General features: G+C 37.5%; 3 protein-coding genes across 3 annotated transcripts in view; all 3 read right to left on the bottom strand.

Moving 5' to 3' along the window:
• Window positions 1–6482: 6482 nt before the first annotated feature.
• Window positions 6483–16072, bottom strand: cplx4a (complexin 4a). Its single transcript, XM_036588655.1, has 3 exons — window positions 15909–16072; window positions 8847–8934; window positions 6483–6710 (listed from the first exon to the last, which is right to left on the bottom strand). Exons 1-3 carry the CDS (start codon window positions 16070–16072, stop codon window positions 6483–6485), a joined length of 480 nt encoding a protein of 159 aa, XP_036444548.1.
• An 11361-nt stretch (window positions 16073–27433) lies between these two features.
• lman1 (lectin, mannose-binding, 1) lies at window positions 27434–53749 on the bottom strand. The gene is given in 14 exon segments (XM_036588853.1): window positions 27434–28002; window positions 29598–29719; window positions 30011–30167; window positions 37073–37143; window positions 38054–38235; window positions 39163–39295; window positions 39492–39550; window positions 40502–40625; window positions 42185–42284; window positions 43106–43167; window positions 43623–43730; window positions 44617–44771; window positions 50715–51008; window positions 53710–53749. Coding segments are annotated over 14 exon segments (1644 nt in total). The 3' UTR covers window positions 27434–27965.
• A 15418-nt stretch (window positions 53750–69167) lies between these two features.
• ccbe1 (collagen and calcium binding EGF domains 1) overlaps window positions 69168–72089 on the bottom strand; it is a 110844-nt gene continuing 107922 nt past the window's right edge. Inside the window, exon 11 of the mRNA XM_036587708.1 lies at window positions 69168–70505. Within this exon, the coding sequence (XP_036443601.1) occupies window positions 70260–70505 (246 nt within the window). The 3' untranslated portion in view covers window positions 69168–70259. The remainder of the gene's footprint in view (window positions 70506–72089) is intronic.

A 72089-nucleotide genomic window follows, 5' to 3' on the forward strand; every position in this document is an offset into this window, starting at 1 on the left:
AGTAATTACTACAAATTATTTTGCAACTACTATAAACTATTTAGTAACCGCTATGAATTATTCAGTAACTGGAATAAAACTAATATGCAAACTGTGAAGTTAAAGAGAAGGAGGAAAAACTGGTCCCACTGATTTGTCCATGGAGTTTTATAGGTAAAAAAAATACTAAAGTCAATAAACTGTAAATAAACTGCCATTAAAACTGAATCACTTAAAAACTGTCCACTTTATTAGAAACACCTACCATATAAGTGCATTTTTTTAGGCTTAAAGTTATTGACTGTAACTCATCTATTGCTGCACAGTTTATCGGCTCTCTCTCTCTACCACATTCATCGATGGAAAGAGACCACCATGGGACCACCGTTGACCGGATATTATATGTGTGATGAGTGAGGCATAGAGGCATATTTGCACATGTCAGTAAGGTTGGGAGGATCACACTGTGGCTTATGTGTTTATGCATAGCTAGTCGTCAATTACCAGGCTCAGTGGTCAGAAACTGACCCCTGATGAAGGGCTAGAAGATCGCTAGCATAAACTGTGCCAGCGACCAAGTGACCAGTGAGTGTACATTTAATATGAATGAATTTTGGCTGAGAGAATCGCTGCTCAATATAGACTGTAAAACACACAAAGAAGGCTGCAAAGCCACTAATCTCCCTTACAGACTCCTTCACCCTCACTTCTCCGGACCTGAGATGAGCTGAAGAGGCGTGTGTGTGTGTGCGTGCGTGTCACTCTGCGATTGAGGTGAACTTAATTGGAAGAATTTGCCAACTTCCTCAGCACTGAATGGATACGCGTAATTAGTGGTGAAGTAAGACTGACAGCAGTTCGGTAATCCGCAGGCCACACGCTGTTTAAGGGGATTACGCTTTTCTCCCCTTAAAACACTAAAACAAAGCCCCCCTTTATTTCTGCTATTTGGATTGCATGTTATTACAACAGATAATGGTCTATTAGGCTCCCTAAGCTTTTTATTCATGAGTCCTCAATGGAGAAAGGAACAAATACACAAAGACAGAAACTGGGTTACTAGACACATTTAGAGCCATGAATATAGAAGAGTGAAATAAAGTGTGTGAGGGAAACCTAACGTTTTACACACTTGCACACACACACACAGACACACACACACACACACACACACACACACACAGAAACACACTGACATATACTCACACATAGAAACACACAATCTTGTTTCTGTGAATTGTGGGACCATTAAATAGACATAGACTTCCATTCATTTACTGAAGACTTACCCAAACCTTAACCAGAACTAATACTAGCCTAATTCTAGGACTAACCCTGACCCTAAACTTAACCCTTGTGTGGTGTTCAGGTCTGTAGGAGCCATTTTCAACGTTTACCAAAAGAAAAAATGATGCGATTTATTATTATTTCAACCTCAGATTCTTTGGCCTCATTTTCTGTGAAGAACATATAAAATAACCCATTTTCAGTGCCTTCACTCTGTTCACCCCCCACACATTTATATTACACATGTGGTGTTGAGTGAACCCGCAGGGAATAAAAGTGTGGAGGTGCTGTGTCCTTCACTCTGTTCTCCTCCTACATGGCCTGCTGTTAGTGTGTGTGTGTCTGTGTGTGTGTGTTTGTATATGTGTCTGTGTGTGTGAGGGTGGACAACATGGACAGGCTGCTGACTGGCTACAGCTGCTAAAGGAGAACCCTACACTGGCCACCTGTGATATTTTAAACATCTGGTATTTTTACATAAACTGTTATGGCTGTATTGATTTAAAAAACAATAATGTGGTGGGTCCACCAGACCACTGAGTAACAAACACATTAACAACACAAGGGTTAAAATTTAATGATTTACATTGTGGGGACCTGCTTAAGAAGAGAGGTCCCCACAGTGTTATTGCATGAACAGGTTTTGGTCCCCACAATGTGGCATAAACCTTGTCCATGGACATTCACACACACATATACACATGCATCTTCATCAATAGCAGCAACAGCAGCATCATCAACAACAATAACAATAATATTGTTAAATAATAATAAAATGTAACAACAACAACAACAACAACAACAACAACAATAATAATAATAATAATAATAATAATAATAATAATATAAATGATAATAATAATAACAGGAAGAGATATAGAGACTGTCGAGTTTGCTATTATCCTCTTCAGTACAGTGTAAGTAATACTCCACATGCTTTTCATCTTGATTAGATCCCCCTTCAGGCTTCAGTCTGATCCTACATCAGTTTGATGCCCCTAACTGTTCGCTCCAGTTCTTTCAGACTACATTTCCCAGAATGCCTCAAATCCAGAAATACATATTCAAATATTCCTTTTTTTCTGAATAGCTGAAGAGATGCATGATTAGGTAAGAGCAGTGTGAGACTCGTCGTGCCAGCAGTAGCTGGACCTCAGGCTGCTCTGTTTTCTGACCAAACCAAAGCCACACAAATGACTTAAGAGAGTCTGAGCGAGGCATTTAGCCTGATGGGATGACAGTCTCAGCTCGGCTGATCCTATTAGCGCTTAATCTTTTGAACTCAAAATCCAAGGCATTTTGACCATGGACACGCATAAAGTTCACATCATGGTCGACTTCCTCCTCCCTCAGACTAATCAAGCCTGCAACAGTTGTGGAATAATCTCCAATTAAATTAAGACCCATTTCTTCATCTGGCAGATTACAATGTGTTGGTGCACGTCAGATATTTAGCACTTAATCTAAATCACTTAATCTTTAAATGTGTGTCTAATTCATGTACAGTATGCGGCAAATACAGTCGTATGCAAAAGTTTGGGCTCCCTTTGTTAAATTGGGCTTTGTTGATTTTTTCATTGAAAAAAGTTAACACATCGTCTACAGAGCACTCAACTCTGCACATTTTTAAATCACCTTTTTTTTCTGAATTTAACATACTGGGAAATAACAGAAAACATAACATGATTTGTGCAAAAGTTATGGCACAGTTTACATGTTATGTCCTCCTAGAAAATCAACAAAACATGTAATTTGACTGGGGGTGTTCAAACTTACAAGACTTACTTTTCTTGAACCAAAACATCTTCATTTGTGAAAATATTAAGATTAAGTGACCCTTATTTCACCTACGCATTTAACCCATCCCTGTAGTGAAACACCACATACACACTAGTGAACACACACACTAGGGGGCAGTGAAACACACTCGCCCAGAGCGGCACCCAGGGAGCAGTTGGGGGTTAGGTGCCTTGCTCAAAGGCACTTCAGTCACGTACTTTCGGCTCACGGGATCAAACCAGCGACCTACATAAGGCTAGTCACAAGGCTAGTTCCCTAACCTCCAGCTCACAATATTTTCAAACTGAAAATATATTATTTTAGCCTCATTAAAATAATAGACGTTTTGCGATTACTCTATACTTACTCTAATGAAAATAGAGCATAGATGCAACAGATAGAAGTTAGTTTGAAAAATGCTAGAGTATTCCTTTATGTACATCCAAGAAAAAGTATATGAACCTTTTGGTATTAACTTGTCTGCTGCATTAATTGGTCATAAAATGTGATCTCCTCTTCATCTAAGTCACAAGTATGGACAAACATAAAGTGCTAAAGCTAATAACATACAAACACTTACAACCTTTCATGGTGGAAAAATATGTTAAACTCCTTTAGCAGTAATAACCTCAAGTGAGTGCCTCCAGTGGCTGCGGATCAGACCTGCACAACCTTCAAGAGGAATACTGGACCATTCTCCCTTACAAAACTGCTTCAGCTCAGCTATATTCCTCAGATATCTGGTGTTGAACAGCTCTCTTGAGGTCATTCCACAGCATCTCTATTGGGTTAGGGCAGGGGTGCGCAACTCTGGTCCTGGAGGGCCAGTGTCCCGAACAGTTTGGCGGTTTCCCCGCTCAAACACATCCACCAAATCTGGCAAATAACAGATAAATGTAATCAGGTTTGTTGGAGCAGGGAAATCACCAAACTGTGCTGGACACCGGCCCTCCAGGACCGAAGTTGTGCACTCCTGGGTTAGGGTCTGGGCTCTGACTGGGCTGCTCCAAAAGGAAGAGTTTAGCAAACTCAACATGCTTCACAACTGCAATCTCATTTAACTACTTGTCTCCAGTTAACTCCTGACTCCAGTTAGCTTTTTTGTAGCCATTAGCCAAGTGTTTCACATACTTTTTCCAACATATACTGTTGTTTAAGTTTAAAGAAATTGTGTTTGTTCTTTATTGTAACTTTGATGAAGACAAGACACAGTTTTAAGATGAATTTATACATAAATGCAGGGAATTCCAAAGCGTTCACATACTCGCTACTATATTCTTAAAATATATTTTGTTAATCAGTATTAATTTAGAAATAACAGGCAGCAGAAACAACATCCCAACTACAAAACCACACCATTCAGACTGAGAAAGCAAATTAAAAGAGCCCCAACTTATGAACAACCTGTTTTATTATTTAAATTCTTCTGTACGCATAATACATAATACATAATACATTCACAATCTTACACACTTAAATATGTGACACTGTTTATACACAATAATCTACAGCATCAGTGACACATTTCTGTCAAGGATTTATGTCAATTATTGGAAGGAACCGACCATTTTGCCATCACTATCCTGTGTGTAAAAGAGCAATGGACATCTGAGTGTTTATCACAATTACTTACAGATTATAAAATCTTCTTTACAATCAATAACACTTTTTTACTAACTGTACAGCATAAAAGACACTGCATGAAACAATACAATAGTTCTGAGATCATTAATGCTGAGGGTAAAAGAGGATGCAAAGTGAGGGTGAAGTGGGAGACAGAAACTGTAACAGTGTTTATTTAAACAACACACAGAAAAGAAAAAAGGAGCAGGTTCATTCAGTGCCAAAGAAAAGAGACAATCAATGTTATGAACTGACAAAACAACAGAAGCCCTAAAGAGTCATGGATTCTCAGTGTTTTTATTTACTCTGTTTTTCCTTAATAATGAGTTATTTTCTTTTTTTCTCAAGACCACAAGTTATTTGTATCATTATCATGACAAAAGTGTTGTTTTCCATGGATATTTATGCCATTACCACAACACACTGAATGTTATTTTGATAAAACAATCTCTGCCTGATAATGACATAAATATCACAAGATCTTGAGAAATAAAAATAACGTTATCTTGTTATCGCAAACAAGCGAATCCATGGCCTTTTTGGAGTTTCATACAAAACTCCTCAAATGGCTTCTGCCATTGTTTACAGACAGTTAATACAATCTTATCATCTATTAAAACGCATGAATTTCTCCTCCATCAATGCGTTCTTCAGAGACTACAGTACTTTCATCTGGAACTTTTCGTTATATTTGTTCCTCTCACTTCTGCTGCCATTCTCATTGCCTCAAAAGACGTCAGCCAGTGGAAGAAAGTAAATAATACAGCGGCTTTTGTAACAGGACTACAGCACTGCACAGCGTAGTGTTTCTCCTGCTTTAATACATACAAATTCACCCATCAGCTCATCATTGGGCCTTGAATGAGCTGAATGAGGTGTTTAATTGAACAAATACATCAGCGTTTTCAGGAAATGGGTCCTGGTTGATATTAAATATTCATTGTTGTTAGTTTTCTATCATTTTAGCCGTTGGTCAAATTCCATGTTTGCCGATTTTAAGTGAAAACACTCTCTACAGGGAGCAAACTTAAATATGACATTTTTCTGGGAATTTTACTGCACAATTTCTGTTTATCTAATTATCTTTAAATTCGAAAACAATATAAAGTACAAAATGTGCTGTAACATTTGCACAGGTCACATTTTATGTTTTATTATTTCCCCAATATGTTACATTTTGAAAATAAACAGTAATTGTGCATTAAAATGTGCAGAAGTGTGTCCTCATGAAAAGATGTGTTAACTTATTTTCACTTACCTTTAGCATATGACTGTATATAGCAATTAACACGAGAGGGAGTGTCTTATTCAGAATAATATCACAAATAGGCCTGTATGTTTTTAACATGGGCAAACTATTGCGCCAAAAAGTAGTCCCAGTAATAGACCCCAAGACAGAGTGCGTTATAGTGAATAACATTGTGGCTGTTACTTGGTCACAGCTAATCATCTCAGCTGTGATGTTCTTTGCAATAACACAAGACATGTTATAACGCTTTTATAAAGCAGTTTTGAAAAATAAAGAAAATTAACCAAAGAAGCCCTGAACGGTGTTTGAAATATTTGTTTTGATATTGGCAATTTCTTCCACCAAAAAAAGTAGTTCCACCACAGACTTAGTAAAGAGTAATGCGACCACTGTTGTTGCATTAGCAACCGGTGGTCACTGGAATTATACGGGTAGAGTGAATAATACATGCCGTTATCAGATCTAACAGCATGGTTAGAACCCTTTTTTTAGCCAATCAGATTGGAACTAACTGCTGTATATCGTTGAATAGAACTTTCTGGGGTGTTTGGTTTTCCTCACATCGTTACATGACGGAGCATTTCTCCTCCGCCTTGCTCTTCATCTCAGTAAGCGTGGCAGAGGCCTTCTCTTTGATCTGGTCCATGTCCATGTTCTGCAGGTTCTGAATCTGACCCATAATGGAGTCTTTTTCCTCCTCTTCCGTGGCGTCTTCGTCCACCATTTTCAGCAGCTCCTCAGGCACATCCACATCATCCCCAGCCATCTGAATCATATTCTCATCCTGCTCACTCTGACACACAGACATGGACAGAGAGACGTGTGTTACGGTAAAGACTAACATAGCCCACAAATTCTGCAGTACAGTAACTGTTTGGACGAGCTTTATAAAATGTGTCAAAAACCCCATTTAGCCTAGAGAGAAATGGTAGCAGTGTTTGCTTAGAGTAGTTACACATCCTTGAGGTTCCAGTTTAAAGTGCTACGCTACAGAGCTGGACTATGCTGTCGTACCTAATGAGAACAAAAAAATGTTCTTGTTCTATCAGATGAGCAGATGAGCATGACCTCTCACATCTGCACAAAATACATACCATTTCAAATGGATAACACATTGTAATTATGGTTATTTTCACAAAAAGCAAATTAGTTATAATTATAAGCAACAATTGATATGAAAGAGTGCATTTGTTGGTGGAGCCTGGACAGGTCAGCTGTGAGCACCACCTCTGCCTCCTCATCCTTGGTTATACCAGTGTCTTGTTTCTGCAGTTACAGAATTATCTATAGATAATTATCTATAGATAGATAGGAATTGTGCACTGAAATTTGCAGTTTGTTCCCAGTAGATGATGTGTTCGCTCATTGTCATTTAGAAAATCAACAAAACATGTAATTTATATATAGAGCCCTGTTTGTTCGTATATTTACAAAAACTGGAAAACGGATTTATGCTACTGATCAGACTCTACTTTAATGTATTTGTATCCACTGGCAGAAGAGAGCCAATGGAGCAACAGATGGTACCGTCAACCAAAGCAAAGCTATAGCTTTTAAGCTATTAACTTAATTAAGTGATTATGTAATAATACACAAATGATTATGGACAGTACATAGAACACATAGCAGAATGACAGGAATAACTGCAGAATTTCAAGAGTTAAACTCAAGCAACGGAATCTGTATATACTATACAGTACTGGTACAGTATGCAGTACATAGTATACACAGGTACAGTATGTAGTAAACAGTGTATACGGATACAGTACATACTGGTGCAGTATGCAGCACACAGTATGCAGTAGACTCTGGTGCAGTGTGCAGTATACAGTATATACTGGTGCAGTATGCAGTATACAGTATACACTGGTGCAGTATGCAGTGTACAGTATACACTGGTGCAGTATGCAGTATGCAGTATACAGTATATACTGGTGCAGTATACAGTATGCAGTTCAGTATGCAGTATACAGTATATACTGGTGCACTATACAGTATATACTGGTGCAGTATGTAGTATACACTGGTGCAGTGTGCAGTATACAGTATATACTGGTGCAGTATACAGTATGCAGTTTATACGGGTGCAGTATGCAGTATACACTGGTGCAGTATGCAGTATGCTGTATACAGTATATACTGGTGCAGTATGCTGTATACACTGGTGCAGTATGCAGTATGCTGTATACAGTATATACTGGCGCAGTATGCAGTGTACAGTATAAACTGGTGCAGTATACAGTATGTAATAGCCATAATTGTACAGCGATGATATACTCCTGCCAGTACTGGTACAGTACGCATATACTGTATATACTGGTGCAGTATGCAGTATACAGTATATACTGAGTACAATTTGCAGTATACAGTACAGTGAATGCAGCCACTGTCTGACTGACAGGCCAGGTTTTGACACTGTCAAAGGCTGAGCCTGCAGGATCAAACATACATACACTAACTGTGAAATGCACTACATGTTTACCTTGTTATCTACATCTGTATTACCCTAAATGTCATTGGTCAGCCAAGACAAGTTATGTAGTTTTGTTCAAAGCTGTGAGAGTACTGTACAGTGAATCCTCATCAAATAGGGTTCTATGTAGTACCAAAAAGTTCTAAGACTTGTAAAATAGCAGAAGCATTTTGGTGCTGTATAAAACAATTTTCAAAAGATTCTTTAAAGAACTATATGCAACAGATTCTCCCTTATCCACCATTTGTCCTTTTCATGCAAGACTTGGCTGACTGAACATATCTAGGCTAGGGGGAAATAATTGGGGGAAATAATTTGATTGTTAATTAAATTATATTTTTTTTGTTGTTTTTTTGTTTTTTTTTTGCCAAAATGTTTCTTTCCACTCTGCTCAGACTACTTGAAGAACATATTGTGTAAATCAGGTACAGAAGGTTTAGACTGGATGCTTCTTACCTTTGGCAGTCTGTATTTCTCTCTGAGACACACTCTGAGGGTCGCCCGCTCCGCTTTCTTGTGCAGGAAGTCTGCATCTCTCTCCATCCTGAGGGTCAAATCAACAGTGAAAAGGTCAGTTCAAGTCCAGAATACTAAGTCTTAATAAAATTAGCCAATAGATAGACAGATAGATAGACAGACAGACAGACAGACAGACAGACAGATAGATAGATAGATAGATAGATAGATAGATAGATAGATAGATAGATAGATAGATAGAAACACTCTTAAAAAAGATGGTTCCTCAAGGGTTCATAAACCTGTTCTTTGCATCATAAAATGGTTCTTCAGAATGATGGAAGGTGCTGTAGATGGTGCAACGTAGAACCTTTTTGAAATGGGTTCTATATAGCACCAAAAAGGGTTCTACTACTGTGACAATGTCTATCTATCTATCTATCTATCTATGTATCTATCTATCTATCTATCTATCTATCTGTCTATCTGTCTGTCTGTCTGTCTGTCTGTCTGTCTATCTGTCTATCTATCTATCTATCTATCTATTATATTATTAAGACATTCAAAATCAACAATATCAGTCTTAAAAGTCCACAAGCTGGGAGGTAAAAACCTAACACCTATCTACCTCCAAGCCACCTGAAGGCTCCATTTGTGGACGGATTAAAGAGTAACTATTGCCTTCGGCACATTGTTTAAATGCTGTGGCAGCACATCCTGACTCAGTGTGCTTAACTGATGCTGACAACTGATTGGCTTCATCTGTGTGACCCAGCGGCCTGAGCATGTTAATGAGTTTGGTGGAGAAAGGGAAGTCCTGCTACACTTCATACCCAGAAAGAGTTCAATGAAGGCTGTTCACACACCCCTGGTCATGGAAGGCAGTTCAATTCTAAATGTTAATGCGGATAAAACTGAAAATATCAAACTGTACCAAACATGGCACATCCAGAACCAGGATAGAGAACAACTGAGAACAATTACAGCAGAAGCTTTAATCCATTAAACTCTCAGGCGCATTACATCCTATAAGGCTTACTGCTCAGTAACTACATGGACTTGTTGAGTCACTCTTAAATGACTGGAGTGATGAGGGGAAGCCTGGATCTGGACAGTGCAGAGCTCTTAAAGAGGTGTTTAAGATTTGAATACTATGTGCTAGTCCACTAGCCAGTTGAGTGTCTTCAGGGTTTTATGGTATTTATTATAGAACACTTTAAAAAGTGTTTTTTCAAGGTTGTGTGCTCCAACAGTGGTCAGGCCATCGAGTGTTACAGGACTGATCTACGATACGGAGAAACGGCAGTTTAAGAGGAATAAAGGAGGAGGAGTTATAGTGTTAAAACACTATGCAAGTGAACTTAGCTCATTAAACTCTAAGGGCCTGTATGTGCACCCTCAGTGTAACTTCTCACGCTCATAACTGCAATATAAAGTTAAATAAGTTAAAGAAAAACTAATTTTGTAATAAAGTTAACGCCTCAGACTATATTGCTTAATAAGTCCTGTTCTGATACTCAGCTAGAAGAGCATAGTTTCATAGACATGTAACGTTACTACAGAACATTCACAGTAAAGGGGGTTCATTGACTAGAATATTAAATATCAAATATTTTCTTGATATACTTTTTGCTGTTAAAGTTTCAAAATGTACCATTTACTCCATATAGTTTATTTCTGGACACTGAACTGCAGTTCACCATTTTTGTGATGTCATATACATGCATCTGCTAGCTGTTTAGCTCTGTCCATTCACACTGAGGTTATAAGGAGTGTTTCAAAGTGAACTGCTTTTAAAATGAGGCACAATACAAAAACTAAAACCAGACAAAGAATAAAGAAACACCATATAGACAGAGACTACACACGGGTGGCGAAGCATGATGAAGCAGGACTAGGGAAGGAGACGGGATGGGGCGGAGTCATGACACAGAAAGCATGACAAGGATATGAGCCATTTAAGAAGTTAACTGGGTCAATTTTCAGATGTGTTTATTATATGACTGAATGACTTGCTTGAATTATGTTTTAAGAAAATATGGCACATAAATAGTAGAAATGAACTGTGTAATTTCATTTGAGAGGTTTCAATACAAAACACTTTGTAGACCACTTTCATGAATTTTCTTCTTTTTTTATGATTACATTGTTGGGAGTGGGCTTTAAACATTTAAGAAAATCTCAATTCTATATTATGATTAATACCACCTTTATTAGAGAAATAAAAATGTTTTCCATTATATCTCAGTAGGTTTTTCCCGTAAAAACACGTTACATCCAAAATGATTATAAATGGTTGTACAGCATTTTGGAATGAAACTTCATTTATTACTGTGTAATATTTTACATGGAGGCAGATTTAAATGACCTCCAGGGTAAATGCTACAGCTCAGGTGGTGCTAAAGCGCTTCAGGCTGTTTAATCGCATTGTTCAGTCAGCGATGAGGCTCTACCTAAAGCCAGGCCACGTGCACTGCTGTTTTACCGGACACTTAATCACTGTTCAGACAAAGCAGACACTCACACTTAAGGTGTTTTTGGTCAGTCTGTATATTTAGTCTGTACAGTCTGTTTGTTTAGTCTGTATATTTAGACTGTATAGTCCGTTTGTTTAGTCTGTATATTTAGTCTGTATAGTTTGTTTGTTTAGTCTGTATATTCAGTCTGTATAGTTTGTTTGTTTAGTCTTTATATTTAGACTGTATAGTCCATTTGTTTAGTCTGTATATTTAGTCTGTATAGTCTGTTTGTTCAGTCTGTATACTTAGTCTGTATAGTCTGTTTGTTTAGTCTGTATACTTAGTCTGTATAGTCTGTTTGTTAAGTCTGTATATTTAGTCTGTATAGTTTGTTTAGTCTGTATATTTAGTCTGTATAGTCTGTTTGTTTAGTCTGTATACTTAGTCTGTATAGTTTGTTTGTTCAGTCTGTATATTTAGTCTGTATAGTTTGTTTGTTTAGTCTGTATATTTAGTCTGTATAGTCTGTTTGTTCAGTCTGCATACTTAGTCTGTATAGTCTGTTTGTTTAGTCTGTATATTTAGTCTGTATAGTCTGTTTGTTCAGTCTGTATACTTAGTCTGTATAGTTTGTTTGTTTAGTCTGTATATTTAGTCTGTATAGTTTGTTTGTTTAGTCTGTATATTTAGTCTGTATAGTCTGTTTGTTTAGTCTGTATACTTAGTCTGTATAGTCTGTTTGTTTAGTCTGTATATTTAGACTGTATAGTCTGTTTGTTTAGTCTGTATACTTAGTCTGTATAGTCTGTTTGTTTAGTCTATATATTTAGACTGTATAGTCTGTTTGTTTAGTCTGTATACTTAGTCTGTATAGTTTGTTTGTTTAGTCTGTATATTTAGTCTGTATAGTTTCTTTGTTTAGTCTGTGTATGTTTAGGCTGTTCTCCTGCTTTTTGGGGACAATTTCAATTAAAATTTCTTAAAAAATATAGGTTCCCAAAATACAGGTTCCATCAAGAACCTTTCAATTTAAATTCTATAAATGAAAGTGCGTAGAAAGTGCAAGAGTATAGAACATTTTAAAAGGTTGTTTTTCCTATAATTCAATAATCATTTAGAAACCTTATTTTTTTTAAAGAGTGTAAATTTGTTGATTGTTGCACACACTGCAGTACACACGTTCAGGCTGGCATGAACATGTACATGTTCATAATGCAAACATAAACTATTTTATTATTGTCTTATTATTACATATTGATTTCTGATTATTTTATTGTCCTAATTCTAATATTCTACTAAAGAATGTTGTTAGATAAAGGGGCACTCTGGCCTAACACTACATGTTTAAAAATTTTGGTTCTTCAAGGGTTCTTTAATAAAGACAATGGTTCTATATAGAACCATTGCTTAACGGATGCTAAAACGGTTCTTTGCATGGTAAAACTGTTCTTCAGTGTTGTATATGGTTCTATATAGCTCCAAAAGGGTTGCTATATAGAGGCTCCAAGCTTGGCATCGTAACAATAGCAGCACCCTTTTTGGTGCTATACAGAACCATTTTCAATAAGGTTCTACATAGAACCATATACTACACAATCTCCATCAGTCTGAAGAACTCTTTAAGCATTGAGTGTTCATGGCTCTATATAGAACCATTATCTTTACTGAAGAACCCTTGAAGAACCATCATTTTTTAGGAGTGTAGCATTTAATGTTATTAGTCATGTTATGTAATATTCTGTAGTGCAGCTTTGCATCCCTCAGCTTCATTGGTATGACATGATTTTTGTAATCCCTTTTGCATTTTCATCCATAAATGTTCTCTCACTACAATACCCAGAATGCATTGCACACATCTGTTATACAGTCTGTCATACCAATGTAGAAGCTAATAAATATAGACATGATATTCAGCAGTAATGTCAGCTATCTGGTTACCTTCTGCATTTGGTAAACAAAACGAAACATAACAAACAAGTGCCCTCAGGTATCCACCACAAAGTACTTGTAGTTCCTCCCACCTTCAAGATATGTCATAATAAGGGGGTTTTCCTAGTCTTTAACCAGAAAATCTCACTTCAGAGACTCTGACACTACTGTAAGAAGAGAGATGCAGTGATGGGAACATCTTTCCCTTTGGCTGCAGTGTCCCTTTCACAAGTGGTTCACTGCAGGAAAGCTTGTATTTATGGTGGCTAATTAAAGCTGAAGATAATCAGTTTGCCAGGTTCAGGATTAAGAGAGGATACCAAAGTCCTTCTGGGTGAACAGTTCCACACCACACTGTAATTCTCATTTATTTACATTTGGATGTATGTACATAACATTCATCATGATGTGTTTTGGGTAAAGAGATGGTGAACAGGTGGTCATTGCGCCTTGGAGACTTGTTTTATCAGAAATCAAGCATTTGCAACATTTCACCTGTTAGAGATGAAACGAAAGCACTTGTCGCAAATACTGATCAGTTTAGAGTTTTAATTTGGAAACATCAATACTAAAATGTGCCTTTTTTAAAGGATTGGGGGATTGCATGATGACAATGCATGCTAAATTATCTGCTGCTTTCTCCTAAAGAAAGAAATACAAGCTGATGTACATGTCTATTCATATCGCTGTTGTCGGAAGAAAACCTTGTATCTCCAAAATGGTAACTTTACAGGAGAAGGAAAAAACATACTTCACTTGTAATGTAAGTCAATGGAACCAGACATTTTTCCAAGTCATTTTGGGTCATTTCTTTTTGTCCATTTTTCATGAAATTTACACACAATGTAAAGGACAATAGGCATTTTCAAACTGTGTCAAAAACTGAAAAACGACAAAAATGACGATACAAGGTTTTGTTTTGACGGCAGCATTATACTGATTTTGCTGTATCTTTGAATCTTTGAAGGGCTATGCATAGTTTGTTTTTATTCCAAAAAAGTAATTTTTTACCTTTTATAAATATACACTGATTACTTAATTCGCAGTATAACTGACGGTCAGTCACAGGTCTAGTTTATTTTTTAAATGTGTCCTACAGCACCAGAATATGCCCAACTAAGACTGTCTTTTACTCAGAGAGAGAAATATCAAATGTCACAGGGTGCAGGGTTAATCTCATTATGCAACACTTTCCTTTCGTACTTACATTTAATGAAAATTGCATTAGATACAATTAATTTCTTCCCTTGATCAGTTGTGCCTCAAGAATGGATGACTGAAATTAATTTTACTTAATTTACATGCATAAATGTACATTATTTAAATGTAAAATAATAAAAAAGTTTGCTTTGTGTCAAAATTCATAGTCTATGATCATTGTTATGGGTATATGCCTTGTGTGGGCCTATGTAATGGTCTTACATAACCATCTTTCAAAATGTCTGCCATCAGTCGCACTGCAAACATACATCAGTGTAGGTTAACAACATTACTAAGCAGGCCAAAATGACCAAACATTAAGGCATAAACAATCAAATGCCAAACATGCAAAGAATAAAAGTTAAATTTGCTTTTGTTAAACTTTGAATTTGACTTTGTAGTAAATACAGCAGTGTGTAATATGAACTATATGCTTTATAATGCATTAGAAAGGTCCCATTTCAGAGATGGGCTTTGTTACCGTGGTGATATTATGCAAATTATGGTATAAATTATGCTGATTATTCTCATTCTTTTTACTGTGATTTGAAAATATGTGTTTTAGCTTAGCTAGTCCTGTTCTTATGGCTGATTAGCTCATGACAAGCTTTTTCATCTTAAACTTTATATACATTATAATGTCTAGGACCCATGTTGAGTTAGTTATAATGAATTGGGACTATATAAATTATCACATGCCAACATACAGCTGGCCAGCAATAAATGCTAAAATATGTATTGATGTAATAGAGAATTTTATTATTTTTATTTTTATTCATGATATTATTGTGTTGTATTAATAATATTATTGATCTATTACTGATGTAATAGAGAATGTTCATGTTAAAATTGATCACTAATTTCAGAAAAGCATTGAACTCCTCAACATGGCGGATGACTGATGCCATCAGCAGAGGGAAAGATTACAGATGATGGGATTATGTAACAGTGCTTTGTAGCTTGGATGCACATCATAAAAACAGGCTTCTTCTACTTTTCTATTCATTTTCTTTTACAAGCAAAATTAAAGGAAGCAGCGTTAAGAAAATGCAAGAAAATGAAGCCAAACCTATATTAATCACATTCATTCAACCTAAACAATGAAATATCTCATGTCTCAAGAGTGAGAAAAAAATAATAAAAAACAAAAATGGGCACATTTAGGCACATTTTTTTCAAGAAATGAAAAAAGGAGGTTATTTGACTTTTAATCTATAAATACAGACGTTAATAGAAATTACATTCATGTTGACGTAACAAAGTCCTTGTATGCTTATTGTGAGCCATTATTCAACAACTTAAATTCACACAGTTAAAAGAAGTTTGTACAGTGATTTACATTCATATGTTTGAGTGCAACTTAACAGGCCGTTATTGTGCTCCCTGAAGCCTGTGAAGGTCAGACAATGGCGGCACTACACAGATTGAATCTGTGATAGAAAGTAAAAGCTGCAAAGCACAGATCTCTACTCACTTCTCCTCCACCAGCTGTTTCTGGTACTCCTCATATTCTTCTCTAGTCATTCCTGCGGCTGCTGCGGGGTCTTTGGGGGTCTCCGCTTCGGCCTTCTCCTCTCCTCCCCCAAGACCCATGCCCTTCAGAGGGTTCCCCACCATACTCTTGATGAGAAAAGCCATTTTTTATCGTCCCACTGGAGCCTGTAGCTGGATATCAGAGGTCAAAGTGAGACGCCTTTAGATTTTCCGTATTTTTGTGTGAAGGCCTTTGGTCCGGGTGGTGAAAGTGAGGAGAGTTGCTAACCAAACAGCCTGACTGTGCTATGAAGGGTGTACTGATGGAGGAGAGAGAGAGAGAGAGAGAGAGAGAGAGAGAGAGAGAGAGAGAGAGAGAGAGAGAGGTCGGGCTAAGGCTGTAATCTGGATTAAGCTACGGCTTCTACTTTATTCAAAGGCAGATGGCTACGAGTTTTTCCCTCCTATTCCATCCAGTCCAGCACACAGCCTCACTGGGTCCTGCTATTGATCAGTTATTACCAAAAAGCAGAAGACGAACAGACTGATTGGTTGAGCATGAATTTGGAGTAGTTCAAAATAAATGGTTCTTGTCTTGGATCTTCGGTTCTAAGAAAAAGCGGCTCAATTGGCTCCGTCCTCAAGGCCTCCATATTGCTTATGTTTTTGCGCCATTCCTATGTTTTGTGGTTCTTCTATGCTGTTGCTTCAAAAAAACCCTTTTTGCTATATTTCAATATCATGATATTTTACAAATATTATACTTAAGTTTGCACTAATAAAGTTAACGGCTGCTGCTGATCTATACCAAAAAAATGACTTTTTTTTTTTGTTTTCTTAACATTACACAAAAGGAATTTTTACACAATTTCGTAAATGTTACAATATGTCCTCATTTGTCATTTACAGACAGGACATTTACATTTTCAACAATTCTTTTAAAAAATCTGAAGCACCCAGAAGTGCTAAAGTCTTTTTGTTTTTGTAATCTAGCAATACAGATAAAACAGAAAAGTAATACTGTTGTACAAAACCAGTTCCAGTATGATAGCACAGACAATGCATTGGCCAGTGCTAGTTTGGTTATTTTGTATTCTGTTTCCGCTGAACACAGGCTAATCACATTAGTTAATGAAGTGACCAGCCAATACAGAGCGACTACAGAGCTCACAGATCATCCATATATAACCTGTGTGAGGCCAGAGGGCAGTAATAATACACCTGTTTGCCTGTTCCACCTGGCCACTGACCAATGCCCTGCTTACCTACAACACTAGAGCCCATTTTATGATAGGAATGCTAACTTCATTTTTTGCCCATTATGTCCTAATTAGGACTGCACAATACATAGCTGGACAAAATATTATAAGAGAATAAATTGAATTATCATTAAAATTGGATTATCATCATTGGTCCAATACTGGAAATACAGGCAACGGTTACGACAGTCGTCAATGGGAAAAATACACAAAAGACTTATATGAACCAATATGAACCAAATTTTAAGTTGGCTTGAAAAAACCAGCTAATAATGTTGAAAAGTGAAAGCACTGTTTTTAACTTAATTGTTTTTTGTGAGTTCAGACTATGCCTTCAACATGGTGGTGGTTTTATGAGGGAAGACTGAGTTTGGGAGGGGAAGAACTCTGAGAACTTGGGCTGGAGTCCTGAACAGCTTCTCCCTGTAGCTAGAAGGCCAGACACCCCCCCCTCCAGACCCTCATAGCTGTAGTAGGACTGATGCAGGACTAGGCCTGAGGAACTGGGAGGAGATTGGGTGGCAGTGGGAATTGCAAACATTCCGTTACAGGAACGGAAGGTGAGGATTGGAGGGATTGGTGTTAGATTGGAAGAAGGAGGGGTTTCAGGCATGTTCCTCCCCCAAAACTTCAGTTATAACATAATTACATTTATATAGTACTGAATAAATCAAGGTAGCAGGTTCTTAATGCTGAGTTTATGTGGCTGTTTTTGCGTTATTTTAAGTCAAAATGGGTCATTTTTATTTTTGGTTGTTTAAACAGTCTTTGATAGGTTGTTCCAGGTGTTGTTAAGGGTTGTTCCAGGTGTTGTTACATGATGAGTTGAATCAGATATGATTAATGAGGCAGAATACTGAAGTCTGCAGAGCTGTGACCTGTGAAGACTGGAGCCTGACACTGAAAAATTTGCTAGGGTGTTGTTATGCGGTTGCTGAAGTATTGGAGGTGGCTGCCAAAGTGTTATTAGCTGGTTGTTATACTATCTCTGTTGGATGCTAAGCTTTTGCTAGAGGGTTGCTATAGTGTTCCAGGTGATTTATAGGGTATTACTGTGTTTGTCACCTCTTGTGATTGCTAGGGAGCTGCTAGGTTGTTGCTATGGTGTTGCAATGGTATCCAGGTGGTTGCAAAGCTGCTGTTAGTGTACTTGTATCATGGTGACATAAGAGGGGTGCACACACATTTGGCCACATACAGTAGAATGACTGCAGTGGAATAAAAGGCATATAGAAGAAAAATGATTCGGTTTCAGGATGCTGAACATTCCTCCATTCATTCCTCAGCGGAAAAACATGTGTTTAAATGGATGTTGTATAAAAGTCATACATCCGATGATCAAGATATATGTATTCAAGTATAGGTACGTTTGGTGGGTTTAGCTCAAAAGCTGTAGAAGGAGTAACATTTACAAATTTCATGCAGAACAATAAAAAAGAACTCTTTATTATGCTAATAGGCTATTCAAAAGCTCATCAAAGCAGTTATTTATATTGTCTCAAGTGCACGTGTCAGACTCCAGTCCTCACGGGTCACAGCTCTGCAGACGTCTCTGCAGGTAATTAGCAAGACCTTCATAAGTTGAATTCAAAGTGTCCAGTCCTGGAAGGAACCCAGTTTGATATGCTTGTTATAGAGCACATAAGGCGGCTGGCGTTTTAATGTGTCTCACGCCTCATGAACTTCATATGTGGGTTATAGCATGAACTTCAATCTTAGCAAAAAGGTTCTATGTAGTACTAAAAAAGGGAAGGTTTGGTTTGTGGCAATAGTGGAACCCTTTTTATGGTGCTTTTTTTCTCTTTAAAGAACCATGTACAACAGATTCTCCATCATCGAGAAGAAAAATTTAACCATGCAAAGAATCATTCAAATAGTTCTTTGAGTTGTCATGGTTCTGTATATATCTCCACTGCCTTTACTAAAGAACCCTTGAAGAACCTTCTTATTATAGGTGTTGTTTTAAAATGCAACAAAAGTATTTATTTATTTTGCTATCAGCCAAAACAAGGTGTTCATTATAGGTTATTATCATTATTGGCCCAGAAAATCCATATTGCTACATTTCTAATCCTAATGTGCAAAAGTTTGGGCGCCCTTGGTATATTTAATGCACACTTTCTTCAGAAAAATGTTGAAGTTTGTTCTCTGAGGAGGTGTTATGTAAAAAAAAATTACAAAATGTGTAATTTGGCTATTTTTTGCATATAACTGTATATGACAGACAGCATGATATAAGCATCATATATGAGCACCATAAAATGGTCCAGCAAATGGCACATATAAGGAGACAAACATGTCCGGAATTTGTGAAAACAGGTTGTAAACAGAACTGAAGTTAACACATCACAGTGACATGTGCACCAATGTGAATCTGTTTTACTTTTTACTTAAGTCTGTCCATTTTGTTGGGTGATTATCTCTCATTAATGCTGCTTTAGTGTCAGAATGGGGCCTGTGGTCACCACTACAAGGTTAAGGCACTTAAAGCAATAGGGAGTCCATTGTGTTCCCATGATCCTCGTATTGCTCCTTTGTTAGAACAGCACAAAGATGAACATAATGAAAACACAAATTGAGGCAACAGAGATGAATAGAAGGTCTTTTAACAGGGGGAATTGTGGGTAACCTTCCCCATCTCTATCTAATTTCCTTATTCTGCATTTGGCTGACAATGCGCTCGCCTTGAGGACGCATTGTTAAAGCTTCTCTGTAAACAGTACACACTTAAGGATTGAGTCTGAGAGGAAGAAACATGAGGGCTGATTCACAAACAGCCACATACAGTTGTGCAAAAAAACATTTAGCATCATGCTAACTACATGCCTAAGTCATCACAGTTGCTTGTGTGATTTTATGACAGGCTGTTGTGTCTTGAAGCCTCAATTTTGTCATACAGTGTAAGAAGCCACATAAGCAAGTCTATTAGAGACTAATTAACTGAAGTGTCTGATAATTTACCCTGTGTTCCCATGTGGAAAAAATAAATGGATATGTATTTTTATGTATTTGAAATACGTGTCAAATTCACACCAAAATACATTCCAAACACTACAATGTATTTCAGAATTTACTGCCATATTAACCAAATCTATTTTAAAATACATTGATCTTAAAATGTAGGAGGGAAAAATTACACACAGTAATGTACCATACAAAAATAAATGTGTGTAAATGTATTTATCAAATACATTTAAAGATGTATGAAAAAAGCCAAAATACTGTCTAATGCACTTCACTGTCTGGATAGCTTTTAAAATGAATTTGTATTCCAGTATCCTAATTTTAAATATGAGCAAATGAACCTTTAACATGACAAAAGCAAGTGTTGTAGGTATTGATACTCTGAGAAAATCCAGTTATTATTTGATGTCTTGTTTATTTGAAATGCACTGTGTGTGAGTGTCTTACTGCATATGTACATGGTTAATACAAAGTATTTGTTAAAACAACATACAACTGGAAAAATATGATAACAAATACAATATATATATGTATATATATATATATTATATATATATATATATATATATATAGATAGATAGATAGATAGATAGATAGATAGATATAAAAATAAATTTTTTGGCCATTTTATACATTGCAAAGATATATTTGATTACTACATCTTGAATTTATATTTTTTTCTATATGGGTTCACATTAACAGCCAATGGAGCGACAAGCAACCAAATCATTTCCTACAGAGGTAGGTGAGGTAGCTGAAATTCAGCAACAAGTGACGTGGCAGCAAGGCAACGGGGTGAGAAATCGAGTGGAGATTTTCTAAACTTTATGCAAATGAAGTATGATGCGGCGAAGCTTCAGTCTAAGTGACTGGGTCCAACAAATTCTACAGGTTTTATGAGCTTTCCAGTCCGTTTTCATTCCTGTTCCCAAAAGTGTCATGGAAAAAATGAAAAAGAAACTTATAAAAAAATCTAAATTTGTAATAATGTAAAACATATTTCAAACAAAACGGTTACACATACATAATTTGTCATTTTCTGGAGAGAAGCTGGACAGTCTTCACACACAACAAGAAGAATAATGGCCTCAAACCCAAGAGACAAGCTTGGGGCAACATTAGCAACCATACTTATCAAGCTTCCATTACTTGTTGGCTAGGGTTCCTTAGTAAAGACATTGGTTCTATATAGAACCATGAACACTCAAAGCACCAATTGCATGCTTATATGGTTCTTTAGATTGATGGAGAATGTGTTGTATATGGTTCTATAAAGAACTTTTTTGAAAATGGTTCTATATAGCACCAAAAAGGGTTCTGCTATCATTATGATGTCAAGCTTACAACAATAGAAGAACTCTTTTTGGTGCTATACAGAACCTTTTTCAAAAAGGTTCCATATAGAACCTTCTATGGTACATTCTGCATCAATCTGAAGAACCACTTAAGCATGCAAATTGTGTTTTGAGTGTTCATGATTCTATATAGAACCATTGTCTTTACAAAGGAACCCTGAAGAGCAATTGAGTGTTCATGGTTATATATATAATCAATGTCTTTACTAAGGAACCCTTGAAGAACCATTTTTTAAGAGTGTAAATTAACGTTGCAGCTCCAGCACAAAACAAAGAAGCAAACTTCGGACACCAAACATGTCTGAGTTGATCCACTACGTTTGGGGTAACTGAAAAACCTGTAAATCTAATTTTTTACACTACCACTTTAATGGAGACCAAAGGTGAGTGTACATCAGTGGGGCTGTGTGATGGAGGAATGAAACGACAGATGCACCAGGCTTTTCCATGGCATCACTGCATAATCCCCTCGAAAGAGAGCTGAGAGAGGAGAGAGGGAGAGAGAGAGTGAAAACAGGGAAGAGCGAATGAGTGGGGGAAGGGTGGGGATTGAGAGAGAACAAGTGAGAGTCAGTGTGTGTGTGGTGGGGGGAGATTATCAGCAGAGATCCACCAGAAGAGCACAGCTCACTAATAATCCCGAGTGGATGTCGGCAGGGAGTGCATGAATTCAGCTGGAACTGATGGAGATTGAACGGTCACGCGAATGAGAATCAGCAACACCTTCAGGTCCAGAAACCGTCCACAGGACTGCATATACAGCTGGAGTCAAATAGGCATTTACACACCAGCACTTTTACCATTTATCTTCTGAAGTGAGAAAGTGAAGATATTTAAGGAGGCCTTAAAAAAAACACAAAATAAAAGTGTCACTAAGGGTTCTTTGAGTGATGCGAGGATTATGATTGTGAAGAACCTTTTTAAACCATCCACTGAAAGGTTCTTTAGGGGTTCTTTTATGGCATCTGGCACTACTTAAGAGGGTACAGAAATAATAATTCTAATAATAATAATGAAAAATTACACTTTTATATACTTTTTTTTAATTAAACATGTATAAAATGTTTTAGCAACAAAGTAACAAACATTTGGTCTTGAAATTGGTTTAGAAAATTAAGCAGAGGCCTTTAATTAGTCTTTTCAAGGAGAATTCCACCAAATTTCCTGAATTCCTGCGCAATTAAGTCATTCGAGTCAGTCATTCAGTGTGTTTTGATGTGAAATGGTTCATTGCAGAGAAACTACCTGTACTACGCTTGTATTCTAAATGCTTAACTGTTGTGCTAAAGATTGTAAAATCACAGTGCCCTGCATGTTCCTCTCTTTGCCACAAATGGATTAAAAAATGTCATTTTATCTCAAATGTATTCTAAAACAATGTCTTAGGCATCCTATTCATTATCATTTCAAGTAATAACTTTCTGTGTGGGAGATTTTAAAGTTAAACACTTTGGACGTCTGGTTCCTATCACCACCACTGTGAACAATTCTGAGTCAGTCAGAGAATTTCACATCAAACCCACCCTGAATGACTTTGTTTACATTTTAACCTTTTAATTCTACATTTTTAGAAATCTGTGGAATTCCCCTTTTCGATACAAGACAAATTATCATTGCTCAGTTGAAAATACTAAAGGTAGCAGCTAAAACCTGCTGTTACTTCACATATTCCTTGGTCTGGCGGTACATGTATGATCTGTATGTGCTTTTGTGTGTTCAGCATAAACGCTCAGATTAATTTGCACCGACTTGCAATGATATGTCTACAAGAACCCTAATGTTTATCTCCAGTACTGTACAAAAGTCAGAGACCACCATTTGTTTATTTATTATCTAGTCAAAATGGACATTCAATCATTTTTCAGCACCAGGAAAACAATCTAAAACAGAAAATGACATGGAGGACACAGCAACTAAATATACAGGGTGATTCAAAAAGATTCATCTGATTTCAAAGCGCCATATTTTAACAACCGTGAGGCGCCTAGGAACCAATCACATACCAACTGAAAGAGGGGGTCATAGAGTTTCTGACTGTCACTGGACGATGGCTCCCTTCAGTCTGCGAGGAGATGCGACCCCTGAGCAGAAAGCGTTTTGTGTTCTCCACTTTAATAGGAGTGAATCAGTCATAACTGTGCAACGTGAATTTCGTCGGCAGTGAACTTGCAACAACTCAGAGCGTTCGTCATTGGTTCCACAACACTGGATGATCTCCGAAATCGCATGGAAAGAGCTGCGAGTACAGTGACACCCAACATGCTCAACTGAGTATGGGATGAATTTGACTATGGCGTTGATGTCCGTACAGCTGGAGGAGGTTCATATTGAGCACTTGTATAATTACATAATAAACTTTCTGCTCACTTAAACCATTTACAGTTTACTGCATTGTTCTGTAATGATTTACAAGTTAAATAAATCATTTTGAAATCAGATGAATCTTTTTGAATCATCCTGTAATATCAGATTTTTCAGTATTTAAAGCGTCCAATCTTGCCTTTATTACAGCTTCCATTTTTTGTCCAAAAGACTTGCTTGCAGTTTCTCAAAGAAATCTTCAAAGAAATCGCCACACGTCCAAAGTTCAGTCTTAGAAATGGCTGCATTTTCTGCTTCTCATGATCCATGCAATCCAAACACATTCAATGATGTTGAGGTCTGGACTACCAGGTCTTCGCATGGTTGTTAGGCGTCCCATTTTCTTTTCATCTTTTAATTAAACTTCAGTTTCTAAAACATTTGAATGCAAGTGGACTATCATATATTCAATCTCCTCAGAAACATGAATAGCTTAACAGCCGCTTGGGCTGAAAATTAAATAATGAAGGGTAGTTTCTGACATCTTCACAGGTCTAAACGAATCTTTAGAGACCCTCTCAAAGGAAGCATGGTCAAAATAAAGTTTACAGCCGTTTTACACTGTAAAATTTATCATGTCAACACAATCAGTTTCAGTGAAACTGTTTCATATTGCAAAACCAAAGCAGATCTACACCGTCAGGACATTTACACAAGTGTTTTGTTAGGAACAACTGCCTTGAGGGACAAAAAGTCAAGACAAAGAAAACAAATCAGGTTTTACAGTGTGGAATTCTAAAGCGTCCCAGTGTGAGGATTTCCCGCTGTTGTTTTAGCCATTAAGGGAATCCCTCACCGACAGCTGATGAAGGTGGGGGGTGAGGAGAAGTGAAATTAAGGCAGTGAAAGTGTTCTGACTTCCATTCTGTGCTCTAATCCTTATAGGAACACTTTACCCAGAGGTGCCAACGTCACTAACAATGAACCGAAGCTAGAGGGGGCCAGCTAGCATGATCACTGTTTACACAGTGCTAATCAGCTCCTATTTGCCTTCATTCACGATGCAGCATGTTTTGGTTGAAAGCTTTGGTAGAGGCCGGCCTCTTTTGTAAGCCTCAGCACGGGGCATTGGCCATCAAGCACACAGGCACAGAAAGCAGGATCCCCTCCTCCTGCTCATGAAATCAAATACATGCATTAATCTACTCAAATGATTGTTTTTCTTTAAAGGGCCACAACTGGGAAAAACAAACCTTCCTTGTGTTTCTGAAATGAAAGAGTTTGATGTGAACATTTCAAAACTTCAGTCTGTATGGTGCATATATGGAAACTAAGCTGTGAAAACAGCCTGTTTTTAATTATTTTTTTACATGGGGTCATAAAAAAAGAATGCATTTACACATATTCATCTATTCAGCCTACAGTACTTTAGCTCTGCCCACTAACAATGAAGTTATAAGGAGAGTTTTTGCCCCAGACTGTTTTTTGAATGAGGCGCAATACAAGGCAGCCAATCAGAACAGGGCTCATTTACTTACATCACTCTTAAAGGCACAGTAACACAGTAATGGGGTGTTTAATACTGAGATGAAGAGAGGTTGGTAATGGTCATGTACAAATGCATTATGACTGTTTTTGATATATTCTGAAATTTTTAGTCATTTTAAATTATTTGAGCACAGCAGCTGCCCTTTACATTGTGTAATAATTTCATAATGAATGGACCAATAGAAATGCTCCAAAAATTCCTTGGAATAAAACCTCTTTACATTAACCTACATTAAAATTTAAGAATGCTTTGCCATCTCCTGTAAAGTCACCATTTAGAAGATGATCGTTCTTTGGACAGCAACAATACATGACGAGGCAGTTTTTCAATTAGAGGAACTTTTTTGTCTCCTGGGGAGATTTTTTGTTCATTACTGGCATCTTCCTGTAAGAATGTAAAATGCACGAGAATTTCACTAGTTTTGGAGAGTTCTCCATCTAGATGTCTCTGTAATAAAGCAATAAACATGAACAATCGTGAACAAGCAAGGTGAAAAAGTTCACTTCTGTTTTCATGCTGGACATTAAATGTACGTTGCACAGATCCTGTTGGGTTATCAAATCTGAGATTAAACCAAAAAGTGAAAATGGTCATGGCCATCACGTCACTACCATCACACAGTTGGTTTTGGTAACAAATACACAGTGAAGGTAAACTCATCGTCATCCTTAGTTCCTTTTCAGTATATTAATATGCTTGAACAGCATCTAAACTGAAGTCACTTGCACCCCAAATTAAAGAATAACCTCAACATTCTACAGTTTAACAGGTTTATTTGAAAGCGTCTGTTGCAGTGCTGAAAGCTGCTAAGCACTGGCTGCAATTCATCACTGGAGATGGCAAATAACCTTGGCACAAACCCAGCTGGTACAGGCCAATCCATGTCAGTTTAACTGAAGACCAGATAAATCCAAGAAACATGAGCAATGACAAAAATAAAGCCTTTAAATTTTATTTTTCTGTTAATTTAATTAGTTAAACTAGGTAAGTTTTGGTGGATTTGGAGACCTCTCTGATGTAAATGTTTAAATTTACCCAACACGTGGAAGAACATTTTGTATTGTGGGTTCTGCTTCGGATCCCTTCCCCAAGAGGATGAGTCTGAGGATTGCAATGAAGAAGAATTTAAAGAGAACTTAGTCCAAACTTTGTTAAGGATGTGCCTTCTGAGGATGCGTCACCATATCTTCACCAGTGTTGATTTTGCATTTGAGACCAAAACATTGAGCCAGACCTTTTTTTTGAGACTGTGTGGCGTTAATACGTATGATGAAATCCGACACCGCTGACTTAAACTATCATTTCAGGATGCACAGGGCGATTCGCAACAAACATGCACCATATTTAGCATGCTGATGTTTTCTCCTGCCTCAGTAATGATACTTCTTTTAATTTTAACAAAGAAAAAGTATCTTACATAGTGCAGCTTTAATTAACAATACACATGCTTCCTTATTACTAGAACGTATTAATGAACTTGTCAGATGTTTAATCTTAAAATATACCACTCTCTGATATAAAAAGCTGCCATCAATAATATTAATCTGAAAAGCTCAAGATTTTTTCCCCCAGCAACAAGGACCTCTTATGCTGTTTCAGTAAAACTATGAAATTAAGAGGCTTTTTTGGCAGATATTATGCCTGTTAATATGACCAGACCATGAGTCAAGGATATAAAACTAATCACTCAAATTAAATTTAGATTCTTGCTTTGCACCCAATGAATATTCATATTCATTCACCACAACAGTATTTACATATCGCCGCTGTCCAATAAAAAACACGTATCTATTTTTTTCTCGATTATTATTTTTCTACATCAATTCAACACACCAGCTGTCCTTTACGTTGTGTGGAAATTTTATGATAAATGGACAAATAGAAATGCTCCAAAATCACTTGGAATAAAGCCTCTTTACATTAACTTACACAGAGATAAGAGTGTTTTTGCCTTCTCTTGTAAAGTCACTATTTTTGAGATACTTGTTTTTCTTTGGACAGCAACGATATACAGGTCAGGGTGATTTCAGTGTCCTGCGCCATTTTCTTATTCCAAATCATGAAGACAAAAACAAAAAAAAAACAGATGAGACAGAGATGGGTTTGTGTTCTGTTTATGTAAATTGTTTGAGAAAAATATATCATTTTTCAAAGATTCAAAACACATTCATGACCCCTGGGCCTTGGCTTTGCAGGTTTGGCAGTTTGGCTACAACGTTGGAATACAGTATTTCCCCCCCCAAACAATGACACATTCTGCTTCCATAGAACAAGTTTCCACAGTACAGCAACACTTTCAGGGGACAGTGGTCGACTTCCTGAAGCAAAACCATGTAAAACAGAGTGACGTACAAACTCTGAACATACTCTCTGAATACTAATGAATATCTTACATCGTATTTGGGGATCTTAAACCGAAACAGTTTACACTCTCATGGAAGGAACAATCATTCACACCCTGTACAATTCAGATCAAATTAAAAAAGGAATTAAAAAGAAAAAAAAAAAATCTCAAACAAAACATCAGCTTTTCAAGTATAATAACTTACAGTCTTCAAACAAAAACATAACACAAACAATAACAATCCCTCATTTACATACTGTGCTGTTTTAACCAGTCATCTGTTTCATCAAAAGAATTTCTTAGCTGCTGCTTCCTGTTGGCTTCTGCAGAGAGAAACAGAGAGAAAGAAAATCAGAGAAAAAGAGTCACAAAGTCTCTTCAGTAATTTGCTGTTTTCAGAACTTTTTTTAAATATGCTCAGATTTGAATATTTTAAAGCTCAGATTTTTTTCTTTTGTGTAATATATTCACCACCATCATGAAAAATTATTTCAATTTTTATCTGATTTTTTAAAAAAATCTGCATAATTTATATATTTATATAGTAAACCTATTTACAGTTGTATGCAAAAGTTTGGGGCGCCCTGCTCAAATTTCACATTTTGTTGACTTTCTATGTGAAAATAAGTGAACACATCCTATAAAGTGAACACACCACTCCACAATGTAATGCATAATTATTGTCTAGTAAGTACTGAGTAGTTAGCCTAATTAGAGAAAAAGCCGTTCTTCAGTCACGTCCTTAACAATGCATCCTTTTTACTTTACTGGCTGTGTTTACAGACAAAGATTTTTGCCAATCCGGTTAAATACATTCTGATTATAGATGAAGGCTGAGGTGTTTATATTAAACTCTACTCAACGATCTGACGGGAAATCTCTGTTAAAATTCACACAAGTAATCCGATCCAAAATTACATGCATACATAGAGAACCACTTAGTGTAGACATTACCATGACAATGAGCATCACCTGAGTCCAGTCAGAGTGAGACGAGTAGCAGTGAGCAGTGCTTGTGTTTTTAATTAAAATGATGTCAGACTCAGGAAAACGTCCTTCACATGTCCTTATTAAAGAAGGGCGAGAGGAAGACGTCGTGTTCTGAGACATGTAAGCTGGACGTCCGTCCCACCGCCGTCTTTTAAAGATCAGAGCATAAACTTCGTCTCCTCTGCAGACCAGTTTCTGCTCCGCCATGTTGAACATTATAAATTTCGCTATGACTTAAACACACGTGCAGAACGTACTTCAACTTTCTGATTGGGAATGTAATCAGATACAGGTGTTTACACGACTATTATTCTTCTATTTAATGGATTATTTACAGGATTATCCACCTCGTTCAATCGGATAGAAATTGTATTCCGAATGGCCTCAATCGGACTAGTCTATTCCGACTAAAGTGTATTCATGGACATATTCTATTCAAATTGAGCCATTAGTCAGATTATTAACGGATTATCAGGCTGCATGTAAACGTGGCTACTGTTTATTTGCTGAATTTAACATATTGGGGAAAAATACAAAATAGAACGTTTGCAAATTTTATGTTTTTTTTTTCTAGTATGTTAAACCCAGCAAATAAACAGAAATTGTGCACTAAAATGTTTAGAAAAAGGCCATATGAAGTGTTACATTATGTTTTTTTGTAAAAGATGTGTTGTTTGGTGTGATGATTTTTTTTCCCACTTAAAAAAAAATCAACAAAACATGACTGGGGTGACTATATAGTAAAAGTGTCCATTTCTTAAAATAAATAATAATAATAAAAAAAGTAGGAAGAAAAAAATCTGAGCTATAGTTATATCTATTTACACTGTTTCAGAGTAAAAACTGATTCTGTACCACCTGAAAAAACCCAACTTCTTACGTATTTCATCTAAAAAATGTAAAATGAATTCAGAAAAACGTTACTAACTTGTACATGAAATAGCCGAGAAACAGGAGAGTTTGAATGACCACGACAACAACAAAGTGTGCCATGGTGAGGCAGGCTGGTAAGGGCGGGAGTTCTGGACATTTTGGCTTTTCTGCTGGACCCTGCACACGACAGAACAAGAACAAAATAAAAAATAACAGATCACTCACCTCATCACACAACATACTACACGTTTAAAATCTCAGCAACAGTCAAACTTCAATTTTTTTTCCATTAAAAGTTTCATTACAGGAACAGTTCAGTCAAGAAAGCTAATGCTGTTAGTAATAAATAAAAACAGAGGGCCAACTTTTAGCAAAATGCAAGATAATTAGAGCTTCAAGCTTTCGTTCACTGTTAGTCACATCACTGATGAATTACTGGTAAACCTCCAATCATAAGTGTGAGCTCACCGCGTTTTTCTGGATGATGTGCTCGATGTTCCTCTTGACAACGTGCAGATGTTCTTTGATGTCGTTGAAGTGTTGGACGGTCTCGTATGAGCCTAAACCTCCAGTGTTTCCCTGCTGTCCCACAGCCAGCTGCTTTACTGAGGCTGAAAACGTGTTCCTGAAAAACACACACAGACGCAAACGTTACTACAGTCAACTCTGCGTCATAAGGCAGTCGCACCGTGATGCTGATAGAGTATCAACACAGATAACATTCGACATAGAAAACAGTCATGTCTCTACATCCAATCATTTTGATTTTAGTTTTTTAAATTAAATTAATGAGCTTCGTTTCTGCAAATTTTATTTCTGTCTAGTTATGTTTACAATACTGTGTAAGGCTCCCTTTGGTGTAATTTTAAGAGAATTAAAATTACAACAATGTCAGGGCGGTAAGACATTCTTTCAGCACAGGGCTGTACTGGGCCGTGCATCATTTAATATTTTTATTTGATCAATATTATTAGTGTAGTATTAGTGTAGTAGTTGTTCTTGCAACTAAAATGGTAAATATATCAACCTCTGTTATGTCTCATTGGTTGCTTTTTTTGACGCTGACCGTTAGTAAAGTAAAAAAACTATCATGGCAACAAACCCATAAAAAAAAATTATATATTTTATATTAACAGAAGACCAGAAAATAAGTTGTACCAAGACCAAAAAAGGCATCATTCTATCAAAAACAAAATATGGACTCACTGGAAAAGTGGATGCTAATGGCTCAAATCCACTGTGGTATAGAGAGACGCTTGTGAATGAGGCTGTGAAACCATCCATTTACCTCATTATTTGGAGACAAAACATCCTTCAACTGCAGTGAAACACTCGTCCCTGCCTTTTTGTCAGTCTGCCACTTTTGTTCCGTGTTAAAATATTTTACCTTGCTGCTAGTTAACTGAAAATAATTCATGTTTGTGAGATTGCAGTGTGACTACTGTCTGCTTTGTTGCATCACTTAATCATGTAACTTGTGGATATTTATGTCTGAAACTACAACTGAAAATGGTTTAAGGCATGTAAGCATTTGGCTATGAAGCCAAGAAGAACGTTAGGGTAGTTAAACCAATTAAAACCATATTCGGTGTATGTGCCGTTTTAGGTCAGCGCCATATCATTGCGTTCCATCCTTATCGGCATTGGCTGACCGTGCTAACAACGTGTATCCACCTCACAAAATGATGATCTCTAGTATAAAGAGAAGGATCATCAATTCAGAAGCACAAATTACTCACAGAAAACCAGTTTTATTCTGTTTTAAGAGTCATGTTTTTTACCCTTTGAGCAAAATAGATTTAGGAGAACAGGACTAACTCAGGTAGCTCAATTTTCACAAATGAATAGACAAACATCTGGATGTTAGTTCAAGCCTAAAACAGGAGAAACTTAAAAACAGCTTTTGGTTTGGGACAGCAAGCTGAAACCTGAGCCTTCACTCACTTCGGCATCAGAAAGACCTAGTAAACACAAGTGTGATGCTATTTTTGTAATGCTAATTGGATTGCTTCCATATATCATTAGCAACATTATCTTTTTTCTGATTGAACTGTTCCTTCCACAGAGCCTCTGTTCTGCTGCTGAAAGAGTAAAAGGCGCTTTCGCCCCTAGTGGTCGAGGAGTGTCACTGCAGGCAAGCGCTCGTGTCCCCAATTACACTGTCAAATGACAGCGGCCAACTTCTTCTGACATCAAATTCCTAATCTTAATATTACAGTGAATTGTCCCGATCTAATCTCTTAATCCTACTCTTCTTAATGCTCCCAAAAGGCCATATATCCCTCAATTTCACCACGAAATGAAATTACCCTGCAACGAAGGCAGCAATGACTGCTAAATTAATCCCTCTAAAACCATGTTCCTCCCCTTAAACATATTTCACATGATTAAGACATACCCATTCAGACAGAGACAGGAGTCTTTCGCTAGCATGCTTTCATTTTATGATGCTTGATATTACCAAGAGTCTTAAAACGATCATTAAATATGGAAATTTCTAGTTTTACACATTCACACATGCAAAAGTTTGGGCACACCTGGTCAAATTCCATGTTGTTGCTTTTATATGATAAAGTAAGTTAAAACATCCTAAACAATATACACTTTTGCATATTTTAACAGGCAACTGTTTATTTGCTGACTAACATATTGAAAAAAAAAAAAAATATGTCCAATATGTTAAAATCGGATAAATAAAAAGAAACTGTGCATTGAAATGTTTAGAAAAATGCCATATTTAATGCCATATATGTGTAGTTAGTTATATAAGCAGGATGAAACATTCTGCTTATTTCATGCCTAAAATGAGCGCAGAAAATGGAAAAAAGTGACGTAGGATAGAAGATTAGGCAACAATAACCACTAAATAAATAGGACAGCTGGTCTGAACTTATTCATGTCAAACAAAAGAGATCAAGACAACAGACAAGTGTCTAAAACTCCTAAAAAATAAATGACTCTTCCTTCCAAACATCCTCATACAAGAAAACAAAGATTTTCCAAAATATTGCACAATGAAAATGAGCCGAAGTACAAATATTAAGTCTACTGTTCTTAAATACACTATAAAAACTCAGTGCAAACTGATGCACATTAACTCCTTGGATGAGCATTAAAAGAGCAAAAATAAATAAAGAAATAAATAAAGGAGGGGCTTAACCTTTTAATCAAGAACACATCTTCAAATTAAGATCATGTCTCTGATTAAATTACATTTTTCTTGCCGCGAGTCGTCAAACCTCATTCTAACGAGTCGTCTTAAGGAGGCTGAGACGATTAGTGAGATATTAAAAAGATGGGTCGAGAAAATGAAAGCGGACGCTAAGTCATAAGCGCGGCCTCTTTGGGGAATCGCAGAGACAAGAAAGCAATCAGAAGCATGTACGTCCCCGTGTATGAAGGATATATTTAAAGACTGTCGTCTAATCCGCTAAGGATGAACGCCGCTAAGATGCCGCCTTTTCTTCCAGAAACACACGGCGCGGCCCCTCGGCGGCTGGCGCTAAGCGGAGGTCCGTACCCAAACAAAATCAAATTTGTTTCTCAAGGGGGAACAAAAATCATTAGACACAAATCTCCCTTAAGCGACAAAGTGAACGTTTATTAAACCCTTCATCTAATCTTTATCTACTCCAAATGACCTATATATTGGGCGAAAGCCTTGTTGTCCCCAGCAAGTAATTTTGCTGGACTAACAGGGGTCAATAAATTAATTCACCCTTCAGAGAAAAAGTCAAGGCCTTTTTTTTTTTATCATCTATAAGATGATTCAGATCAGGGGAGTTTTTTTTTGTCTAAGGACAAAATAGAGCATCGGTTAACACAACAAGGAGCGCAACACGGAGTGGATTAACCCAAATGAGCAAAACCATGACACTGATTACTAATGACTATTGGATTATGCTCTCAGGTACATGTGCTGGTGTGAATAGCTGAGCAGATCAGATGGGAATCAGGAAGAGTCATTAAAAGGCAGCTGCAGCATTGCCAGACATTACATCTGTGCCTATGCACAACACAGAGACACGAGGGCTGGACGATATACAGTTTGTTAATCGTTATTGCAATATTGACATTTGCAATACTGATATCTCAGAAGGCTGTGATATGCAAATATGTCTCTAAATCAATGGGTTGTACTGTGTGCTGTGACCAATCACAGTTCCAGACCAGCATTTCTGTGATGTTTGGAAGCATCAAGGTATTCATGTAATTAAGGATGCGCCAATATGGGAATTGTGGGCTGATGCAGACATCAATTTTTTTTTTTTTTTACATACAAAGCTGTACACAAAAGTTTGAACATGACTGGCCAAATGAGGTTTTGTTGATTTTCTAAGTAAAAATAAGTTAACACAGTTAACGTCTACAGAAAACACACATAAATAACATTTTCTGCTAATTTTTGTGCACAACTTCTATTCACTTGCTGAGTTTAACATATTGGAAAAAATAACAGCAAATATAAAAATGTGCCATAACTTTTGCACATCACGTCCTTTTTTCTAACATGTTAAATTCAGCAAATAAACAGTAATTGTGCATTAAAATGTGTAGAAGTGTGTTCTCTGCAGAGGATGTGTTCACTTATTTTCACTTCAAATCAACAAAATATGTAGCTTTACCATCAGCGCCCAAACTTTGCATACGGCTGTATCCACCAATGCCGATAAACATTTATAAAATGTAGAAATCGAGACTACTGGGACGTCTGTAGTGTTAAAAACGCAGCAAAATGGGAAAAAAGACATTTGACTCTTCTGGAGTACAATAAATACATTGAATATTGGTTCAATATATTAGTCAAGTCTAAACATCTGTATGATGTCAAAAAGTTTTTTTTTTTAAGGAAATTATCTTCAGACACCCACATTACTCTGATAATCATGTATCACTAGATGTAATCTGACAAGTGTTAATTATTTTGGTCAAAGTAATACAGGTCAATGTCCTGCTGTTGATTCAATCGTGCTTTTTTTATGTTTTGCAAGTTATCACTGAAAATACAAAACCACAATATGGACATTTGTTAATTAAGTGCAGCACAGACAGGAACAGTTTCACAAAACTTCATATAGGTAGGCTTGTTTGTATGAATACTTAGATGACTGAATATAATTTAGGCTGAAAACATCATCAAAGTAGTCATTCATTACCTCAGACCTTCTTTATTTACTGCACTATACTTTCAGTCAGTTTGAAAAAGTCACTGTAGTAAGTCTGTAACTTACGATTTTTAGAGTTCATTACAGTTGGTGACCAATACATACAAAAAACACATCCTAATCTACTAATCTCAGCCACGAACAAAGACCCAAAATCTTATAAAAACCACAACAACAAGGTTTAACAGTCTGTATAGTTTGATCATAGGAGAATTAAGGAGTTGTGGCTTCAGTCTTTGTTCTCACTAATCCTCGATTTTCACAGTTAAGGAGTTTTAGATGCAGAATTTCTGAGTCTAATCTCAGGGTAATATTAAAATCTCCCATTGTTTAATATTTTGTTATTGTAGCCTGATCCAGAGTGACTACACCTTCACTCTGAACACCAGCCACACAACAACACTTTAACACGTCATTATTCGGTCATATAATGACTTCTTCACAATGGCACCAAGTCATCTTCACAATGGCACCAAGTCATGATGTTTAATCTGGATTAACCGAGCAAGCTTATCAGATCATAAGAATAATTTGACTGGAATTGGACACATTATACTTACAGCTGAATATTAACATTTTAATTTTCCCTTTAATCCCCTTCCAGTTCAGCGCATCTCTACAGAGCTAACTAGAAACACCCACCATTTTCAGGCAGTTTAAATTGCTAACAGCAATTATAACATTTTAAAGTTTGCAATAAAGACATAATAGATAAAAGGCAAGAAAATATGTTTTCTAGGAGATGGAATAAATATAGATTTGATACTCAGAATCACGTCAGGCCAATATTAGCTGGATATCATATAACTTCTTTATGTTTTTGTACAAAATTTGGTCCCACTTTATTTGGATAGTCCTCTATAGATGATCTACAGATACATTAATTATTACCAAAATGTTCTGGTAATAGTTGATTAGCAACAACATTAAGGTAAGGGTTAGGTTTAAGAGTAGGTGTGGGTTTTGCCTTAAGGTTAGGTTTAGGGACAGATTTAATAGAATCTCTTTAATGCAACTTCATGTTCAGTTGCATTTAATAGATGTTTAGTTGAATGGTAGTTAAAGACACTGACAATCTAGAGTTGCATAACATAACCAGAGTAAAAGGGGTCACTTAACAACAGGACCATACAGTCTACTGTTAGCATAAGAGCAAACGAGTAGCAATAGTATTATATGAGAAGTACAACTCCTTTATTTTAAATTATTTATTAGTTTCATTCATTTTCTGCAAAAAAAGCTGAAAATGGAAATAAAGCTGTGACTTTGTGTCACTCATGTTAGTTATGTATTTCTTCTTGCAGGCTAGTAGACAACTTGAGCAATTTGAACATGATACCAAAGGTGGGCGATATGGCAAAAATATCATATGATACACGGTATCAATATTTTGACACAGAAACAAAATGCACTATCAGTGCTACATTTACGCCGCCATCCAAAGCTTTGGGTATTTTAGTAACATTTCACATACCATGCTAAAAATAATTAAACAAAACTAATTATGCTCCATTTATATTCAGTAGTTTTGTGTTCTTTAACTACTCAACATCCACGATATGCTCCGAAAAGTATATTATCACAATGACATAATTTATCAGGATAAAGTATCATCATATTGCCCACCTCAACATGATACTGTTCTGAAGGTCATCTTAAGTAAAGTGCTTCAATTAAAAAAAAAGCTCAATTTAAAGCTAAGCAATCTTAAAGAAAACAAATATCAAACTGATATCAGTATCGGACAATACTGTATCTGACTCCGTGTCAGAGGAGACAAACTGGTTTCATGCTGTCGCCAATTCATTCTTTTAGCATAACCACTGCTAATTAGTTTATGAAAATATTACAAAGTGATTCTAAAGTAAAATCAATCTTCTATTATAACAGAGGACAATAAAAAAGATGCATAAACAACTGTAGAGAAAAACCTGCAGACAGCACTGAAAGGTAAACAGGTCAGGTCAGGCAGACATCTAAGAACAGAAGCTTCTAAACTAGCACTGTATACTCATAACCAAAACACAGCAAGGGGTCGCAGGTCAAACCTCCACAAATAGAGGCTTTAGAGAAGAGATACGGCTGTTGCCCGGTGGGGGACAGTGGGGTACATGTACAGGGCAGGTGGGGGAGCTGTGTGATTGAGAGGTTTCCATCAATGGCCTCGTAAGGAGGATTTTGCTTAAGAAAATGACTACCAGTAGATTACTGGCCTCTGACACCTAGGCTGCTGGATTTTACTCAGATTGGACAGAGATTTACTCACGTTGCCCTGGATTCCACTTGTTTGTTCTGGAATATGAGGTTTACAGGCCTGTTTAACAAACACAGGGCAAGCACAGACTGACAACACGGAGGAGCTCACCTCAGGTCGTCCAGGTTACGCAGGACCTCCTGCTGTGTGGAGATTACAGTGTCCATTTCCTGACTCGGCGCCTGAAACAACAGATTACCTCACTATTCAGGACAAACCATGGGTATGAAGTGGGGTTTGTAAAGAAGAAAATAATCAGAACTAAAATTAATTAATTCTGTATTTATTCAGGGATACACTGTGCCAATTCATCATTAAATGATCAAGTAACATGTTAATGCAACAGATATGGCTCCAAAGGGATCGGACTGGCCAGTGTTCATGACCTTTGTATCTGTTTTAAAGGAATTTGACTAAGAATCAAACTTACACACAAATATAGTTTGCTTAAGTTTTGCACTGGAGCTTCAAGTCTAATGTAGCTCGTGTTGCATGATGCTAATTTATGGGGTATATGCTACCTTTAGTGCAAACCTCATAGCTTCAGGGCAAAACTAAGGTTAGAAGACATTCTGGACCATCTACACCTTACTGACCACTTTTTAAAGCAGTTAAAGGGCCACTCTGGCCAAAATAACCATCATTACATCTGTTACAAACATATCTAACTTTCCTCTGAAAGTGGTTCAGCAGCAGTCTCTAAAATGAGATTTCCTGGTTTGAAGACTAGAAAAACCTTCTGATGTATGTTTGAAACGTTTCACTAGCTGGTTAATTCTTCATTCGAATTATCCTTTAACATAAAAGTCTGATGACCAATGGAAAATGAATTGCAGATGGATAAAAACATGAAGACATGCAAAATTGTGGATCACTGTCAAAACCACTAAGACTATGGGGTGAAACGGAGCTTTGCAGACTGCTACACAAAAATAAAAAATAATATTAAATGCTAGTTTTAGGCTGGAATGCCCCATAACTTTGAATAAATAAACTCATATTGATTTTATAACTGAATTAACCTATAAACCCATTCTGTTCGTAATTAATACTAATACTGTGAGGATTAGATTACACTGGTTCCAGTCCTACCTGGCCTGACTGGGCTCCGCGTTTGGAAACTTCCTCCGTGATGACGGAAACATAACGGCGCTGTTCGTCTAGGATCATGGCCAGCTGCCGGTTCAGCTGTTTGATCTCCATGTGGATGCGGTTCTGTCCCTCGAACACCTGACGGAGCTCGCGATCGCTCACACTCTCGTAAAGGTCCTCCACTGAACAAAGCAAAGCACGGTTCACAGCGAACTCATGACAGGTAATACAGACACAGATACAGAGTCGGGCTGGGCAATATTACAATATTTTACATATCGCCGCTGTCCACAGGAAAACAAGCATCTCCAAAATGGTAACTTCACAGGAAAGTGGGCAAAAAGTTTTACCTTTAAATGTAAGTCAGTGTGAAGATAAGTCAGTATTTTATTCCAAGTAATTTTAGAGCATTGCTACTGGTCTATTCAGCCCCCATGTTCAAATGATGAAGAAAACTTAAAATCGACAAAAATGGAGATGCATGTTTTTCTCTGGGCAGCGATGATATTCTGAGGGGGGTTAAAAAAAAATAAAATAAAATAAATAAATAAATAAATAAATAAAAATCATCTCCACTTATACTAATAAATTATTTCCATCTATGCAACCCAAATTTGGCATAATACTATGGCAGTGCACTTACTGAACTTAATGCTCTGCAACAATCCACTGTTAACAATTCTAGGTTAATAAAAGTATGCAAATATTATTTAATATTATTTGACAATTATGCCCTATTTCTTTTCTAACTCCCTTTCAACATGGGTGATTATCACCTGTCAAAGACAGGCATCCAATTATTTGTCACAGATTTATCACAGATAATCAATTAAACTTAATGATTCAGTCACCAAGTTTCGCTAGGACAGTAACAAGGTGTGTTGAGCAAGCAGACCTGAACTTCAGGAACTTTGCGCTTCCGTATAAATTGCCTTTATTCCTCCTCATTTTGCCTGGTTCAACCAGCTCTCTTTTCAAAATCTTTTCTTTCTTAAAGTTCTTTACACTCAACAGTAATTTTCCCCCAAATATCTACAGCATGTTTAGTAAGAAGGGCATTCTAGTGTTGTAATAGGCAGATTTCAAGTTAGAATTGGTGGGGCACTCACGGGGCTGCCCCTGGACATCAGGGTGCTCCTTCTGGAACTCCTCTTTTTTTTTGTCCAGCTCTTGTTGGAAGTTCTGGAATTCCTCCTGGTACTTGTCCTGCTCCTCTTTAGGAATCTCTTGTTCGGGTGGGGGCTTCACACACACAGAAAGAAACAAAACACGCATTCAAAACTCTGCGGAGGCCTGCTGCACCGCACACACTCCTACTCCAATTACGCCGCACAAAAGAATGAAGTAATTGGCGAACACTTATGAAATAAGTATGGAGGGTTCTTTGTTAACTTCACTTAAGTGTTTGTGTGTGTGGACGGTGAAAAAAAACATGTACCAGTTCTTGTCCAGGCTCAGTTAACCTGAACAGCAGGAATGATAAGACATCATGGTCATCTGGAGAAAAACAATAACAAAATATTAAAATAAAATGCCTCATGAGATTCAACTGAGAACATTTTTCAAGCGTTATAATGTCTGGTGCAAGTGTGAGGAATACAAAGCACCCCTACTCCCTGCGGTTATATGGTTGTGATAATCTGATATTCACAGTAATACATGACTTTCAATGTAACATGGCTTAAAGGCCATTTTTAGTCGCTCAACTAAGACGTTTGGTGCCCAAATTTATCTTCTTCAGTTTAGAACAGGAATGATGAGGCTAGACCTCAATAGTCACTCGAATAGCCCAAATAGTTTCTGTAAAAATACATCACCAAAACTTTTCAATCTGCTTAAACTGCATCCGACTCTACATTAAGATTGCACAAACTTGTTGATGTGTTTTAGGACACAGTCTGACTTAAAGTAAACCATAAAAATGAACAAAACTGCAGGCAGCCGCTTTAGTCTGTGTTCGCAAGCCATCTCAGGAGTCGGAGGGCTGATCTAGAATCAATATTTGTGATAATAACCAATGTGGAGGAATCAAATCCATCTGATCAATCCCGCTTTGTGAAGACCAGCTCCTGTTTGTGTTAAATAGCTGCTTTTAGTAGTGAAGATTTGCTCATTTTAATTGTTGGTTTAAAACACAGTAAGTCATGCTGTGTTCTAAACCACACAGACACATGTTTACAAGCTTAATGAAGTCCTGGATGAGGTTTGAGAAATCTCTTGGGGATGTATTTTAACAAAAATCATTTGGGTGACCACTGCCTTCTAGTGTTTGTTAGGAACGTAATCCTTGTAGCTCCACCCCTAAACCAAAGAAGCAACACCAAACGTCTGACTGACTACATCTGGGGTACGTGGGAAACTAGGGAAATCTGATTTTTTGCCTAACTATTCCTTTCAAAATCTCAAAGCATGAACAGAATTGTGGGAAAGGTTTCAGGCGGCCCTGACCTGCTAGTCCTCCTGTGGCGGCTGAGATGCCAAAGTACCCAGTGGATGGAATGATCATGTTGTCCACTTTGGTACAGAACTCATAATCCTCCTTCTCGGGGGTGAAACCGTTATTGATCTGAACCTGAGGGCAAAGAGAGCAGTGGTTTTCATCTAGAGAACAAGGACAGGTCGTAGTACCAAAGATGTTCTGTCCCATATTAAATTTAGTCAAGATAGCCTAGGCAGCCAATCACTTTGAAAAGCTGCAGGAAAAAGTGCAACTCTAAATGGATATATTTACTTTTTTTGTGGACTAATTTATTGAAATGCCAATTTTATAGTGTCTTAAATGCACTACTGTTGCATCTAGCAAAGTGGGCAATAAAGGCTTCCTCGTCTTTGAATGCACTGTTACTGTTAAGTGTGTAACAGGCGGACACTTTAAATGTTGTACTCGGTTAGATTAACTCTGTTGGGGAAAGGTGACCAGCTTAACTGTAGCTGAATACACAGGCACTGACAAGTGGCTGTACAAGTGGCTGTTGCAGCTCCACATTCACATTTAAAACGCTTTCTTTTAAAACTCTTAAATTTCTGAAAACATGTCTACTGCAGGTTTATGGCACATCTACAACAGTGGTGTAATTAGTGCAATGTTCACAAGTCAACTTTTTCAAGTCTGAACCTAGTCTAGAGTATTTAGTAATAAACTGCAGTTAAACAATTTACAGATTTTTTTTTTGTTGACTGTGTTTTATGTACCAAAAACAGTCATATTTTACTTTTGCAAGTTCATCTTCTTTATCCCTTAGAATTAAACATGCTGTTTTTTACTGTGCTTTTAAGAATGATATATGTAAATGACTTCTGTTTTGATTGGCTGCCCTGTATTGTGCCTCATTCAAAAAGCAGTCCAGGCCGAAAAGCTCTTATAATGTCAGTATATATAGGGGGTGCTAAACTAGCCCTTAGTGTCTATAAATGGAGTGTATGGACTGGAGAGTGAATGGTATGTTTTGAAACTTTAATAACTGCTTGCTAACTAAATTAAACACTTTTGTTTAGGAAAATGAGACCCTTCCATGATATGAGCCCTTTAATTGCTAACACATATATTTGTATATTATTATATATATGCTACTATATTATTTATACAGAATAAACTTCAATGCACAGGGTGCAGCCTTGCTTTATGGCATCAGTTACAGCATTCAGTCTGATGTGACCCTGGCTACACACACACACACACACACACACACACACACACACACACACACACACACACACACAAAGACAAAGGCCAGAAATGGCAATTTGAGAGTCACTAACTGAAGTCTCTCTGGCCAGTCTGGTAAGTAGCCTTAACAAAGATCAGAATTAGATCAGGCTTAATATAATAAATAAATAAATAAATAATATTGATCTACAATAGGCCCTGATGAGCTCCGATACGGATCTTTCAGACTGGACCAGGGACATCAGTATTTAGCACAGCACAGTTCATTTGACATAGAAATTAATTTAGACATCTCTGAAAGACAGTCAGTTTTTGCAGTATTGCTGCTCTTTAAGATCAAACCAGTTCACAGCAATGTTGGCCTGTCAACACTCAGAAACCTAGGAATTATTTTGTTTTCTCTGTATAGTTTCACTTTTCTTTTCTGTCTTGGAGACAAAAAGAACTCACCCTCTGCCACTCACCATTAATGTTTTTTTGTAATATGTGATTTTGGCACGGATGGGATAGGGCTTATTCCGGAAGTCCCTAAGGCACGTACCCAGAGCCTGGGTTGACCCATCACTGAAGAGAGGAACAACACAAAAAAAAACACCATTTAAACACTTAAACAAATAACCATGTCTCATAAAATCTGTTTCCAACTTGTTTTCACACAGAAGCCATTCATGGAAAACAAACAGGGGTTTAAATAATAATAAATAAAAAAAATCCTCCTAATTCATAACTGAGTTAAGTGTTTAAAATTACTAATAGAAATCAATATTGCAAATTAGCACCTAAAGCATTTTTCTCCAGGAAGGGCTGCAGAACATATCATTTGTTAATCACTATTGTGATAATATAATAATGTGTAGTACTGCTATCACAGAAGGATGCAATATGCAAATTAGCCTCTAACCAATCACAGTGTTTTTACTGCTGTACACATCCTGACCAATCACAGTTCCAAAAGGTTTCTGTGGGTGTTTTGATGAATAAAGGTATTAACACAACTTAACAAAAGTATTGTTTGGTCACAACAATACAGACCTGTCATTAACCACATCACATTATTGATTCACCAATGAGTTTTAATATAGTGCAAGAAATAGCACAATCATAATCTGCAATATAACCACAATATAATATGTTGCCCATATCATAAAGCACTAGCTCCAGAGTGTTGGTTTATGTCCATGTTGGATTTTGAAGTACATGTTGACACACGTGTTCTGTAATGGCTCTTCTGGTTTGCAGAGGACATTTAACACTTTCACTCACCACACGACAAACAGAAGACGAGGGGATTTACTCCTCATTCCCGTAAATAACCATGTACTAATCCCTACTGAACTCTTGCAGTGACCAACAGTGACGTCATGAAGGAGAGAATGTTTACTTACTTCTGATGGTCATAAACAAGTTTTCCATTGTTCCCCACCACGATGACCGCTGGGTTATTTTTCTACAATAGCAAGGTCACGCAGACAAAAACATAATCTGCATTTAGTCTCCAGAGGATTAACAAAGCATACTTTAAAGAGGTGGTTTGATGTTTATTTCTCAACAGAAGCATTAAAAAATATGCCTATTATAATTCCTGATCCACACATTTTTAGCTATTTGTAAATAAAAAGAAACAAACAATAAACAAACAGTGGTTAACCTTGACATGCATAAATAACAACTCACTGCCTTTCTCCGTTCATGGATAACAGTTCTTTTATAAGAAAACAGGGCTATTATTTATTTATTTATTTTTTTTATTACTCTCGACTTATTGCGCAGCGTCCTTGGGTAACATGAAAAGTGCTTACAATAACAACCATAAGGATAACTCATAAATGTTATGTTAATATTGTTATTGATTTATTTAATCTATTATCAGCAAAAATAATAATGTTAAATGTTTACACCAACCTTTCCATCATTGTCAAACGAGTCAAAGAAAATTCCCACACCATTCCACTGGTCAGCAGCACCATAAACTGGACCTTCCAGCCCCTGAGCAGCAGTGAACCATATGGCCTACGTTGGGGGGGCAGACAAATAATTAGTAAGTGGTGCTTCAGGATGGAGTACAACAGGCCACAACTGAGAACCTCTACAACATGCTCTGCCCTGTCCTCTTTAAATAGCCATAGTAAGGAAAAATACAGCTCCTCCTAAGACGAATTACAGTACCTTATTACTGAGTGAGGCACGTTTGACAGAAAAATGCCAGTTCAGAAACCAAATTACAGCTGTGGTAGAACCTTAAACACATACTGTAGCAGTCTCACAGTTGTAATCACACTCATATACTTTTGTAGGTGACCAAGATGTAGTAAATGTAAGCAGCAGGGCATGAAGGGAGAGAACAGCTACATATAGAAACACTTACTATATGTGGAACAATAGGAAAAGTAAAAAAAAAACCAACTATTCAACTTTTATCAGATGGTTTTGTTATCAAAGAGAACATTAAAAGCTGTTTAAGATCATGCAGACAAACCACATGACCCGGTGAAGGAAATCAGAAACACTAAATCTTTTTGGAGGGTTTGACTCTATTCATCATCAGTCAGTTTCTGACCACAGGGCCTCTGCTGTCCATATCTTGGTGGTGGATCATTCTCAGCACAGCAGTGACACTGACATGGTAGTGTGTTGATATAACAGACAGAGTGTATGTGTCACTTTTTAGATAAGATCTAAACACATCCAGCTCGAATGATGGAGGGCTAGAGGATGACTCACACAATTGCACACCACCAGATGGGCTACAGTCTCTAACTGTACACCAACAAGGCGGAGAGGTTTCTAATTAAGTGGCCAGTATATGTACATTTGGTCAGTCATATCATACTTTGTGTCTCAGCAGGTTCACTTTAAAATAGAAGACAGTCACAGCTTCTATAATGTTTTCTCTTACCAGTCCGTCTGCACCCGTCCTTCCTCGGCCGGACACACGGAATGCCACCTCTGCCTCCCAGTGCTCGAAGCTGACCGGAGTTTTGGTCCATACTGAACCCTTCTGGCTCCGCAGGGAGGGTGTGATCCGGATCTGATCCGCACTGGGAATGGCACCTAGAATTCAGGGAAACACAGCAGACTGAATACATCATCTACAGAGCAGTTGCCTACATTTACAGAAGCCTTAGTGCAGCAGTTTCCAACCCTCGTCTCAGAGGTGCATCTGATTCAGCCAAATAAAAACTTCTGAAGAAGTTAATTAGCGGGAGAGGGTGTGGCAGGTTGTGGTCAGAGATAGACGCTGCAGGGAAAGCAGATCTTTTTACACTAACTTACAATATAAGTTAAGAATGTTTTTGCTTTCTCTTGCAAAGTCCTCCTTTTGGAGATAATTGTTTTTGTTGGACTGCTACAATATTAATGAATGAAAATATAAAGAAGAAAGTCATTAGACCTTTAATCAGCTCAATCAATGTGCTTAGAAAATATTACATCAGGATAAAGGCCGGCATCCGTAAAACCCCAAACAAACAAACAAAAAAAATATCATATGGTAAGATATATGGTATTAATAAGAATGCTGAAAGGTTGCAGCTGAACAAAATGATGTTTGTAGAAAGTTTGTTGTGGCATTTTTTCAGCTGGATAAACAAAAAACTAATCAAAGCCCTCAAATAATCATCAGCTGACACCATGAGCTGACTCAAGCAGAGAATCAGTGGTTGGGATGTAACCAGTCATTCAGTGGTTGAGTGGTTTTATATAAAATGGTTAATTGTAGAGAAATTTACTGACTCAGATTTGGTTACAGTGGTGGTGATAGGAACCAGGGGGAACAACATCAACACAAATACAGCCATTTTATTTACTATCCAAAATATCCAGTGAACCTGGATATGTGATTTTGATGATATGTGAATAGAGGTATATCTGGTTTATGGTTAGAGGTATATAGAGGTATATAGTTTTCTTTGGGGACTATCTTGCATCACAACATACTGCATGTACCCCTCCACCATGAATGGCTTTTAAGAAATGTGTTTTAGGCCAAAACTGTACCTCAAAACTATGCCTTTGTTTACATCTTGATGATTTAATTACACATGCGTTTTTTAAAAATAGTAGAATTCCTCTTTAAGTGTGGTTTAAAAAAAAATACACTAGACCAGCTGAACTAGCTGAGCTTAGACTGGCTGTTTTAAGATCTGCAGTAGGTGAACCTCATTTTCAGACAAATCTTAACACAGACTCTCTCGCAACAAAGGATCTTTCTTGTCAAAGTGAACAAGAATTATGGGTTTAACAGGCACTTCAGCCTAAATTAAGAAGCAACAGTTGCCAGATCCGCTCTAAACATGCTTACTCGTCTCCTACGACAGCGCAGCGGTAGTTAACTGAGATAAATTGAGATTTCTCGGTCTGAAGTCCTGAAAAACTCCCTTCTGATGATGTATCTTAAAGACGGGAGGAAGTCTGAAAAAACTACAGTCGCATTACTGGTGTTTATCAGCCTCTAAATCATTGGCTTTGTTAGTAGTCATAACTTCTGTGTCACTGTGGGTGGGAAGTGGGGGGGGGATCCCCAGTGGTTGTATGACGTGTTTCTGCAGTGCATGTTGGGCACTGTAGTCACAGAACATTGATGGATGAAAATACAAAAAATACACAAAATGGTGAGGGCTAAGAAACTCACGAGGTGCAGGAGTGATGCTAAGCAAATCTATAGAATATTACATTACAAATTACTTAATAAACGCTAGTTTTGTGCTGAAATTCCAAATGGATGCAGTTTCAGTGTTTAGCACACCAGATTCAACCAACCAGAGCATTGTTTCTAGAGCATCTTCAAGCACTTCATGAGCGTCACAGCTGTGTAATCACCACATTCATCACAATGCTTAAGAGTTTTATGAGAAAAGAGAATGTAACAGGCTACAAAAGTCTGGAAAAGAAAAAATAATAAATAATGCTCAAGTCAGCTGCAGGCCCACAGCATTTGGAAGTGTGCCAGATGTCTGAGTACTGACACTGACGTTCAAACCAAGGCTGCATGTTACAAAAAACTGAAATAAATGTGCAAGATTAATGCACACATAGAAATACATTATGAAATTTTAACAAATATGACATTGTTATCATCTAAACAGACTCAGGAGAAGAACTACTCGGCCTGCGTTAGTGCGACCGCGGCTTCCGTGATAACACTGACCTTTGGTCTACTTGCATGCTGATACAGATTTTCTTTAACTCTTTTCAGGCAAAAATGCTATCAGGGCTAACAGTGAATGAAAGCAAACAGTCACCAGCTACCACCATGTAAACCATCATGTGACCTGCTAGCTTGATTTTACAGTGAACTATGTCTTCAAAGCTATTCCAATAAATGTCAATGAGTTTTAAGTCTATAGTTTTGTTCAGGACTGCGGCACAAAGGCCCAGCATTCAGCTCTGTTGACGAGAACTAGATCATGTGACGAGTCTAGACAGGCCGATTTAAACTGCTCCAATCTTTGATCTTCAAACACTGCAGCTGTGTGGAAAATCACTCTGAAAACTCAAACAGCTCCTGGACAAACATTTAAAAAAGGCTTTAACAGCTCAGAGAATTCCTTATAACTAGTTGAACTACAGGTGAAACCGTGATCGTTCTAGTTATGACTTGAAAGCAGGACTTCACTGAACTACATTCTTTAAATAGCTGCCAAGCTCTTCCTAATATCAGTCATTGTGATTGGAGATATTACAACCACTTAAGAGGCGGATAAAACCGATCAAGTACGTGACTCACTGTCTCCTGCCCAGTATTAAGCAAAGAGGCACTTTAAAGTTGGAGAAGAGCCTGTGTGGGGTGTTATTCTGGACTGGTGCGGTTTAGAAAATGGTGAAATCACTATAAACTTAAAGGGGAACTCCACCGATTTCCCAAAATTTCTGTATAGCTGAACGGTTAACATGTCAACAAAGTCAATCAGAGTGGTTTGGTGTGAAATGCTCTGTTCTAGAGAAACTTACAGAGTCAGAATTGTTCACAGTGGTAGTGATAGGAACCAGACGTCCACCTCTAAAAGCTCCCTCACAAAGTTATTATGTGAAACTGTTATGACTGCTCACCCTGATGTCTGCGACATTGTTTTATGGTGGTTTTGTGATAAAGTTTTCATCTAAAACGCACTTTAATCTATTTATTTTATCCCATTCATGGTGAAGGGGTATATGAAGTGTGTTCTAAGGTAAAACTGCCCCCCCCCCAAAAAACTATTTTTTCAGATTGACCACTATTTTACCAGCATCTACATTACATATAAAAACTCAGAAGGCGTGTAGGTTCACTGGTGGTTTTGGATAGTAAATAAAATGGCTATATTTGTTTTGTAGACATCATGTTCTGGTTCCTCTAACAATCACTGTAAAGACATCTGAGTCTGTAAGTTTCTCTACAAAAGAATTGCACATTCATATCAGACTGCTCTGAATGACTTTGCTCTCAACCACTGAATTACATAGAAATTTAAAAAAAAATCGGTGGAATTCCCCTTCAAGTGTGAGTGGTATTAAACCTACTAGACTGCAGCATTTTTATGCAATGAGGTGCATCAGACTGGTCAAGCTGGTCTCTTTTCTCTTTCGTAATGTGAGCGCATTGTTGAAAGAACCGAAACTTCATAGTCGGGTTGGGCTATATGATGATGTTTTATCATTTTCACAATAAATTCTGTCATAATACACTTTTCTGCTCTTATACTGTTTCTACTTTCATATGGTCAGTACTTCTAGAACACCGAACAACTACATTACAGCGGAATTCCACCAATTTTTCAAAATTTTAGTGGAATTAAAATGTTTCTAGAGAAAGTCTGAATATATCACAGTGGTGGAGAATGGAACCAGACGTCTAAAGAGTCCAAAGCGCCCTCACAGAAAGCGTGTGTTGTGCTGGTCTGAGTGGATCAGACACAGCAGTGCTGCTGGAGTTTTTGAACACCTCAGGGTCACTGCTGGACTGAGAATAGTCCACCAACCAAAAATATCCAGCCAACAGCGTCCTGTGACCACTGATGAAGGACTGGAGGATGACCAACACAAACTGTGCAGCAGCAGATGAGCTATCGCCTCTGACTTTACATCTACAAGGTGGACCGACAAGGTAGGAGTGTCTAATAGAGTGGACACAATGTTTAAAAACTCCAGCAGCACTGCTGTGTCTGATCCACTTGTACCAGCACAACACACACTAACACGACAACACTACGTCAGGTTACTACAGTGCTGAGAATGATCCACCACCCAAATAGTACCTGCTCTGTGAGGGTCCTTTAGGGGTCCTGACCACTGAAGAACAGTGTAAACAGGGGACAAAGTATGCAGAGAAGCAGACGGACTACAGTCTGTGATTCTATAACTACAATGCTCACCTATATAGTAAGTGGAGCTGATTAAATACGCACTGAGGGTAGAAACGAGGAGGTGGTTTTAATGTTATGGCTGATCGGCGTATAACAAAAAAGAAAAGACAATTAAATCGTTAATCGCAAATGTTTACATGACGATTAACCATCAGCTAAAATTTCACAATTGTGACAGCCCCATATCACCCATCTTCACTCTACAGCATCTACACCAAGATGCTGATGAGCGACTAGAACATCAGGGTATTGATAAGCAGCATGCGCAAGCATCTGCAGCATTACTGATAACAGTACGTTTACAGGCAGGATGTTGATTAGTAGTGCATACAGGCACCTCCACCTGGTTCTTTGTAAAGAGCAAGCATGAAGATAACAAGACCCCCGTCCCACCACCGCCTTTTAAAGTTCAAAGCACAAACTTCGTCTCCTCTACAAACCAGTTTCTGTTTCCCACCATCTTGAACGTGTTAAACTTTCGCTATGTACTGAGTGAAGACAGAGCACTGATCTGCACTGTTAGGGCAGTAATTGCGAGGTTAAGTTGCCTTGTCTGTAAAAAGCACCCAGTGAGATGTTTTTCGAGAGGTTATTGATTATGCAGTGGTGTCAGCCAGATTACCGATCAGTACAGCTGTGCTGAGTGAAACAGGAATACTCATCTCCACTAACAGGGCAATACTTATAAAGTTTGAAGCATTTGGTTGGTAAGAAAGATGCGTAATTTGCCTCAGTGAGCGATGAGACGGTATCAACTGGTATCAATCGATAACTGATCAATGCAGCAGTGCTGAATGAAAGAGACTCCTCATCAACACTGAGTAATAATAACACATTTTTCTTTAGTTTGTCTCAGCAGACAGTAAAACGATATAAGAGGTTATTGATAATAGGTCTCAGTGAGGTTACTAATCACAGCTGTGCTGAGTGAAGAGGGAACACTCAGCTCCACTAATGGGGCAATACTTAAAGTCTGAAGCACTTCGTCAGTAAAAAGACGTGTTTTTTGCCCCAGTGAGTGATCAGATGGTATCACGAAGTTATTGATCATCAGTAGGAGTCTCAGTGATTGAGTTATTGATCAGTGCAGCAGGGCTGAATGAGGAGAGATACTCATCAATGCTATTACAGTAATAATAACTACGTTAAAGATATTTTTGTGTAGTTTGTCTCAGCAGGCAGTAGAATGGTACAAAGATGTTATTGATAATCAGCTCGTGTAAGAGTCTCAGTGTGGTTATTGATCAGTACAGCTGTGCTGAGTGAAGAAGGATCACTCAGCTCCACTAACAGAGCAACACTTATAGATGTTTAAAGCATCTTGTCAGTAAAAAGCTGTGTAATATACCCAGCGAATGAGATGGTATAACGAGCTCACTGATAATCTGCGCGTGTAAATCACAGTGATTGAGTTATGTGAGTTATTGATCAGTGCAGCAGTGCTGAGTGAGGAGAGATACTCATCAACACAGAGGAATAATAAGTAAGTTAAACACATTTTTGTAGTTTTCTTCAGCAGACAGTAAAATAATATAAATAGGTTATTGATAATCAGCTCGTGTCAGTCTCAGTGAGGTTACTAATCAATATAGCTGTGCTGAGTGAGTGAGTGGGTGAGTGAGGGAAGTGGCCCCCCCGTAGCCCCGGCACTTACTCCCCGTGTGAACCCAGAAGGGGATGCTCCCGTCCCGACTCAGGTGGGGGCCCTTGAAGCTGTGTTTGTACTCAAAGCGCCGGTGAGGCGCGTCCCCGCCGCTGCCTCGCGTCTCCTGCAGCACCGCGCACACACACAACACCACCGCCGCTACCAGCGCGCGCGCCGCCATCTTTACACTCACTAGCTCACTGCTGACGCAGCGCTTCCTGCGCGCGGCACCACGGGAAAGCGCGAGAGAAGCCAACAGGGCGCGCGCTTATTGGTCCACGCAAGGAGTACGCGCTCCGGATACTCATAAATATTCATCAGGCGAAGGCTTCTACGTCATCAGGTAAACACTCATATGTAATTGACGATCTATTTTTTAATTTTAAAAAAGTGAAATATATTTAATAAATAATATATTTTACTTATATGGATATTTTTTTGTGTACGCTACGTAATATAAAATGATAATTATAATGATGATTATAAATTCAGTGAAATATTATGCAAATGAAGCAAATACAGTCCCTTTAGGAATTTGTGGAGGTTTTTTTTTAGACCACAGATAAATGTAAAACAAACAAACAAACAAGCAAACAAATCACATATTTAACAAATAAGCTACTTACATATATGTGTATATATATATATATATATATATATATATATATATATATACACACACACACAATTTAGTTACCAAAAAACTTAAAAATACAGAATTTAATGAGTTAAATAGTCTAAATAGTTTAAAAATAGTATTAAAGTATGTCTTATTGGGTCTCATAGGGTAAGTTTCTCAGAGGCCAAATCAAAGGCCAAATTTGGGCACTTTGGGCAGCCCTTTAAAAGCACATAGCACATAAAATACCTACATAACAAAAAGTCTTAAGATGAGTATAAGAGTATAATGAGTATAATATTTAGCACCTGTCCATAAAACGGCTCATTTCTACTAATTATTAATGACGCTAGTAGCAGTTTGAATGAAATACTTTTTACAAACAAACAAACAAACCATAACGAAACAAGTAAATAAATAAATACACTTTTAAAAATCATCATTTTGGCCATGCACATAAATCACGCTCTTGTAAACTGGCATATCTGTGGCCGTTAGTTTGTCCAGGTCTGCCTATAAGCCTCCTGTGCTGACAGTGTGGCTCAGGAATTTCACTGCGAACTGTGAAGTCTTGCTGTTATTGTCTCTGTAACATGTTGTGGATTTTGTTCTTAGGTAAGAACAAAATCTACACACACTCAAGAGCACAAAGGTATTGGTAAATGAGGCCCAGTGTGTTTGAATGTAAAATGCTTCTCAAAAGCCTCACACTCTTTTTGCCAATTTTTATTTATTTATTTATTTGCCTTTAGCCGTGGCCTACCAACTAAACAAAACTGTCAGTTTGCATGCAGTGGCAGTGAAATAAAATGTGCATTAGTCACTGGTAATGTTTCTAGTTACAACAGTGAAGTTCAAGGCTTTTGTCACTGTGTCAAAATGTCCACTATCCTGCTTAAGACAGATAAAGGCACTTAAATAACAGCATCGCTCTCAGAACAAAACTTTGGCTCTCCATTTTTTACACAACTGTGTTGCAATTAATGATAAATGGATCAACAAAAATGGTCCAGAATTACTTGAAAAAAATCTTGTTCCTTAATTTCCTTTCACACTTAAGAATATTTCGTTCTTTCTCCTGTAAAGTTACCATTTTGGAGACTTTACCATTCAATAATTTATCAGCATCCTCATTAAAGGGGCTTTTTGTGGCCTCAACATATGGTGCTTTTTTGGCTATTGACACCAGCAGTGGATTCAGCATATAATGGTGTGGTCAGGCCACAAAAAGGCCAAATCTCCTCTGTGAAACTTACATAACTTTTTACTTTGTTTTATCTGACTGTACTGCTATTTTACTCGGTCACTGCCAAAACTCAGTCACTGTTGGATCCTCCCACATCGGGCCTCATTCACCAAACGTTCTTAAGGAGAATCTTTTTCTTAAAACCCACTTATGCAATTTTCATGACGATTCTGACATTCACCAGTGTTTTCTTATTTGGGATTTGTTCTTAGGTAAGAGCAGATTCTACACACTCAAAGGCACAAAGGTGAGAACAGTTCTGCGCTTTAAGAACACATCATGAGCCTGACTTTTTCTTAGGACCTTTCTCAAGAACAAATTTTAGAAAAAAACGTAGGAAGATATTGGTTAATAAGGTCCAATGACAGTAAGCATTCCCCCATATTTGTACAAAATAACTCAGTGACCAGAGAATCAAGCATTTGCAGTGGCCATCTCACTCCTAAAACACAGGGAAAACGTCTGGAGAAAACCTAAATAGCAGAGTCTTGGTCCAGCAGAAATCCCTAAGAACATGAGGAAGAACCACTGAGAGGAACCAAGACGCGAAAGGAGAAACTCTCTGAGAGCATGAGAAAGAACTACTGAGAGACTCATAAATGTTTTTATGGGGTCCTGGGAGGGTTAAATATCTGGCAGAGATCTGGCTGACTGTGCGAAATATATTTTGAGGAAAGGCCTCAGATCCCTTGCTATATGTATACCTGCCTCAATAAACTTTTTAGCGGAAGACTCATCTTGATAAACAGGTTAAATTAAGGGATCTTTTAGAGAAAAAGATCATGCAAGCTAAACTTTTCTTTTAGTACTGATAAAGAAAATATTTGATAATCAAGTAAATTTTACCAAAATTTGTGCCAGTTTTTATGAACGACTGCTTTTCTAACCATTTCCTGCATCTCCTGACTTGGCTAATACTACACAATTAACCAACAGACAGCTAATATAACACAATGTGAGCTTCTTATCCGGCTAGCGAGCCTGTAATTAGCTTTCATGAGCACAGGCTGTATGAAGCCTACGATGCAGGGTTGCCATTCTGCGTTTGTCACTCTGACCAAAGATCAGGTCCCTGCACCAGAAACCCTGTTATAACTGCTGTAACATAAAGAACCTGGCTGATCTCAGGACAGTCTTACCTGACCCCCGTTTGGAGGTGGTCACACCAGAATGAGTCATGTTCTTGAATGACGGGGCTCAGCTTACATCGGCCCTGAGGGCAGCTCACTCATGGGGCCATCCAAAGCCCCTCAGCTGGTGGGGAGCGACAAAAAACTCACTTTCCTTTGCCCCTGGGATTCAGGGCTAATGAGGAACACTCCTGAGAGAGACCCTGACCTTTGCTCTGAGGTCAGCCTCAACCAGCTGCAATGCGACTCAATGGGGGAGCCTTACAATAGAAAATATACACCGTACTGAAAAAGGTGAAGTGTTGGTTATTCCTGTATTGTTGATTTCCGTTATATTACCTTATCTACACATGCTGAACATATTAGCCTACATGCTATTCTTCTCACTGATGCAACAGCTGCCTCATCCTGGACACTTTTACCTCTCTAAATCCTGTTTTTACACTGATTTCATGGATATAATAAACTCAACGATGCTCAAAAATGAATGAACAAAAGAAAAAATATATAAAAAAATGAGTTTTTTACATTGGTATTCATGGTTTTTTGTCCATGAATACTAGGTTAGTGAAAAGCACTAGACCAGGTGACCTTTCTCAGTGGTCTCCTCATTTACTATTGATATTCCACAAGTCTCCTTAGCTTAGCATCATTAGCTTAGCCCCAGCTACTTTCCTTTTTCTTTTTTTGTTCCATTCATTAAGAAGTTAAGTCTCACTGTTAGAAGGAAATGCAGCATTTAAATGACAAAGGAGATGCAAATGGTCCCTTTGGACGGGACACAATGAGGTCTGTTGGGACCTAATGGATTACTTAGTATGAGAATACCACTACAAATTAGTTAGGGCAAATATTTGGCCAGCCAATTACAGGGGCTCGGCCTGAGAGAAAGCTGCTGCATGACATCAGCCAAGGCCAATGGGGTTTCTTCCCCAACAACAAGGCACCAGGGCAAGTGTGTATGAGCTGTTACTAAGGCCAGTATTAGTTTTGCAGATAGTCCTCATTGTGTAGGTTGTGTAAAGATTTTTCTCTGACTTGTTTGTGAGCAGAGGGCCAGGCCATTATTTCTGACCTCACAGTGGGCCACCAGGGGCTTAGCTAAGTGAAGCTGTTGCATCCTGTTCACAAATACACAAAACAACATTAACACAACAAAGGCAGAGCAAATAATGCAATATGCCAACATAGAGGGGAGAGAAAATATCACTTCTGCCCGCTTACCTGAGCTGAGAATGCTCACCGGACTCAAGTCAGTGACTTGGACTCAAGTCGCATGTTGACTGACTTGTGACTCTAGACTTGATATTTGTGAAATATCAGCCTGAGACAGAAGTAATTAAATTAGGAGTGCCAACATTAATGCAGTAAAAGAATAAAACCTTGCACAGTCATTAATGCAACGCCACAGGTTGCAGCAGCATCAGGTTCGATATGGCTTCAAATAATGAGCCTTTTACTGTATAAAAACCTTCAGTCTGATGAACAGAATGAAGCGCTGCATGCAGTAAATGCAGTGTTTAAAAGAAAGAGGCAAAGTATGCTAGCTCACTAACTGTTACAGCTGAAGTTGTCAGCTGGTCTAGGTGAAGTTTCAGTGCAGTACAGATCACATTCTTTTAAAACATCCTAAAGTTTATGCTGGATCGGCTATTTCACGTGCTAAACTACAGACTCTACTACTCTGCATTTACTGCGTGTATCGCTTGAGTTCTGTCTCTCAGACTGAACATTTTCTAAAATAAAAGCCTTGTTATTTTAAGATGTTTAACACAGGTTTTTAGTAGAGGTTGACTTTTGTAAAATGCAAACCTGCAGCTAATAATGAGACTTTTACAGACCATTACAGAAAAACACACACAAAAAAGTGGCATTTAAAGAAAAAAAGCAAAACAACTTGAAACTGCTGGCTAGCTAGCTAAGTATGCAAGTGCACTACCTTTTATAGCTGAAGTTGGCAGCTAATCTAGCTAAAGTTTTAATGAGTTACAGATCACATTCCTTTAAAACTTACTAATGTTTCCACTGGAGTAGATATTGTGCTATCTAGCTAGCTTACGTGCTTTAAACTACAGACAAACCAACCTTCTCAAGCTGTTTGCCTCTTTCCATTAAACACAACATCTACCCCTGCTGAAAAAGGAAAATTAGAAGCCGTTAGGAATAAAAATGCCAGAGACTTGCATGTATTGACTTATAAAGATATCTGAGTTGCATATGGTTACTATAATCAGGACGACATATGAGTTATGAGCTCGAAGAGGGGCTTTGTCATAGGCTTGATGTTCTGTTGAATTAATTGTCAGATTTATGTATTTCAGTGTAAAGGAGCTGACATAGAGACATTAATGACTATCTGAAATAGTCAAGTAGTCAACAAAAACCCTTTGTATAGCACACGAAGGACACAGATATGGACATCCTTGAAGACCTTGGTGAATAATATGCTTTAGAATCCATATTTAAGCCTTTCTAAAGCAAATCTCAATCATTTTAGGTGTTGTGTACGCTGAGTTCCCCTTAAACACACTTATTTTATTCGTGTGTGCTGTCCGTCTAACAATGGCCTACACATGAGGCACCCTCAGTGTGTGTGTGTGAAAGAGAGTGAGAGTGCATGTATTCAAACATTACCTTAAAGTGGCTCAACACAGCTCTGTCTGGCTGCGTGTGAAGCCTTTTCTCACTATTCATCTGCACTAAAGTGCATTCAGCGGAGAGCCTGCTGCCCCTTATTTATGACCACACTAAAACGAAGGCCCAGGACAATACAGAATGGATTCCTTTATCTTCACAAGTGCTCACCGTCCCCTCCAACTCGCTTTTCAGATACCTGCACGCTGCAAAAAAAAGGGGAAAAGATTGCAGAAACAAAAGGGATATCCTCAACTTTCCTCTCTGCCCTCCCCCTCCCCGCTGGAAGAGGGCCTTTATTCGGCCAAAGCCTCTCATTAACTTTGCTCATGCTGTCTCCCTCAGCATCGCCGCTGCTTAAGTACCGCGCTTTGTAAAAAAGCTACCAATTAGTCCCTCATCAGCTCCAATTAGAGAAGACAAAACCTGGGTAAAGATAACTCAGCCAGAGAGTTGGTGGGGGGTGTTCAGGGTAGCCCAGCGTAATCTCTTAAGAGCCATTCATTCATGTCCTCTCTATGTTTTTCCTTCACTTTCTCTTTCCTCGTAGATTTACATGTATGTATTCATATAGCAGACACTTTGCAACAGTGCGTGCCCTTTTCCTTTATAATAAGAGTGTGCTCTCTAACCATTGACCTTGGCATTGCTATACCGTAAAAACAACAATTCAATGTTTATACAATGATCCAACTTTAAAAATGTAAGTTAACTTGGCTGATTCTAAATAACAATATTATATGATATTATATGAACTTCAAATAATATGCCGAGATCTATTATTGTATATTGTTCTATTATTACTTTCATTACTTTTTAAAAATTGTCAGTGTTAGAGGTATAATGAACTAATTTTTAAGACAGCTGGGATAGTTACATTCTGAAATTAAAACAACACATCATTTTTACATTATAAGAAAGGTAAGTTTATTTATATGGCATGTTTCCTACACAAATGTGATTCAAAGTACTGTATATAGGCAATTAAATTGTAAGATAATAAAATACATAAAGTGATATATTAGTGCCACATCTCTGTTACAGTCAATGTAAATGTACCCTACACTACATTCACTTTCCCAAAGGAAAACTACATACAGGTGTCAAGTCAAGTCAAAGTTTATTTATGTAACGCTTTATACAACAGGTGTCGTCACAAAGCAGCTTTACAGAAAAATCCGGGTCCAAGCCCCCATGAGTGTCGCCAATGGTGACAGTGGCAAGGAAAAACTCCCTAAGAGCAAGAGGAAGAAACCTTGAGAGGAACCAAGACTCAAAGGGGAGCCCATCCTCCTCTAGTCGACACTGCAGAGCAAACAGCATTAGGTGTGTGCAGAGGTTTACACACCGCTGGTCAAAAGACATGCTTTGTTGATTTTCTAAGTGAAAATAAGTAAACACATCCTCTACAGAGAATCCACTGCACATTTTAATGTTCCATTACTGTTTATTTGCTGAAAAACAAAAAACACAAACTGTAGGCTGTGCAAAAGTTATGACACATTTTATATTTTATTTTTTCAATTATGTTAAACTCAACCAAAACTAGAAATTGTGCACTAAAGTAGCAGAAAATGTCATGTTTACATTTGTTCCCTGTAGAGGAAGTGGTCTTATTTTCATGTAATTTTACTGGGGGTCTTCAACCTTGAATATTTTGCTATGCATCAGAATCAGAATCACTTTATTTCACAGAGTATGTTTCACATACAAGGAACCTTTCTTGGTGAGTCACATGTGTATGACATGTAACATACTAAACAGACCAGACAAGAAGACAGACTGTTAACAAGTATTTAACTAAGAGTTAAATATATAAATATAAAATATTTATAAAATAAATTTTGTAAAATTTATAAAATAAAATAAAAATACAATGAACAGAATAAAAAATAATAAGGAGCTTTGGAGAGGAGCTAAAGAGGCGTGTGAATATTTGTACATATGCAGATAAGAATATCTATACATATGCAGAATATTACAGAATGATATGAATATTTGACAAAATGTAACATCTGTACAGTTGTGCAAAAAACATTAGGTTACAGATGAGTTACTCTAACACTATAAGGAAGTTTGTTTGGTTTAGTTTAAGTTCAAAGTGTGAGGTGTCCACTGTAGGTAATGAGCTACAGCTGAAAAAGCTGTTATCATGTCTGGTTGTGCAGGTTTTGATGGCCCTGAAGCTTCTACGAGAGGGAAGCGGCTGGAAGAGGTGATGTCCAGGACGAGAGTGGTCAGCTGTTATTGTGTTTTCTGCTTTCTTTTATTTATATGTATTTTCCTCAACCGTACAGATGAAAATGCATCTAATACATACTTACTGTGACATGAACGTATAATTGTGGAGGCTAACAATTGTAAAAAACATCATTCTGGCCAGCTTAAAAAATGTGACTGTGATTATACAATAATTGTGACCAACCTCTTTTGTAGCTTTTCATAACTTTAAGAAAAAAAAAAAAGTCTGGAGTCAAGACAGGGTGTATGGAGTCAGTGCAATGTTCAAAAAGTAATTGAAACAGAATATATTACTCATGTTGCCTGACTAGAGATACTGAAGACTGAACATGTAAAGGGAAATTCTACCAATTAAAAAAAAAAAAAAATTCTGCATAATTCAATTGCTGAGATGTAAACAATCATTCAGAGCGGTTTAATGAGAAATGCTTCACTGTGGAGAAACTTACCAATTCAGATTTCTGTACAGTGGTGGTGATAAGAACCAGGGTTATGTCTACAATGTAAATACAGCCATTGTATTCACTATCCATAGAGACCAGTGAAGCTATACATGTTTTCTGGGTTTTTATTTGTAATGTTCATGATGATCAAACTATGTCTGAGGAAAAGGCTGTTTCTGGACCTACAGGGTGCATTTTAATCATTTCTATTGAGTCAGAAGTGTTCTGGTGATGAGGACATAGATTTTGATGTGCAAAATGGGTGAACTTTGCCTCTAATATTGTCAAAGTGAATTTTTCGGCAGACAGACTTGGCATTCACTTGTTGCCTTTCCCCCTCCAACGTGGGACTCGTCAGGACTGCCCCTTATCTCCGCTGCTCTTCAATTTAGCCATAGCACCACTAGCAATTCGGCTTTGTAGTCAAGAACAATTTGAAGGAATTACTTGTTATGAACACACTGACATATACGATCACAATATATAGTAGAAATGTTTATGTTGTTTTTCCAAATAAACGAAATGCTTACTGATCAGATAAGTAGCGTTAAATGTAATTTTCTCAGGTCAGACTTTTGCACAATACAGTAGCTGTACAAAGACCCTAAATGCTGAGGGAAAGACCCATGTGTAAACTGTACATGGGCTTCGAGTGACTTTAAACTTAAGACCTACTTAAAGGAACAGGCACTTAAGCCTCACAGTTAGGAAAAAGTCTATGAATGAAAGAGGAGGAAATGTTAGGATGCCCAGGCCATTATTCCACATGTTGTTTGGGAGTTTGGGAGTAACTTTCTTTGGGTATTATGTTGCCTTACAATGTCATTTATGTATTTCTATGACCTAAATAGATTAAAAAAAATAAATAAATAATACACATATATATATATATATATATATATATATATATATATATATACACACACATATATATATATATATATATATATATACATATATATATATATATATATATTACTAATAAAACTTTAATTCAAACATTTTACATTTCATGTCATAGTTTTGAGGTAGCTTCTAGAGGCAGACATCTGCTTCCTATCACCACCACTGTAAATGACTTTGTTCACATTTTGGTGTTTCACTGGTGCAGAAATTTTGAAAAAAAAACACTGGAATTCCTCTTTAAGGTACAGACACACTTACAGCGTTTGTGTGCCAAAAGGTACAGTTTGGTGTGATCCACCAGTCGAGCTACAGGAACACTCACTCCTCTAAAGCCCTGTCTACTTCTCCCTGTCACTGTTCATTCCCTCTACCTCTCTTCTTCTCTGTTTTTCTCTCTAAGGACCCAGTTTTGTTGTGGTTTGCAGCGAGGCCTCCCGGGAGAGGACTATTCAGTCTTTACCTGTGTCCATAAGGCTCTAGGGCCATGCACAATTAGCTATTGTGGGAGAAATGCTTCCTTAAACTTAGGCCTTAACAAGAGCAAGCTTTCAGTCTTTCTCTTTTCTCCCTCTCTCCCTCTATCTAGGAAAAAAAAGAAAAAGCCAAAGGAGTGGCTTTCGCCTCATTAAAATTGAATTTGCACTGTCCTGTAATTACATGGGAGAGCAACAATGTATTTTCTTTTTTCTCAATGAAAGTTTTTTGGGGCAGTTAATTTGGTGCTTGCACTTAATCTCTTAAAGGCATTAATTAAGGCAGAGTGAAACCCTAATTTCCTCCATCAGGGCTGTCCCTGCATGGGCACCCCCCCTGCCCCCCCCCCAGGATGAGCTTCACTAATAAAATTACCTCATTAATGTCTTTATTTCAACACAGTAACTCATTCAGCCTCTGCCATTAAGCATTAGTTTGATGCTGTTTGAGCAAAAAGAAGGAGGGGAACTGCATTCACTCTTATTGGGCCTTCCCCCACAGTGGGCAGTTCTAAATAATGAGAGCCGCAGCCAGTGAGATATAATTAGGAACAAGGGGCACTTCAGCAAATATTTGAAATCTTTTAAGGCTGGCCCTTGTACACCAATCACTTGTCCATTAATTACTTCCAGATGGGATTTTGCAGAAATTTCTTGCCAAATTCCACCCCCACCCCACCCCTTCACCTCAGCCCCTCCCCGCAACCTCTTCCCATCTCTTTCTCCTCCTTTTTTTAATCGTGTGAAGTGGGAAAGCTTCGTTGTGCGCAAGGGCCGTCTTATCTCATGTTAATTACGACACGTACAGAACCTCCCAAGTCGCCCTGGGCCTGGGAGAATGGCGTCTTTGTGCCTGTCTCAATGAACAACATGTAAATAATGTTGTACCATTAAACAAGTCAGTGGCTGCCTTGCTGGCCCCCAGCTGTCGAAATGAATTTAATGACATTGTTTAATACTTCAAAGGGCGATGTCACACAAAGCAGCTCCGACCCATTCGGCCGATAGAACAGGACAGAACGGGACAGAACGGGACCTCATTAATGACGTGCTTTTCTGCAGCTGTAGCTGAATGATGTAAAAAACAACAAGTTAACTTCAGAAAACCTCCCCAGAAGACGAATCCCCACTGTGCAGCTACATTTTTAAAGGGCCCATATTATGGAAAACCTAACTTCCCCTCACCTTCTTTGACATAAAAGAGTTTGGTGTAGTATGTAAACACTCCCCACTCCACACAGTCCATGTATGGAAACTAAGCTGCAAAAACTGTCTGTTCTGAATTCACTGTTTTTGTGATGTCACAGAAACCAACTCTGCCTATTTAGCCTAAATGGTTTAGTCCCACCCATTGTTTTAAGGCATGTTTCAGCCCAGGACTGCTTTTTGAATGTGACACAATACAGGGCAGCCAATCAGAACAGAGGTCATTTACATATGTCAGACTTAAAAGTACGATAACAAAAACAGCTTGTTCTAAGAGATAAGGGAAGATTGGAAAATGGTCACTTAAAGTGGGCCTTTTGAAGCAGTAGTTTGGTGAAAAATCAAATTTACACGATTTCCTCCTTCTCAAAAATCAGTGACAGACCACAACTATTAGACCTATACTTCAAACTGGAGGGAAAACTCTACAATAAAATTCATTTCTGTTAGCACCCCTATGGGATTCTAGTAGTACGTTATCACTAAGCTTATGGCAATGCACATGAACATTTGGCAATTCTAGATTAAACTCAGATATTTGCAGCGTGCGTCCCATGACTGGCTGCCTACTCCAGTGTTGGCTGGCTGCTAACTTGCCATAGCAGCGCTGGTGCTAGCTTAAATGTGACAAAATGTTTGGTTTAGCAAATTTTCTTCTGGAAATGCTCTTTTCTAGTTTGGTAATGCACTCTTTCACACATTAATTGTGATCTTATGCTTTTCCTCTTTTGTCTTTGGTTTAAAAAATGAGTAGCAGTTTATTCTTTCCACTAAACTCTTAGAAACATTGGACAAGTTTTCAGATTTACAAATATGCCGTAGCACATTGTAACATTTTTCAGAGGTATCCCAGGCATAGTTACAGTTGCTAGGCTAACAAGGACCAACTGGGTGAACCAATTTGCTCCAGTACCACCTTGAGACGGACCAGTGCTGCATCTCTAGTTAGTCAAGAATACCAAAGATAGAAGATCACTGAAGCATCTAAACAGCGTAATGTCATAAGTTTATTTTCAGGGATCCCTCAGAATTTCGGAGTCCAAGACGTTAATAAGGGGGTACAGGACTCACTGTATTTTGCAGCTTGGATATCTGAGCATAAAAGACATTCCAAGTTTTTAGCTTGTAACATACATTAGCACATAGTTTACCTTGTATGTAGTAGTATTATAGCCACTCTTTCAATAAAGAGTCCTGGACTACAGCTGCTGCCACTGTTTTGTATTTCTAACAGCTGACTTAAACGCACTGGTCAGGCTGCTTCTTATATTTGCAGTAAGCGATGTATCTAGAAATTACAGAAAGTCTAGAGTGAGTTTTTTTGTCACAAAACTGGTCTCATGCATTGTAAATCAAAATGTGATCAGTTGATTCCTCTGTCAATTCCTAATTATATTGGTAGCTAATTGAACACATTAGGCCTTCAGTCTAGCTCCTGAAGTCCTAACCAATGGCAGAGCTCAGCTGTATTTACTTAGTACCACAGAGAAAAAAATCATGACTGGAAGGTTTTCCATTTGGCATTTCAAGAATTCAACCCCTTAACAATCAAACAAGTTTAGTACTGTAATACATGCAGAGTTTAAATACAAGCTTGGTTCTGTTAAGTAAAAATAAACAAAAAAATTACAAGCATGAATTTATTTTGTTCCTAGAAGTCATTAAGCCTTCTCTGAAGGCCTAGATGTCCCTAGAAATGTAGCTGATCAGCAAAGACATGTTTGGTGTGTGCATATGCAAAAGGTTGGGCACCTCTGATTATATGTTTTGTTGATTTTCTGAGTGAAAAGAGAGACAAATTTCTATACATTTTAATGCACAATTACTGTTTACATTTTGGAAAAAATATACAAAATGTGACTTCTGCAAACACTACGGCACATTTTATATTTTATGTCTTATTTTTTTCAATATGTTAAACTCAGAAAATAAATAGACATTAAAATTTGCAGAAAGCATGTCATATTAACTGTGTTACCTGTAGAGAACAATTAAACTTATTTTCTCTTCGAAAATCAACAAAACATGCCGTTTGACCAGGGTTGTTCAATTTTTGCATACGACTGTGGGCCCCACCAGTTAACACTGTGCCGTGCCTCAAACCATGTCTAGTCATTCAGTAAATTCTACAGCCAGTTGATCTGCAGTGAGCGACAGGCTGGTTTAGTGCTGAGAGGAGGTGACTGGTCATTTTAAGGCTCACTGAAGAGGAACACTAGCTACAAAATGCTTGCTCAGTTGAGGGTGAAAACATATTGAAACGAAGTAAATGCTGGTGAGGAAGCGGCTCTGGTATAAAGGGATGATTTTTAATTACAGAAGAGGGAACTGGAGCGAATAACTGCTTGAGAGACATGGAACGGGTGTCAGGCTATTGTGCGGACATTGATGGGGCATAAATTTGAACATGGATTGATTTTTTGATGCATTCTTTTGCTGCTGAATGGGCTTACTGTCCGTAGGCCCTCATTAATTAGTCCTGTGAGCCAGTCTAATGGTTTTGGGTTTAGATGCCGTGCCCGAAAAATGCCAGGCCGCACGCCTCTGCCTCGGGACGCCCTACCGGCGTCTGAACAAGGGGTAAAGGGAACAAACAGGAGAATGGAAAAGTCAGAATGGCATAAATTTGATGTGCGGTGCTTAAACGTCTTTGGCTAGTCATGAAAAAAAATAACTACAACTATTTTACGGGGACAGGAAATATGGCTTAGCTTGTGTTGTACAAAATATCATTAGAATAAATATTAATCAACATCAGTACAGTAGAAAGTAGGCAGACTGTGTTTTCAGTAAAGTCATTGCTATGCTGTGAGCTGGTTACAAGCTGGTCATTTCAGTCTGGCTTTGCTTTATGGAGCCCCAGCCAGTGCATGGATTTGTTCAGTTCCACAAGCAGCATTAATTTAACTTAAATCCACCGTTTTATTTTTTAATATTCTACATAATTCAATCATCCACTGTTAAACAAAGTCATTCAGAGGTTTGGTGTGAAATGCTTCATTCTAGAGAAACTTACAGAGTCAGAATTGTTCACTGTGGCGGTGATAGGAACCAGACATCCGAAGAGTTTAATGCCTCCAAAAGCTCCCTCACAGGAAGTTAGCACAAGAAATGGTTATGAATACATAGGCTTATAACTGAGACTTTATTTTACAACAGTGTTGGCATGAATTGTACATGCAGTGTACATGCACACAAAATAGTCCCCAAAGAAAATGTATTTAATTAGATTTACAACTATTTCAGCATCATGAACATCACATATAACAACTAAAAGGCACATGTAGGTTTATATGTCATTATGAAAGGTAGATAAAATGGCTGTATTTGCATTGTATACATAACCCTGTATCCTATAACCACCACTGTAAAGAAATATGAGCTGGTAAGTTTCTCATTTTCACATCAAAGCACTCTGAATGATTGTTTACATCTCAAGGATTGAATTATGTAGAAATTTTGGAAAAATGGGTGGAAATCCCCTTTATCTGTTCAGTCTTCAGTAACTTCAATTAAAGAACATAAGTAATATATTTTATTTCAATTACGTTTTGAAAGTTGCACTGACTCTGCATACACCTCTTGACTCCAGACTTTTTTTTTAAAGTGGAGTTATGAAAAACTACAAAAGAGGCCGGTCACAATTATCCCATAATCATGATCCCAATTTTTTAAGCTAACTGGAAAAATGTATTTATTTATTTATTTTAGCTTTCACAATCGTATGTTTATATTACAGCAAGCAGAATGTGAATCTGGTGCATTTTCATCAGTTGAGCTGAAGAAAATACGTATAAACTAAAACTGTGTGGAGTTGTTAAAGAATCTAATAGACTTGTTTATGTAATTTCTGACAGTATATGACATACTATATCCATACAATGGAATAAAAGTGGGTAATGTAGCTATGTGAGATACTGCTGCATGTACTTTTGTCCAGTTCATTAATAAACAGCCAAATTTGTAACTATCCTGCTCGTTGCTTCACATTTCAACAGCTTACAACACTAAAATGTGTCTAGCTTGCACTGAGGCAAAGTAGAAAATATCCAGCTGTAAGTTTGTGACAATTCTCTAACACAGTCCCTGTAAAAGCAGACTTAGTCAGTCTGCGTGTGTGTTGGTATTTTCTGCCACCTTGTGGTCAGTCTTTATTTTGTTCTCCAGTATTAAAACAGCATCTGTGTGCAAATGATGCCACCTAGTGGTTAAAATAGTAATAAACAATCATCCAATGTGTTGTACAGTGAGAAATAATCAGCCAGTTCTGCATAATTAAAGAACTAAGATGCAAACAAAGTCATTCAGATAGAAAATATGAATGATGTAATACGAAATTATAGTCACAGCAGAGGTGATGGAAACTAGACATCTAAAGCTTTTAATGCTAATCATAGATCGTATACAGTTATTACATGAAATGGTTATGAATATGCTGCCTGATACCTGAGATATTGTTGTATGATAGATTCTTTGGTCTTCTTTTCAGATTTACCACAATTTTATCTTTATCAACATTGTTTATAAAGGGTCAGACGACGTGTAGATTCTCTGGTGGTTTTGGATAATAAATAAAATGGCTGTATTTACACTGTTGAGACTGTGACCCCTGGTTTCTATCACCACCACTGTAAAGAAATTTGAGTTCTCTACAGTGAACAGTTTCACATCAAACCACTCTGAATGACTTTGTTTACATCTTTTATGCAGGAATTTTGAAAAATTGGTGGAATTGCCCTTTCATGGCTCTCTGTTTCTATATCAGTGGCTTCAGTAGTGGCTTAAACCTTCTCTTACGGACTGTTATATTGTGTGGGTACAGCATTAAATATTGAATAAAAAAATGCTGCTATTCTGGAATATAATATGAATGATAACCTGCCTTATGGTATGATGGTGCTCCTAAACCTTGACACGCTATTCCTTACCTATAGTTTCCACATGTGAACATAAAAGGATGGACCAAAATGTTTGTTTCTTTTATCTGGTTTTTGAACTGACATACTGTTAATACTCTGGGTCAGTGCAAGGGGTGCAGGCTGGTGTGGTCCATACAAGATCATACTGGACATACTGAATAGGCAACCACAGAATATGCATAAAGAAAGAGACAGAGAGAAAGAGACAGGATAGTGTGAGAGAAAGTATGTCTCAAATGAAAACATGAAGACGTTTTAGGAGTGTCTGGACTCGGGGGACCACCCTCACACTCCACACCCAAACATCAAAGCTCCTCGTCATCGGGTGTAGCTCCAGACGTTCTCTCAGAAGGCCGGGCGAAAGCAGCCGCACGATATTATTCACCCTCTTCTGTCCTCTTCCATTAGCTTGACTCTGAAATAATATTAACCCTCTATTGCATGCATTATGAGAGCAATGTTTAAAAAATGTTTCATTGATGATTATTAATATACAAAACAAAACAAAAAAATTTGATATTTTTGGGGTATGTTGCCTTGAAGCAACATTGTGTGAGAATGGAAAAAAATAGTGTCAAGAAATACGATTTTTTATGTCTACACGTCCTTAAATATAAAAATGATAAAATTTGCTTTCCAGTTTCTTAAATAAATAAAAATCTCAAAATTATTCTAAATAAAACATAATTCCAAATGGAGAAAATATATAATGACTGCACTGTTTCCTCACGTGGCTGTTTTGTTTGCAACTGTGACGCTTTGTTTACGACTAGCTAAATCCACTCCACAATGTTGCTTCTAGGCAACAAACATATTTGAACAGTTTCTACAAGTTGTTTATATAGTTGTGAATGTAAATTAATTTTACACTCTAATAGATGTGAATTGTATTTTGGAACTGATTAAAAATTATGTTTTTTTCTGAGGGACATTGTCTGGTGCAGTAACGTGTGTCGTTCAAAAGCTGCACCATCCCCAAGAAATATTTCTAAATATCCAAAAGATTCTAATGTGACCAAGTACAAGCTTTTTATTGGTGTGTTCAAACTCTTCCCTTAGTAATTAAACCCTTCATGAGCAGTAAATACGTATCATGTCATTGTAAAGTAAGGAAAATAAGTTTGTTGCCCTGAGGCAACATCATGCAACAGTCAAGTTAAATGAAAAATAATACCCCTTTCCCCTTGATCAGCTGAGACTGGTTTCTGAAGTTTGCTTCTTTAGTTTTGCTACCAGGTTAGCAAGTCATGGAAGCTTATATTCCTCCAATTACTATTATGTTAACTGTATGTCAAAACCTTCACGCATAGACTTACTTTTGACTTGCTTATGTGGTTTCAGTCACTGTATGACTTTGTGTTATCCAATTTTGCATGTTGGTCTAAGCTGGTTTATGCTGGTCTGGTGCTGGTTTAGCTGGTTACCCAGCATGGTCATGTTAGTTGACCAACATTTACCAGCGTCCAAAACAACATATTGCAGTCAAACAATAACCTCATATCTACGAAAGTTTGGGGAGGCCGTGATGTAGTTATAATTTTTCTGGATTGTTATCTTGAACTAGAGTTAAATTATCTTGTTATCCCGAGATTACAAAAGTTTGTCATTTAAGACGTCTATTGCGGTAATTTGTATGACAAAAGACTCATTTGAAATACAGTAATGATAAATATGTACATCTTTTATATTAAAAAAATAGAATTTCATACAAAGAAATACATTCATGTCTTTTTTTAAGAGTATGAAGTTAAATAAAATCCATTCTGTGATATTTAGACCAGCGTTTCCAGACCTTTGAAGGTTTCATAGACCGGAGCTGGAAAACTGATCTATACCATTTTCTCACTTATAGTCAGTTCATTTCTTTCTGAAAAACAGGTATTGATGTGATGCTGTTGGCGTGATCAGACAGTCCTCATAACCTCATGAATGTCTGAAGTTGCACTTGAATGGGGGAGAAAAAAGTCGAGTTTAACCGTTTGCACATCACTAGCCAGAACATTCTCTGATATCGTGGCCACACAATACACAGTAAAGGCCATTACACACAGTGCATGCAATGCAAATAAACTATCCGAAAATGTGAAATATTTAGACATGATTTTCGCACAACAAAAGTATGTGCACCCTGCACCCAACACAATTTTAAACGTTCACACAGGCAGAATGTCTTACAGAAACAGTAGAGGAATAAAACAGTGTAGCAGGGCAGAAACTGATTTTTTGTGGTGTGAATTAATGTGGAATATTGCTCAGTTATATTCATAATATTCATTTGAAGTATTGCCTGGTTGACTTTAAACTGACAAGAAGTGAACACAGAGAACACACCTACACCGTTAGAAATAAAGGTTCTGTGCAGGAACATTTCTTGTTCATCAAGGTACAAACAGTGTAAATGTTCCCTCAAAGGTACAACAGTGGTTTTAAGGTCTGATTGTGAACCTTAAATACATTTTCCCAGGTGTAAAGTACGTATTTTGTACCTTTTCATTACATAATTACGTTTTAAAACAGAGCAATAAAATAAGAAGCCTGGAGACGAGACGGGGTGTGTGGAATCAGTACAACTTAGAAAATATCATTTCAATTATGATACAATTATGTTCCCTGACTAAAGGTACTGAGATGTGACAAGAGGGGTCCTGCCCTAGTAACAGTTTCATAATTTTTTTTTCTGAGAGTGTAAATATGACATTTTTTCTGCACATTTTACAGCATCGTTTCTATTTATTTTGATAAAATGTGCAGTAAATTTAGCACAGCCTGCATGTTTTGTTCTATTTCAGGGGTGTCCAATGTTTTCCACAAAGGGCCGGCGTGGCTTGTTTAAACAGCTGGTCTTAGTCTTCAAACTTTTTCAAATCTACAGCCACACCAGCCCTTTGCGGATAAGATTGGACACCCCTGTTCTATTTTTTCTCAATATGTTCAATTCAGCAACAGTGATTGTGCATTAAAATGTGCAAAAGTGTGTCCTCTGTAGAGGACGTGTTCACTTATGTTCACTTAGAAAATCAGCAAAATGTGTCATTTGCCCAGGGGCGCACAGACTTGTACATATGACTGTATATGAGTTGAGTAAAACCAGTTAAATTGCTTGTTAACACAGAAAGAAAATCTTTTAGGTTGAACTGATAAACTGTTGTTAACAGTGTGATGTCCAAAAAAGCATCTGACGTGCAAGATGTCATCAGTTATACGCACGTTCAAATGAACTTACTGGCATCTGAATAAATCGCGCTCGGCGTCTAAAGGCCTTCTGTCCAAATTGTTTAGGTTTTAGACACTTTTCTGTGACACTTTTTAAAAAACATGTCAGTCTTTAGTTGAGCTGGTCTCCTATTCATGAACAAATTGGGGGAACTTGACGGTAACATCACATAAACCAACACTGTTTGAAATCTAAATGTTGCTGATCACTTTTGGAAATAAACATTACTTTCTTTACATCGACGTGTTTAAAACTTGACTGGCTTAAATGTTTATTTGATACAGATAAGCATTCAGCTCAACTAAACAATGTGAAGTGTTTAAAAAGTCTTACAGAAAAGGGCTAAAGGTCAACCACTGTGGAGGTAGCTGCCACTGCTCCATCCTAGCAGACACTGTTAATGTGATAACTTGACCACCTGGTTTATTTACTGTATGTATTGCTCCAGTAATGAGTTTCAAAAACCTGTGACATGACAACTTTCTGACTTTATGAGGACTGTCTGACCGCACCATTGGATAATCTAATCAGGATCAGTTAAAGTGCTGGATGGTTTCCGCTTCCTTCGGGGAGGACTCTGGGATTTGTAGTCCTCTCCGGAGCCAAAGTCCAGGCTGTCCTGACTGTCCTTCCAGAAATCGGCGTTGTTGAGGAACTCCTCGCCGGGGGAATGCATCTGCCTGCCGAACACTTTACTCTGCAGCTCTGCAATGTCGTTACGGATGTCGGCCATCAGCAGCAACAGAAAGTCAAAGGATCCTGGAGGGCCCTAAACAACACAACACGTCATGTCACGTCAGAGCACTGTATATATGTGTATATGACACATATACACTACTGTTTGTAAGTTTGGAAATACTTATGTTAATAATTTTTGTTTTTTTATGTAAAATAATTACAATAATCAATGTAGATTTAAATATTATTACCTAGAGACAAAAACTAAATACTTTACGTTTTATCTAGTACAATGTAAATATATATAATGTAAAAAATACATAATATAAATAATAATAGAGATAATATTTTAAAAAAATATGTTGGGTACAGGAGGAAGTTACATTAAGTGATAAATATATATTGTAATTATCTATTTACAGTCTTTTCTTGTCAAGTTATCTGTCAAGAAATTTCATCACCCCTTTTGAAATATTAGTGAATATGATTATAGCTTCATTTTGGATATTAATTTGATTGTCGCTTTTTCTGGATATGTCTTTTAATATAAATCTATGGATATTGATTTTATTAGAACTTCACTCTGGATATTAAATTGATCAGAGCTTCCTTATGCATATTAATTTCATTGTAACTTTGTTTTTTGATTTTTAATATTTGTTATAATTTCATTCTGGATACAAATTTTAATATAACCTCTTTAGCATTCTTGGTGCTACTTTTATTACAGATTCATTCTTAATGCTCCACATTCTTAATGCTCCTCAGTCAAGGTCATGTAAATTATTTGAAAGTTGTGAAGTTGCACAGGTTTATATTTTACATGAATATACTGTATTAATTCATATTTATATTCAGAATGTTATACATGTATCTGCAATCAGACTGGATTTATGCTATCAAAATGTATCTTTGACCACTTTATTTCTCCCAATTTTCATAATAAAAATACATCATATTTTATGGGACTACAACTTCATTTTAACCCTTGAATGCATGAGTGTTTCTCCAACTGCTTCTAGTCATTAATGACCCAACACAAACCGATCTACATTTTATTGACAATAATGACAGAATAATGAAATAAATTTAGTAATATTTTGTTTGTCAATTACACAACATGTTGATAAGTATCCAGATTTTAAGGTGCCCCAACTGAGCACACACAGCTTTTATAATCTCCACAGAAAACCAATAGAATGGAACACTCTAGAGCAGCTGCACATAAGGTCACTACTATTACTATGAGTAGTATTACTACTGTTATTATTATTACCATTATTATTATTATTAATGATAATAAAAACATTCAGAACTTCACCCATGACTGACCCTATGACTAACCCTGACAGGTCATGCTCTGGCCATGTCAAACTGGAGAGGAGCTGCTGGAGGAGTCTATCTAGAACCGTCCCCAGTGAGCATGTAGCAGCCCCCATTACTGCCAGCTCACACGCAGGATCCGCCTTGCTGACAGATTCAGGGTTTGATCGTGACGGCTCTCAGCAGGCATTCTTTCCCCTGGGGGTCACATGCATGCGGCCTTAAAAAGAGTCATAACCTGTTCCTTCTGAGTGCCGGGACAGAATTCCCATAACTCACTTTCTGCTCTGTTTCTTGCATTCAGCAGCAGGAAGGCTGTAAGGATCAGGTACAGTGGATTAAGCTCTTAGAA

This window comes from Colossoma macropomum, unplaced genomic scaffold (genome assembly GCF_904425465.1).
Source record: "Colossoma macropomum unplaced genomic scaffold, Colossoma_macropomum, whole genome shotgun sequence".
Classification (NCBI taxonomy): Eukaryota; Metazoa; Chordata; class Actinopteri; order Characiformes; family Serrasalmidae; genus Colossoma; species Colossoma macropomum.

What these genes read in the sequence shown, in the direction of transcription:
- cplx4a (XM_036588655.1), bottom strand. Translation starts at nt 16,072, where the DNA reads ATGGCTTTTCTCATCAAGAGTATGGTGGGGAACCCTCTGAAGGGCATG. An exon ending in AAACAGCTGGTGGAGGAGAA is followed by an intron (nt 8,935 to 15,908) that starts GTGAGTAGAGAT and finishes TTTGACCCTCAG; the next exon opens with GATGGAGAGAGATGCAGACT. An exon ending in AGAAATACAGACTGCCAAAG is followed by an intron (nt 6,711 to 8,846) that starts GTAAGAAGCATC and finishes TCTGTGTGTCAG; the next exon opens with AGTGAGCAGGATGAGAATAT.